Source organism: Microtus oregoni, unplaced genomic scaffold, assembly GCF_018167655.1.
Source record: "Microtus oregoni isolate MIOR12 unplaced genomic scaffold, Mior012 000050F_ref0000143, whole genome shotgun sequence".
In the NCBI taxonomy this organism is placed as follows: domain Eukaryota; kingdom Metazoa; phylum Chordata; class Mammalia; order Rodentia; family Cricetidae; genus Microtus; species Microtus oregoni.
Genome location: NW_024543256.1, coordinates 14,404,245 through 14,476,333, shown reverse-complemented (window position 1 = coordinate 14,476,333; position 72,089 = coordinate 14,404,245). Strand labels below are relative to the sequence as shown.

General features: G+C 44.2%; 1 protein-coding gene across 1 annotated transcript; it reads right to left on the bottom strand.

Moving 5' to 3' along the window:
- Positions 1 to 42,043: 42,043 nt before the first annotated feature.
- LOC121437144 (ribose-phosphate pyrophosphokinase 1) lies at positions 42,044 to 62,940 on the bottom strand. Its single transcript, XM_041636991.1, has 7 exons — positions 62,736 to 62,940; positions 50,898 to 51,081; positions 49,454 to 49,552; positions 47,727 to 47,851; positions 45,193 to 45,366; positions 43,716 to 43,875; positions 42,044 to 42,362 (listed from the first exon to the last, which is right to left on the bottom strand). The coding sequence occupies exons 1-7, from the start codon at positions 62,855 to 62,857 to the stop codon at positions 42,270 to 42,272; spliced, it is 957 nt and encodes a 318-aa protein (XP_041492925.1). The 5' UTR covers positions 62,858 to 62,940; the 3' UTR covers positions 42,044 to 42,269.
- Positions 62,941 to 72,089: the final 9,149 nt, after the last annotated feature.

The window sequence follows — 72,089 nt, the reverse complement described above, 5'->3', positions numbered from 1 at the left end:
TATGTGTCTATTAAATATTCACTAGGCTCCCCTGCTCTCATTAATCTCTTTAGAGAAGAGAACCAAGAACTCATCCAAGATGTGTCAGGCATTGAAGAACCCAAGGAGGCATCGCGGGCCACCTTTCTGCCAACTTCCCAGCTGTCCCTGCTTCTCTTTAGATGCCTCCAACCCTCCCCCCCCACCTCCACCAGCCTGGCAGCAGATCGCCACCACCAGGAGAGAGCTTTGAAAGAAGCCTCCCAACACCCAGTTCGTGGCCTTGATGTGTCACTCCAAAGTCTGAGACAGCAGACATGGGGTCATTTTTCTCCGGTAGGCCCAGCTTGTCAAGATATCAAGAATAATGTGGACAACATAAAATCTCTAAAGACACCACTTAGGGAAGAAATTAACGGTAGGAGGTGCTGGGATAGACATAACTGGGTCCAAATCCTGCTTCTGTCTTTTATAAGCTATGTGTCCATGGGTAAATCACAGTTACCTTGCTATACAGTATTGCTTTGGGCAATTACCTCTGTAATCCCAGAACTTGGGAGGCAGAGATGGAAGGATTGTAGTGACTGTGTTGTAGGCCTGGCCTGAGCTACATGGTTACAGGCCAGTCTGGTCTACAAAGTGAGACCCTGTCCCCAAAAATAAGTTCTTGCCACTGGGTCATCGACGGTATGCAACTCAAAATAGCTGCTGTGGAGAATAAATACGCCCTTTAAATGTTTTTGTTTTTTTAAGTAAAATGTGGAATGAGGAATTAGGTCAGGGGTGGAGAAGTGATCTAGATGTCCAAGATGTTTGATTCCCTACCACCACAAAAACAAACAAAAAAACTGTAAAAATGTTTAGCCTGATATTGGTGTATAGACTATTGGTATGTCACACCTAAAAGTGGCTTCAGAAAGCATTTACTCACAATTTTTATTTAGAGAATAGTAAAAAGATTTCCCCACCATCTGCAATCCACCTCGTTTCTCCCTCAAACCAAAGAACTGTTCTCGAAAAGCAGGTGGGTGGGTGGTGAGGCAAGGAAGGCCTGAATGCTGGCGCCTAGGTTTGAGAGGTACCACCAGCCTGTTTTGCTGGCGCAGCCTAAGTGGGTAGTAACGTCCACTTGAAAGTGAAGCCCGAGCCTCGTGGGAGAAACGCTTCTAAGGTCATTTTGCGACTCAGGCACAACCAAGATGATTTCAGGTAAACCTTGGCTGAAAATCATTTGATGTCTATTTCTCCCTAATTGCTCCTCGGCCTGATCTCCACCCCCTCCCCCGCCAAAGAACACTCCTCCCAAGCGTCTGGAGAGGCAGTGTTCATCCTCTTTGGGGTGCTAGCGGAGTTCCAGTGGTATCCGTCCACATCTCTACAAAGTGAGCTGGTGAAGGGAAGAAACTTCTCTTCTGAGCTCACATAGCAGAGGGAAGTTCTGAGGCGATCCCCCCCACCACCACCGCTAGCCCCCCTCCAAGGAGGGTGACAAGTGAGGGAGGGGCCAGAAAGAAGCAACCAGGGTGCTGAGCCTCCTGTGGCTGGCGGGCTCCTGAAGTGGTGTGTCAAACAGTAACCAATCCTATTGCAGCTCGGGTTTCCGGGCCCCGCCCCACCTGACCTCACGTGGCCCTGCATGAGGTTTCTGTTTGCTTGCTTTGGGACCCAGGGAGCACTGGGAGTTCTGCCCAGCTCAGCACTTCGTTAGACTCCAGAGGCAGGAAGGAACTGGCCCGCCCTTTAAGAACGGAGCTCCAGCCGGGCGGTGGTGGCGCACGCCTTTAATCCCAGCACTCGGGAGGCAGAGGCAGGCGGATCTCTGTGAGTTCGAGACCAGCCTGGTCTACAAGAGCTAGTTCCAGGAGAGGCTCCAAAACCACAGAGAAACCCTGTCTCGAAAAACCAAAAAAAAAAAAAAAAAAAAAAAAAAAAAAGAACGGAGCTCCTGTCTGAGCAACCGCCAGACTAAACAGGGCTGGGATGTAACTGAGGGCTGATGCTGGCTAACTTCACGGCACCCATTCGCCCATATGCCGTGAAGGACAAAGCACTTGGAAGAATGGATACCAGAGTCCCTTTTCCTCCCTGTCTGGGCATCTCTGCTTCCAGAACTCTCTGCGTGTCCCACAATGCACTAGTGAATTTCATCCTACCACAACCCACTTGGCTTTCTTTGTTTAGTTCTCAGTTAACTTCTCTCTTAACGGGAGACTAGAAGCAGAAGTGGGATGACCTTAGGCCAGTCACTCCCTATTTCTGGGCTTCAATTTCCTTCTCCGCAAAATGTGTGGGCTGAACCGTGTCTGCTTCCATTCTTGGCTCCCGTCAACCCAGTACCAACCAACAGAGCAGTCAGGCTATATTGCTCCACCCTCCTCCCAAGTAAAAACTCTCTCAGTCTGCAATTTGAAAAAAAGTCTCCCAGGACTGATCCACACAGTTCTTGTCTCTAGCTGGCTATCTACTGTCACCTCCTACCTCTCATTCCCTTGCAGTCAAGAAAGCTTAGGAGGGCATATCAAGCTTTGAAAGCACTCAGACGGAACACGAGTCATTCTCAAGCCAAGGGTAAAAGACTTTGACCCCATCTTTTCTTCCAGAGAGATGGAGTGCATACTGTTCAGCCACACCTTATCTCTTCGACAAGGGTCAAGCTAGCAACTGCCTAAGGTCCTGATGGTTCTTCTCTCCTGAGGCTGACTGGCCTATTTAACCCCTGGTCATGCCTGTGGTCTCAGCTCTAATCACTTTCTTAGATCCTTGGATAAACCCTTCTTGCAGCCCCTCTTTAATGCCCCAGGCAAAGGCCTCCTGTCAATTTATACTTTCCCTGGACATTGCCCTGCTTCTCACAGCTGCAATTGTTTAACATCTGCCTCTCTTGCTAAGCTGTAAGCAGTGTTAGTGTGAGTACATGAGTCACATGTGTCTTGTCCGTGTGTTTTGTTGAGGCACGGGGGAGGGAGGACAGAGGCAGATATGGCCCTGAATAGGTCTGTAATCCAGGCTGGCCTCAGATCTTATCTACAGCCAAAACTGGCCTTGGGTGCTTGATCCCTCTGCCTTCACAGTCCACAAGCTGGGAGTCCAGGCACGTGTCACCGAGCCTAGCTCATTTTTCAGTATTTATCTTTGGTACTTCGTGGAGTGCCTAAAATGAATGGAATGGTGTAGTGAATAAATTAGTGAATGACGAACCTTGCCAACTCAGGTAGCCTACTGTGCCAGCCCCACAGTGCCTGCTTTGGTTGTAGCAGGTCACTGTGTTCCCACTTCTCTGGGCCTGTGGTGTGGTGTCAGGCAAGCCAGAAGGACATATCTGGCCTTGCAAGAAACTCTAAAAACCAAGTGTAAAGGTCTATGGTTTATGTTAGTCCCACATTATGCTAATTTTCATGATTTCCTGAGTCAATTCATTCAATAGCTACTGGCTACCTATGGTGGACCTGGCTCTGTCTTAGATGCTGTTAGTCTGACAGCTTTAGTCTTGCCAGACTTCTGAGCATCTCAAACACTGACATATAAATGAACAATTCCTAAATGAGACAGATTGTGAGAAGTGTCCAGGACAGAGGAAAGAGAATTTGAGAATTGACTGTCCTATGGAAATTTAACGAGGGAAAGAGGAGGGGCAGAAAATTGTGCAAGAGGGTAATCTGATTAGTGGCAGGACAGAAAAATCAGCAAGAGGGGAAGATGCCTGTGTCGGGGATCATTTCAGGACAAGCTATCTGTCCACCAGTGGCCAGCAGGACTTGCGTGCTGGAGTGTCAAACCACAAGCACCCTTAATGCACCAGAACAGAACCTGCATTACTGGACACCAGAATCACCCAGAGAGCCTTCCCCTTTCCCAGATTCTTACTCAGAAGTTCAGATGTGGGCTCACTGCGTGTGTTATCTATCTGCATTCCTTGGGGTTCAGAGACAGATGGTTTAAAGGGAACACTTGGAGGCCCACTGGTGTTGTGGGTTGGCTGATCTATGTGGGAACCAGTGGAAGCCCAGGACTTTAGTGGGTTCAGAGAATTTACATTGCATCACTGATTGATGCCGTGTGTGGCTGAGTCTAAGGAGAGGGTGGGATTGGGGTGAGTGCAGAGTCTGTGAGAAGGTGAAGGTTAAATGGGGTAAGAGAAGAATGCTGAGCCCAAGACAACAGTCTTCTAGATTCTGGTGACGATTCATTCTCAGGTGGTCTCCTCCATGCCTAGACATGTATGGGATGCCAGAATTACTTGCTCTCTCATTTGACCTTCTACCTATCTGTGGACTCCCGCTCCTTCCATCCTGCCCTCTGCTTTAGTGCTCCTTCCGTCCTGCCCTCTGCTTTAGTGCTGACTTTCTTATTCTTTTTTAAAATTTAATAATTAAGTAGATTTTAGGTGCATAGAAGTTTTGCCTGTTTGTATCCTTAGCATGCCTGGTACCCACAGAAGCCAGAAGATCCCCTGGAACTAGAGTTATAGACAGTTGTGTGCGAACCTTCTTGTGGACAGGGAATTGAACCCCAGGTCTTCTGGAAAAGCAGCTACTACTGTTACACACTGAGCTATCATTCTGACCCCTCGCTCTCCCACTCTTAATGCAGAATTTGCTCAGTTAAAATCCTTGGACAGCTTCATTTTCCATCCAAACACCTGTTCAAGACCCTTCATCCTCAACTATGCTCTTGAACTTTCCATCGTGTGCCCCTTCTTGCCCACAGGCTGGCGTCCCCTCACTGGAATACCTGTCTGCTCAGCCTCATCCGCTCTGCTCTATTCTCCACATCCAACTCCTCAGCATTCTGTGCTGCCCACCACTTCCATTCTCTACAGGTCCTTTGGCCCCTGCACGCGCTCTCCTCCACATCCACTGCACACTACATTGTAACTTGTCACTTTGGTGTCCTAACTGGCCTCAGACTCAGAAGACTCAGTCTAGAAACTTCCCAAAAGGAAGTTCACAGTCTTATGAGAGGGAAACAGCACAATCGAGCAAGCTACATTTACTGAAGTTCTGTTATGTAATGCCAGGAGTGGAGAATAAAAGGGAGGAAGCGTGGCTCCTATGCTCTTTGAACTTGCAGTCTAGCCAAGAAGACACAAACACACAGGTTGAAATGCAAAACGTTGCATGATTAAATAAAGTCAGGTGTCAATATTCCAGGAAAGGAAGAGAATGAGTAACTGTCACTCAGATGTCTACAGAAAGCATCATGCAGGAGTAACTGGAGGGTGGAGAGAGACAGGGAGAGTGTGCACAAGATTGGGAAATATACCATCCAAAACTGGCCTAAGTAGCATCTCAGGACAGAGGGGAGGATGCTACATGTGTGATGGTTAATCTTCATTGTCAATTTGACTAGATTTAGAATCACTATGGAAATACACCTCTGGGTATGTCTGTGAGAGGATCTCCAAGAAAGTTTAGTGGAGAAGGAAGACCTATCTTGACTGTGTGGAGCATCATTTCCTGGACCAGAGTCCTGGAATGAATGAAAAGGAGAAAGCAATCATCTTTCTTTGTTTCCTGGCTGAGGACACAAAGTGACTAGTCCCCTCATGTTACCACCGCCATGCCTTCCCTGCCATGATGGTCTATAGGCTCTCAAACCATGATGCAAACTGAATCCTCCCTCCATCAACTAGCTTCTTGTCAGGCATTTGGGCCATGCGACAAGAACATGTGACGAAACCGTGACAAGAGTAAGTAATACAGATGGTTTGGAAGAAGCGGAGCTTAGGGGCTCCAGAGTCACTTTGGATGCTAATGATGTCATCCAATAGAGGGACTGGATGCTAAGCTTTAACTGAGGTTCTATCAGCAGAAAAGCTATGATGCATGGCAGAAATATAGTGGGGAACAACATGGGATACAATGCCAGAGGTACATTTACACTAAAGAAACTTTCTTCTTTTTTTTTTAACCTGGTATCTTTACGGTGGTAGATAGAAAGCAAGGTTAACTGTGAACATTCTGAGCCTTACACTCCAATGTCTATCTTGTGTCCTGGGGTGATGAGAAGCCACTGAAAGGTTTTCACTGTGAGACTGCCAGGCTCACACATACCTTGCAAGCAGATGATGGCTCAGGTAGTATGGAGGGGTCTATAAAGTTTTGGGGAGAAAAGCTGGAGGCTGTGAGGCTAGGCAAGAGGATGGGCAATAGAATTATGGTAGAGGCAGAAATGCATTCCAAATCGGCTGAGGCTACCTTCAAGGGGATTTCATGTGAGGAGCAGAAGGAATAGAGGGGCTACCTGCTGGAAAACAGCCCCCAAGAAGAGCTGAGGAAGCACCCAGTGACAGTGCCATGGCCTCCTGCTACCCAAAGGAAGAAGGCCAGGCTTAGGTGGAAGTGTTTGAGCAGCTGCCATAGCAGAAGCCCGCCCAGGCTTTCCCTTGGCCTGTGGGTTCTGCACACTTCCCTTTTCCCTTGGGCTCCGGCACCAGTCCAGAGCACACAGTGTTCTCCTGAGCAGATGTCAATGTTCTGGTCGGGGTGAATCATTGTCCCTGGCTAGAAGGGCCAGGCCAGATCCAAGGCAATCTCAAAGAACACTCCAAAGGCATCCTGTGGGAATCTGAAGAGAAAGGTTTGCATGGGAGAAAACAGCAGGTGTCAAAACAGTGCTGGCCTTTTATAGAGAGCTCTCCGGCACAGTCCATGGACTGTCGCCCTCCCTGTCTCAGGCCTGGCTGTCATGAGTCCCTAGCACACCTTTCTAGCTCAAACATCATCCTAGGGGCTGTGGAAGTCAAGAAGGCAGGAACCTCTTCTGTGCGCTGATTTCCTGAGCTCTAGCATGGCTGTTTCAACTAGCCTCAAGCCCCATCACTAGCCCATGACCCTCTGTGTTGCACAGGGCTGGGGCTACACATGGATTTGTCAAAGACAGGAGGCTGAGAACAGCAAAGGCTTCTCATCATAGGTTGCATTGGTGAGACACGATCCTTCCCAAAACTGTTTCTGCATTTCTTCAGGATCTCTTGCACCCAGTGGTCTTTCTCAAGACCTATAATGGAGTTGCTAGCACCTTCCTTGGTACCTCTGAAGCTATACAGTGAAGAAGCTACCTAAGATTATGTTTCAAACTTATGTGAGTTCTAGGCTTCATTGGCTGTGGCCCTCAAACAAGCTACCCAACCTCTCTGAGCCAGAATTTCCACTACCCAAGAATAACGCGGTGCTAATGAAGATATTTAAGAGAGTTAAATGAGATCACTCGCATTAAGCACCTGGCCTTGCATCTGACACTTAGTAAGCCTTTAATAAGTGTTAGCTATTAAAATTATCCCCACTTTAATCCTTCATTGATTCTTTTTCCCAAGGTCCCAACTCAGACCAACCTCATTTGGCCATTGTTGCCAGGCTACAACCCCCCCCCCAATTCTTTTATGAGGCTCCCAGTTCTTGCTTGACAGATGGTGGCTCTCCTGGAGTCTTTCACCCTAACCCAGAGCCACTGGCCCCGCACACTTTGCCTTTCCTATCTGGTGCCACTGTCTTAGAGGAAGCCAGAGCCAGAAGGCAAAGGGCAGAGGCCAAGATCAAGCTGGCAAGGCTGGGTGGGGCTGCAGGGGTGCTGCCTTTGTCCTGTCAATGAGTTTTCCTTGTGGGAAGGCAGCCACAGAAGGACTAGAACTTTCTGCGAACGTTCAACTCTGACCCAGTTCAAAGTTGGACTGCTCCGGGGTCACTGGTCCTCTCTCCACCGGGCTCTTTGGCCTCTTGTGTGAAAGGAACAAGAAACTCAAAGATCACCGTCTTCATAGACCTCCGCATAGACTGTCACCCTGCAGAGGTTCCTACAGACACACATGTGCCCCAATTTGCACCAAACCCCGAAGAGGCAAGAGACAAAGACAGTCTTGCAAGGGCAAAGGGTCTTGGGTGGAGGCATTTGTTTGCTTTCCAAACTTAACACTAGGTTCTGGCACTTGCCACTGAACTTCAGAGGAATTATCAAAAGCGAGTGTGAAAATATCCCTGGTGTTAAATCCATTAGGACACCTTCGGTTTAACTGGAGCTTCCTTCCTCGGCTGTTACTGCACCTTCGAGGCAGACTCTCATTAGCTGCTTTCGAAGCTCAAGGAAAAGGGAGAAGCCAAAAGAGTAAAGGGAAAGACACAAATAGCTGCGTCCAAGGCGTCTTCAACAGAGAAAACAGTCGACCGAGAAAATGAGAGAGACCCTATGTTTACAAAAACATCTGGGTGGCGGCAGCGCACTTTCAAAGCCAGGTTGGGCGGGGGGGGGGGGGGGGGGGGGGGGGGGCTTTCCATTGGCCCTGCCCAGCTGTCTCGCTCCCACTGGGTACGAAATGTTCTTTCTTTTTGTGGTTGTAACCTCTTTTCCCTTGGAATGACTTGCCCACGTCTGGACCTCAGTCAGGGCTGCTTGCTCCCAGACACTCTCACGCAATAATACATTACCCAGGTGTCCATGCTGCAAGCTCTACTCCCACGCCCTGCCCACTCTCTTCCCCTCCCTCGGGTCTCTGAAAAGTGACTGCTGTGGTTGGTTCTTGGTTCTTGGTGACTTCCTAGCTCAGCGCTGCCCCTCCCTGATGACCAGCAGCACATGACTCCCCACGAGGTTCAGTGGCTAGCAGGGAGGCCGAAGGCATGTGGCTCTCCACGTGGTTGCCAGACAGGGCGGGCAGGGCAAGCTCTGGGGGGCCAGCCCAGCCTGCAGCTCCTGGATAGTTCTAGATGGCTGGATTGGGGAAGAGAGGCAGCAGGGAGGACTGAAGTGCCCAAGATTTGTCCAAATGTGTTTAACATGCCCCCACTCAAAGATTCCCAAGGAAACAAAACAAGCTCCATTAATAATGGACTTGGAGAACAGGGGAGGAAGGGCCTAAACCCAGAATGTCAGAAATAGGATGTATAGCGGCATTGGGCGGGGAGCCTCGCAGGGGCAGCCAGGGTTATGGAAGCCAAGCTGAGAGCTTTGGAGCCTCCCTGGATCAAATGCCTTCCACCCAGGCTGGGGCTGGGGAGGTGGGGAGCAGAAAGTGGGTAGTTCCCTAACTTTGCTACAAAGTAAGCTCATTCGGTCGCTCTGTAGGCAACAGTGTGCAGAACCTCCAGCATGCCAGTGAGAGTTCTTTAGGTCTGAGTCTGGGCCCTCAGCTCCCAAACAAGCCTGGCTCAAGACACTCCCATCCCCAATATGTCAATTAAAAAGACAAGTAATAGCGAAAATCAGATGGTGAAGATTATTTTCACTGACCACACTGGGAAAAGGAGTAAATAAAGACGACTTCTCAAATGTGTGGCGTTCTGCATGCAATAGATATATACATAGCTAAGTAGTCGGCAAAGGCGTGTGCTGTAAGGCCATTACTGACCCATTAATGTCTGGGCTCCAGTTTCTCCAGAGAAAGGAAGTCTTCCCAAGTTGTCAGAACAGTGCAAAATCTCTTCCTAGGAGGCAAGTTCCTCCTTGGGACAGCTGCCATCAGGGCTTCAGCAAATCTCTTCCCCTAGCAGGACATCCTGGGGAAACTATAATTCTTTGGGGCTCAATATTTCAGTAGCCTGGTAGCCAGAGAAAGGAACAGTGTCTGTTTTTTAAACTGTCTTCTGCCAGAATGCTAGAGCCTTGAATGCAAACAGACGTGCTGGGTGATTGACGGGAGCACGTGGGGGGGGGGGTTGTAGTTAGACAAAGGATTGATTTTTAAAGTGCCCAGGTGGTTTGAATGTTCAGCAAAAGTAGAAACCAGCCCTGCCTGCACACCAGCGCCCTGCACCACACCTGAGAGCTCGTGAGAAAGGCAGGGTCTCCCTTGCACGCATAGTGTGCCTGAGGCCCTGGATACTTTCGCTAACACAGGGGAAAGGCAAGGCTCCAGGGCCTGGTCAGATCTGCTGAATCAGCACCTGCCTTTAAAACCAACAAGACGCAAAAACAGTTTTATTAAGATATAACGTCACATACCTTAAGTTTCATCTTTGAGAATTACATTTCCACAGTGTTTAGCCTATCTACAGTGTGTGCAGCCAGTACTTCCAGCATTTTCCATTTTACCCCTCTAGAAAAAAAAAAGTCTCATTAGCAGTTGCTCCCCATTTCCGCCCACCCCTCAGCCAGGCACTCACTATCATACTTCCTGTTCCAACGGGTTTGTCTCCTTGGCTCATTTGCACCTACATGCAAGGCAGTTCAGCAACACAGACCCACCTCAGTCTCTTCCTGTACCCAATGTCCAGTGGACGTGAGAGTCTGGCATTACAAGATTTTCTGTTTTTTTTTTTCAAGAGAAGTTTTAAACATGGATTTTTTTGTGCAAAACTCTTACAGATGGCTAGATAGTGTGAAGGTCTCAATGGGACACATCAGGCTGGCCTCAGATGGACAAAGCTCCTGTTTCAGTCTTCCTAATGTGGGCCTCCAGGCATGTACCACTAGAGACTTTGGGAGGAAAGCCCAGGCCCTACCAGGACCAACAAGCTGGGCATCCTCCTCCTACTGAAAGGCCCACTAAAGAGACAAGTAACGGCGAAAATCAGAGGCAGGAGGTTTATTTAATGTAGGCAAAACAGGAAGAGGACCAAATAAAGTGGTCCATCTGGTGATTCTGCAAGTCTGTCTTCAGGGTCCTGACAAGATGTTAGGTTTCCAGTAGAGGGCAAAAGGGACTAATCGCCAAAGAGTCCCCAGCCAGGCGTGGTCCTGCCCACCCCTGACCCATAGCTATCTAGGCTCCAGTGTCTCTTGCAAGATGGTCTGACAAGGTGTAGCTACTCTGTGAACTCTCTTCTTTCCTCCTCTGGCTGCCACCAGGCCCCAAACTTTCCTGTCTCTAGAATGTCTCCTCTTGTGCCAGGGCCATTACAAAATCTTCCACTTTTTAAAAGGTAGCCAACTAGTTCAAATTTTGGGGACACGCTGTTCAAGCCAAACAAACCTGCCTGAGGGCTAGTTTCGGCCTCTTCAGTGGCAGTTGGCAAGTTCTGATGGTCACTGGGTTCCCTCCAGTGCCCACAGTACACAGCCATAGTCTGTGGCCTTGTTCTGGCTGCCACAGACGTGGGGAAAGGACCACTTGGCAACCTCCTTCCTAAAATCCTCTCTTGTCTTATTTCTCTCTCCTCCCAAAAGACACACATTTGTTGAGGACCTACTATGAACTTGGTGCTTTATGTTTTTGGAATCATGCAAATGTTAATAAGAATAATTATGGGTCCAGGCATGGTGGCACACAGCTTTAAAAATGCCAGAACTAAGGAGGCGGGGGATGGGGGGGTCTCTGGGGATGGGGATGGTCCAAGGCCAGCCTGATCTATAGCGAGTTCTAGATGAGTCAGAGTTACATAGTGAGACCCTGTCTTAAGAAACCAACACCTAGCTGGGCAATGATGGCGCATGCCTTTAATTCCAGCACTCGGGAGGCAGAGGCAGGCAGATCTCTGTGAGTTTGAGGCCAGCCTGGTCTACAAAGTGAGTTCCAGGACAGCCAGGACTGTTACACAGAGAAACTCTGTCTTGAAAAAAAAACAACAACAAAACATTTATCTGGGCAGAAGTGGTAGAGGTAGGTAGATCTATGAGTTTAAGGCCAGCATGGTCTAAACAGTAAGTTCCAGGACAACCAGGGCTACACAGAGAAACCCCATCTCAAAAAACCAAACCAAACCAAAACCAACCTCAATATCACAGTAAGATCCATTATGATTTTGTTTTGCTTTTTGAAGACAGGGTTCTCTTTGTAGCCCTGGCTGTCCTGGAATTAGCTCTGCAGATCAGCCCAGCCTCGAACTCACAGAGATCCTCCTGCCACTGCTCCCTGAGTGCTGGGATGAAAGGCCTGCACCCCCCACTGTCCAAGCCTCATCCCAGTTTTAAAGACAAAGAAACTAAAGCTCAGAGTAGTTAATATTCCTGACATTGCGCCGTCTCTAAGTGACAGAGACCTAACTCTTTTTGCCTTTCCACATTGCCTCCTCCAGTCTTTACGGGGGCCATGTCTTTCCACCTCTTCCTGATCTTAACCTTGTCTGTTTTCCCCAGAGTCTGCACACAGCTCTCTCATCAAGACTAAACGGTCACCAAACACAATCTCCTCAAATCTGGGCCTGACGGTGGCTCTCAAACCCCAGGCTTGTTTCCCCACAAGTACACTCAAGCTTGTCAAATATGTGGCCTGATATTTACTGTGGAAAATGTGGTCTGCATCAGTGAACTGTGCTCTGTTTTGAAGCCGCTTCCTATCCAGTTGTGGCGGGCGCTCTCGCGATGTGGTGTTTCCCCTGTTTGTGTTGAGCTAGCTTATGTTGTTAGGGTCCAGCACTAACAAATCTCTTGCATTCGTCCCCACTGAATTTCATTCTGGTTTCACAGGATCTCCCTCTGACCCATCCAACTGGAAGTTTCTCCTATCTCTTGTGGGTTTGGCCCCCTCCCAGCCTTCTCTCATCTCCAAGTCACATTGGGATTAGAGAAACTGTTTCTACCCTCCCCTAAGGTCCCAGCTGGTGCCCTGTCTTCACTGCTCTGGAAATCCTGCTTACGCCTCCTGGGAGATGATGGGGGTGAGGGAAGAGAGGCAGACTCTATTCCCCTACTTTGGGGTTATTGGCAAACCTGGCTGTACCTCAGGGTGTCCCCTACACAATGGCTTAGGCTGGAAGCTCTCCTAGGCCAGCCCCAGAGCCAATCTGATCCCAGGAGGGTGTCAGAGGACCATGAACCTCTTCCCCAATCAGAGGCATCTCTGGTCCTAGCCGACCCTTTGGCAGACTGTCCTTTGGCTAAGTCCTAGCCCTTTGGGATATCCCATTGTTTGAATACTAAGGAATCCCAAGCCGGTTGCTAGGCACAGCTCTCAAACAATGCAGTGTGACAGTTCCCCAGTCGGCCCCAGGGCCTCCCCAAGCCACAAGGGTGTGGTTTGTAGTCTGGGTACATTCTGTACCCTAGTCCAGGGGCGGGTTTGTGGTTGGGTTGCTGGTGCTGTGCAGTGCAGCCCCGCCCATGCTTTTCCTCGCCAGCCACAAAAACAAGCTTAGACACTGAGCTGGGAGGAATTGAAACAGAACGTGTTACTGTACAGCTGGTACCTGAGGCTCCAAGGAGGAGCCACACCTTCCCCTCCCCTCCCCTCCCCTGAGGTATGCCATGAGTCAAAGGTCAAGTGTGCCAAAAGCTCGCTGGTGCTGGCTCTTTCCCTGCTTTCCCTCGCCTTCTTGCATGGCTACCTGAAGCCACAGGATGTGGCTCAAGGGTGAGGGTGCCTGGCGGTCAATCCCCCGCCCCCCTACGCACACAAGTTCCGAATATGGCTTTCCTTTCTGTTCCAGTATTCAGTGTCTCCTCTGCTAGTTTTTCTTGCCTTAGTGCTTCCATAGTTCCTGCCTCACTAGGACCAACCAGTACCTAACTGAGGGCCCAGAGGGCACTGGGTACTTGGAGCTTTCAGTCATCGCGACAACTTTACCACTTTATGGGAGGGGGCATTCCTAGCTGACACATTTCATACTCCTACGTGCAGGCACTGAGGTTGGCACTTTAGATATCTTTTTAAAACTGCACAATTCTTAGATTAAAAAAAGATTTATTCATTGTATGTGTATGAGTGTTTTGCCTGCATGAATGTATGTATACCATGTGTGTGCCTGGTACCTACGGAGAACAGTAGAGGGTCCCATGGATCCAGGGGTCCTTGACTTCCCTAGAACTAGAGCTACATTTGATGGGTTGTAAACTACCTTGTAGGTGCTGGGATTGAACTGGGATCCTCTAAAGAGCAGCAAATGCTCTTAACTGCTGAGCCATCTGCCCAGCCCTTAGATGTTTTTTTTTTTTTTTTGGAGACAGGGTCTTACATAGCCTGGGCTAGCCGCACACTTCCTATGTAGTTAAGAATAACCCGGCCTGATTCTCCCCCCAAGTCTTGGAATTGCAGGCATGCACACACACACATGCATCCCCACCCCCGGCCCAGTCTATGCGGTAGGATTGAATGCAGAACTTGTACGCTAGGCAGACACTCTATCAACTGGGCTGCATTCAAAGCTCCCAGTATTTTGGTTTTGTTTTTCTTGAGATGGGGTCTCAAGTATCCCAGGCTAGCCTTGAACTCACTATGTAGCTCAAGATGACTTTGACATTCTGATCCTCCTGCATCTACCTACCCAGTGCTGGGATTCCTTCTGTGCACCACCAGATCCAGCTTAGGCTACACGGGGGCTGAAGCCATACATGTACTTTGTACACGCTAAGGAAACGACCAACTGGGTTACATCCACAAACCCTGCTTTTAGGTTCCTGAGGCAGAATTTTGCTGTGTGGCCTCGGTTGGCCTCGAACTCCTGGCAACTCTCATATCTCGCCTCCTGAGCACTGTGACTATGAGCTGGGCCTGTTTGACAGCTCTTAAAACAATTTTTTTGAGATGGTCCTCTCTCCTGCTGAAACGGTTATTAACCCTACTCTTAAGACAAGGGAACTGAGAGAGCTAGAGACACATTAAATACTGTGCACAAGGCCATTCGCTATCATATCGGAGAATCAGAATTTGAACGTGTCTGTTGCTCACGTACAGGACCTTTCCTTCAGTTCGGAACCACCTCTTTATCCCTCAGGCCACAGGTAAGGGCACAAAAGCTCCTCTCTGCAAAGCTCTCTGCACAATACAGAGCATTGAGCCCCAGAGAGGAGCGCACTCACTGGAGGAGCTAGGAGTAAATTTGCTCTTTTGCAGGGATTCCCCCAGGACTCCCTGGGAGCTCGACCACACCCAACAGCTTAAGCTAAAATGGTTGACTGTACTTTGAGTCAGGCTAGGTTGTGGGCTCACGCAGGGACCAGGCGGCCGCCCAGAGACTGGGGAGAGGTGGGGGGGGGGGAGGAAATTCACTGTCCCAGAGCTCTCTTGCGCCCTCTTCAGGCAATATCTGATTATTGCCATTCTTGTCCAAGTCAAAATTTCTGCTGTGGCAGGCTGAGTCTCTGAACTTAAAAGCACACCTGTTCTGTGAACCAGGCTGCTGTTGAACGATTTTGTTTGTTTTTGTTTTAGTCAGTTGTTAGGCTATGTTAAGTGCATAACTCAGGGGCACTGAGCAGTGTACCGTCTGCATCCATGCATTCAACCAGTCTCTGAAAATACCCAGAACTACATCTGTACTGAACATATGCAGACTTTCTGCATTATTCCCTAAAAAAATACAGTAGAATGTCTATGTAGATATCATTGACATTGTAATATGTATCATACATAATCTATGGAAGGTTTTTAAAGCCCACAAAAGAATGGGCATAGGTTTGTTTGTTTGCTTGCTTGCTTTAGAGACAGGGACTCTCTACATAGCCCTGGATGTCCCGGAACTTGATATATAGACCAGGCTGGCCTCAAACTCACAGACTTACAGAGATCCTCCTGCTTCCGCCTCCTGAGAGCTAAGATTAAAGACATGTACCCCTATAGCTAGGTTTATATGGAAGTGCCATGCGAGTGTATAAGAATTGAGCATCCTCAAGTGCTTGAAATTCTGGAACAATTTCAAGTAGAAATCCTGAGTGATTAAGACATGCTCCCATAGTCAACGCCACTATTACAACCATCCATCATTAGAACTTTTCTTGCAAACCTATAACTATGATACTAAATGCTATTTTCCTACAGCCCCCCCCATCCCTTATAATTGCTACTCTATTTTCTGTCCCTGTGGTTCTGACAACTGTAGATATGATGTGTTACTGGAATCATGCAGTATTTCCCTTGATGTCTGGTTTATGTTATGTCTTCATGGCTCATCCATGTTGCTCGTGTATGAAAACTGCATTCCTTTCAAAGGCTGAGCAATATGTCACACATAGTTATACTGCATGTCCTGCATGGTCATACTACATGTCCTTCCATCTGTCAGTGAACTTTTGGACTGTTTCCATTTTGGGGCGATTGCGAGAAGAACTGGTATATAAGCCTATGGCTAAGTATCTGATTTCAATTCTTTCAGACAGAGCCCTAGGAATGCATGGTGGAGTTACTCACTTATTCCCTGAAGCAGCCTAGCAGCTCGACTCTCACCGTTTTCTACTGGACAGCTGGCCTTGTTTTCACTACCACGGTACCATTGTTCCACAGAGGGCATAGATGGTGTACGTAGGTAGCTTTGCCCTTCCTTCACTCCCCATTGCCAGTGATCCCCAGAATCAACTGACCAGTGAGCATCTCTGGGCTACATTATTTATGCTTCTGCCTTGTACTTTCTGGTCATATCCTCTCCCTTACAGATCCTGGCATACCTGTTGCTGTCATTGCTGGCTCTCCAATGGACCAGGGTTAATGGGAGCGAGTGTGCAGCCATGATGGTAGACATGGACTCTGGAGCTAGACTGTCGGGACCTGGATCCTGACTCTCTTCTCATGCAAGACCAGACAAGTCCACTTGATTTGGTCAGGCCTCAGGATCCCCACTGGTAAAATGAGAATGATAATCACGATACCTACCCTAAGTAGTTATGAGGACTAAGTGACAAGCACAGTGACATGAATTAAGGGGCTGGTGCAGGGTAAACTCTAAAGAAATGGGAATGGGCATCTTAAGCTCTCCTTCAGCTCACAAGCCCCAAGGCGGTGATCTGAGGAGCTGTCTCAGAAGAATTCCAGGGAGGGCTAGTGTTCAATACATGGGATCACTTCTCTACTGGTTACCCCAGTACTGATGGCCTTCCTAGGACAACACCTCTCCCACAGGAGAGTGAAAAGCTCTGGTTAAGCTAGCGTAAATAGCACAAAGAGCATAGGGCATGGTCTCGTCCCTCACATAGTCTACAGCGCACTGCACTACAGTGCGCTCAATAACCTGGTGGTCTTGTTGGGCTCCCATTAAGGGGCCCAACTTGACTCCAGAAAGTTGCCAACAGTAGCTGGCTCTAAGAAACCTCACTTTCTGCTCAGGAACCTGTCACAGAGGGGATACATTGTTTATGCCGGGCACAGTGTATTTCAGGCTTATCTTTGCAGATAGCCGTATCTAGTGTCCTGTTGGTTAAAATACCATATTAATAGGGTCTATTAATAGTGTCAAGACCATCTCGCTACAGTCTTACTGGGCTATTCTCCAAGCATTGATTGGGCACCTGTTACAAACCAGGCTCTGTGGTACATAGAGATAATCAAAATAAAATGGCTGCCCTTGAGGCATCGGGACCAAGATAACGAATGAGATATTCCGCAGGCTCTGAGAGTTTGAAGAAGTTCCCTACTCCATTCCCCACCTTCACCCCCCCCTCCCCCCCCCACACACAAACCCACCAATACTCCTGGAGAAGGCAAGGAAGACTTTCAATGCTGGTTTGACTTTTATGGTCATGATCTGGGACTGAGGCGTGACAGGGAGGGAACAGGAAGTTTATGGATTAATGGCTAAAGCTGGTGTCCAGGATTTGGGGGAGATGCCACTGGACGGCTACAGCTGAAGCTTCAGGAGCTGAGTGAGGTGGCTTCGCAGACACCATGCAGCCAAGAAGGGAGGCCCAAAGCATGAGAAAAGCCCCCCCGCGGCGGCGGTGGTGCTTGCTCTGTTTTCTAAGCGTCTGAAATGGATCTTGCAGTTTTTCAGCTGCGCGCCCCTCCCCCCAACCAAAGCACTCAAGTTTTACAGACAGAGCTGCCTCTGTGGAAGTCTTCCCGCAGCAGCCAGCAGTGAGAGCCAGGGAGGAGGCAAGCCGGGGCCAAGGAGCTGAGCAGACAAGGCTGCCGGAGCTGTACCTCTCTCCAAGTAGAAATGCTTCAGCTTTTGTCTGTGTCTATAAATTTGGCTTGGTGTTTGGAAACACTAAAAGTTAAGCCAGGTGGTGGTGGTGCACATCTTTAATCCCAGTACTCAAAAGGCAGAGGCAGGCAGATCTCTGTGAGTTCCAGGCCAGCCTGGTCTACAGAGTGAGTTCCAGGACAGCCAGGGCTGTTACACACTTTGTCTTGAAAACAAAAAACAAAACACACACACACACACACACACACACCACTACACCTAAAAAAATCTATTATTTAAAACACCCTACCCTCAAATAGGTTTGAAAATGGATATTTTGTTGGGGATATAGTTAAATAGTAGAGCACATGGCCTGCATTCCTGAAGCCCTGGGTTCAATCTGCAAAAGAAAATAAACTCAGAAAATGGCTGTAGTAAACAATAAATGCACACTAAAGGATTTGGGGAGGGGGAAGAACTGACATTATTATGGGGTATATGACCAATGGATGAAGATTTAAGAGGGACTGAAGTGTTGTTGCAGCATTTAAGAATACTGTTGCTCGTACAGAGAGGCTGGGTTTGATTCCCAGGACCCACGGGACAGCTCACAATGGTCTGTAACTCTGCAGTTCCAGGCATCTGACACTTTCTTCTGACCACTGCCAGCACCAAGCACACAGACGGTGCCCGTGTATACATGTAGGCAGTGTTTAGAAATCAGAAACATCTAGACTTCTTAATGAAGGAGACAGAGCAGTAACAGACAATGAGGTAGGAACACTAGGATCCTGCCTAAATTTGGTGGCGCAGATCTGTAATCTCAGCTACTTGTAAAGCTGACCCAGAAGAACCACAAATTCAAGGTCAGGCTGAACTACACAGTAAGACTCTATCTTACAATTTTACTTTACTTTTTTAACCTTTGATTTCATTAGCCAACATTTAAACATTTTATTTTGTTTCTTACATTTATTTTGTCCGTGCGTGGACACGTGTATGGAGCTCAAGAGCATGATGGCGTCTGGGAGTTGGTTCTGTCCTTTCACCTTATCAGGTGTGGTTCAGCAGGTTGGTCCCAGGACCTGTGTGTACCTGGCAAGTACCCTTTACGCTGTGCTATACCCCAGCCCCACCGAAATATTTTCAAAGCTAGTGTGGTCTTATGGGCCTATAGTTTAATAGCTTTGTAGTGACTAGGGCTGCTGCTTGCTCTCCTCCCCCTCCACCCTTTCCTTGTCCCTTCCTTCACCTTCTTTTGAGATGGGGTTTCACGTAGTCTAGGCTGGGGAGCTGGGGGAGAGTTCTGGCTTGGATTAACTCTGCATTGTGGATGATCTTTTGTCCTAGTTTCTGAAGTGGCTGGCGTCTGTAGCCTTTGACATGGATGTCTGTGATCCTAAATAGCTTCACTGGGCGGGGGCAAGGGCAAGGGTTAAAGTTATTTGGAGACAGAGGCAGCTGGGTGAGAAATGAGACACCAAGCCGAGAGCTGTCCTTCCTCTCCCATCAGTGACCTTTTCCCATCCACACCACGGGGAGATATTTCCCATCTCATACCCGAACCTAATCCCTGCCCTGGACCAGTGACATCACTCACAAGACCTACTTCTCCTGTTTCTGCACTTTGCTGTGCGAATAAAGAGTTTGTTCTTAAAATCATAATCATGTTTATTGTATAAAATAGTAGGGGTTTTGTTGATTTGTTTTTGTTTTTCTAAACAGTGTTTCCTCTGTGTAGCCCTCCCTGAGTGTCCTCAAACTCACTCTGTAGACCATATTGGCTTTAAACATAAAGATTCTATGGCTGCCTCTGCCTCCTGAGTTCTGGGATTAAAGATGTGCACCACCACTGCCCAGCTTGCTTTAAACAAAAAAAAACTTAGGTTTGAGGAACTGAACTCAGGTCCTTGAGCTTACAAGGCCAGTGCTTTACTGACTGAGCTATCTTTCCAGCCTGCTTTCCTGATGATAGTCATTCTGATCAGAGTAAGGCAGGACTTCAATGTAGTTCTGGTTTACACTTCCCTGATGAAAAAGGGTGTTGAGTATTTTCAGGTTTCATGTACATACTAAATTCTGCATGTCTGAAAGGTGTTTGCATTCAAAAATAGATTTTTTTTTTGTTTTTTTTTTTAAGATAGGGTTTCACTGTTTAGCTCTGGCTGTCCTGGAACTCACTTTGTAGACCAGGTTGGCCTCAAACTCACAGAGCTTCACCTGCCTCTGACTCCTAAGTGTTGGGATTAAAGGCGTGTGCCACCACCGCCCAGCCATTTTTTTTTTTTGAACCAGATAGAATCACCCGTGTAGCCCAGGTTTGGCTTGAACTTGTTATTTAGCCCAGGGTTATCTTGAACTCCTGATCCTCCTCCCTTCACCTCCTGAGTGCTGAAATTACAGGTGCATGCTACCAGACCCAGCAAAACATATCAATTTAAAATCAAAATTCAGCTTCGTGAAATGGCACGTGTGCCTGATGATATGAGTTTGATCCCCAGAACCCCACATGGTGGAAGGAGAGAATCAATCCTATAAATTCTCTTCTGATCTCCACATGCATGAGTTGGTATACACCACACACACACACACACACACACACACACACACACTCTATTCCTGCCATGTCAGCATTAAGGAGACCGAGGCAGGAGGATTATGGGGAGTTTTGAGGGCAACCTCAGCTACAGAGCAGGTACAAAGCCAACCAGAGCTGAGTAGCAAGATCTTGTTTCAAACAAAAAAGTCATTCTGAGGAAAAGGCAAGTGCTGTCCTCTAACTGCTGAGCATGGTCATCTCTAATGAGGCTCGTGGCAGGAGATTAACAGTAAAACAGTGAAAAGGCTTCATTGTGAGCCGTCCCACCTGCTGTCACTGCTGCAGTTGGCACCTTGGAAGGACAGAGCAAACAGCTAAGTAGCCGGCCTATCGGAGCCTCTGGCTGGGCTTTCCTTAAACTTCTTACAAAGGTCAACTTGGATTTGGATCCAAGAACATTGCTACCATCTTGGAAATTTCTAACTGTGCAAGGCTCCCTTCTATGGTCAAGAAGCAGAATCGTCCAACTGCCTGGTCTTGCAAGTGGATGGGGCTAAGGGGCTCACTCTCTCACACCAGGGCCCAGGCAGGAATGGCTAGAGGCCATAAAGAAACGAGAGGGAATACTGGACTTGGCCTGGCATGCTGCAATCCCAGCACACGGCAGGCAGAATCAAGAGGATCAGGTGGTCGTCTTTGATTACACAGAGAGTTTAAGAGCAGCCTGGCTAGACGAGACCCTGTCTCAAAACCAAACAGAATTATGTAGAGTTCATAAACTGTCAAAAGCAGAAGGGCCCATAGAGGTCCTCTTGCTTTTATTTTCATTTTTTTTATTGTTTTTTTTTTTTTTTAAGACAGGGTCTTTCTGAGTAGCCCTGGCTGTCCTGAACCTCGCTCTGTAGACCAGGCTGGTGTTTTCGTTTGTTTGTTTAATGAATCAGAAACCTGAGGCCTAGGAACAGAAAGGAATTAATGGATATTGCCTTGCTGCTTAGTGTCAGGTTAGGATAGACAGAAATCCCAATTTTCCCATAGGATCTTCATGCTCTTTTCTTTGCCTTTTTGGTCTTTCTAACTTTAAGGGACGGTTTCCCTGGTACACAGCTCCTTTCAGTCATTCATCACCATTTGGGTGCTGTTTTGCAGAGATTCTTGTTGTGAAATTCAGACTGACCTGGAACTTGGGATCCTCCTGCCTCAACCTTTTGAGAGCTGGCATATTTAAATGCATATGCATTAGAAATCGAATAAAAAAAAGAATTCATCTCATCAGCATCCGTGGAGGCCTGGCCCAGACTGACATGCCCTGCGTGCCTGGCTGCGAGCTGTAACCTTCAATCCTGGGTGGATGGTAAATGATCCTAATGGGACGGGGGCTGGAGTTACGGCTCAGCAGTCAAGAGCACTAGCTGTTCTTCCAGAAGACCTTGGTTCAATGCCCAGCACCCACATGGTAACTCATAACCATCCATAACTCCACTTCCAGGGCATCTGACACTCTCTTCTGACCTCTGTGGGCACTAGGCTCGCACATGGTACATAGACACACATGCACCCAAACACCTCATATGCATAAAAGAAATAAAATCTTTAAAATTCTTTAGAAGGGTTATCCTAATATAGATCCAAGTCCCAGAATTTCTGTTCTAGAATGATGACGGCAAGCACAATTGTGTACAGTGAGTGTGGAAGTGAGTACAGGGGCGGGGAGGGGACAGTGACAAACCTAATTTTCCCACCTAAGCTGCAAAGCAGTGAAGGACAATGGAGATAAAGTTTGGAGGGGGGGATGTCCTAGCTAAGCAAACAAGAGGGGCGTGTGGAGAAACTGCTAGAAAGGGACGGTGGGGGTTAAGGGAGGGGAGCAGGGATGCTGGAGGCAGTGAGTGAACAGCCAGGCAGTCATTTCAATATCCCAACCTCGTCGCCTTCCATAAAGAAGCTCAGATACCTTATAAGGACACACAAGATATGTTAAGACGGTATAAATTCAAGGTCAGCAAAACAGGAGGTGGACTGGGAGCACGGGCAATCACAAGGCTCCAAAGGCATACCATGCTGCCACAAAGGGTGGGCCCAAAAGGTGGCTTTAAGCTCTGTAGCAGCCAACAGGAAAGGGGAAACCTTGCTGTTACACAATTCACAATGTCCAGGAGATAAAAAACAAGCTAATTGCTCAGAAGGGCAACTGTTTTCAGTGCTAAGATCAGACAGGAATTCCTCCCAGGGGCCTCTGAGAGGATGCTGTGGGATACAATGCACAACATCCTTGACGACATCCTTCCAATAGCGGTAGCAACAAGTTTCAAAGGACTGTTTTCATATGGACCCCAGGATCAACTGCTGGTCAGTAGCCCAGTAAAACCAGGCTGTTAGAAGCTAAAAATAGCATATGAAGGTACGGAACAAGGAATCTAGTGCTCACAGGGGTAGGGGAAGGTTATATATAGGCATATGCATGCATGGAAGGTCTCTGCTAGAATAAATTGGAGGGAGAGGAAGTGGATAACTGTGGCCTGGGACAAGAGAGAGAGAGAGAAACTTCCTTTTTATCCCATCATACCAGTTCCTACTGCCTGGATTTTCATTAACCATGGTTTATTTGTTTTAATGAAAACATTGACTAATTGCTAAAATAATAATGGCATTGAGGTTTTGGAAGGTCAGAGAGTTTCATTCCTGGGCTGAAGGCACGGTGAGGGTGTCCAAACATTAGCTTTAATGTTCAAGTAAGGAAAGGGAAGTGACATGCCTCTGGTCTCAACACTCAGGACACCAAGCACGAGGAGATGATTGTGTATTCAAAATGAGTCGGGACTGCATGGGGAGATTCTTGTCGAGTAAGCAGAGGCGAGGAGAGAGGGAGAGGGAGAAAGAGAGATGAGAGAGAGAGAGAGAGAGAGAGACATTCGGTGTCCCAGTGCCATGGCCCACATCTGCAATATCTGTGATTCAGAAGTTCCAAGGAAAGATCTGGGTAGAGAGAGGCAGGAGAGGAAATTGAGATTAGAATATAGTGTATGAATTTTCAATAAAAACGATGTTTCAGGTAAGCCTGGGCTACAATAAGAAAGAAGAAAAATAACATTTATTGAGCAACTCCTGGGTATCAAGGGCCTTTTTTTCATGTGTTTTATCTCATTTACTTCACATAATCATCCTGTCAGAGACATCTTCCTTGGAGAAGACACATGAGCTTGGACTGCCTTTTTTGTTCCCATAATTGATGTTTAGGATAGATGAACAAGAGGGAACAAAACACGTATCGGCAGAAAATTTTTAAAAGCAGCCATCAGGGTGCGGGGAAGGGGTGCCCAGGACCTACCCACTTGATGCTGCGTCCAGAAAACGTCTTACAGTTTCCTTGCCCAGGCTTGGGGTGGTGACAATTTGCTAGACTTCAATCTCAGGATCCAGATTAATTTAAAATTAGAACAACCCAGTGAAAACCGGGATATCCGGTTAAAGGCATCTCAGAAAAACAAACAAACAAACAAACAAACAGCAAAGAAAATGTTAGTATCGGTGTTGCCTGGCCTTGCTTCTTAAAAGCCACCTCCATACAAGGCAATTTTTCTGGAACCTGGTGCGGGTGAGAGTCCCTATCCTCATATCCTGGCCAGGGTGGAAACAGGTTTGACACTCAGTCCTCGCCGGCCTGGGTGAGTTGGGGCCATTTTTCTTTGTGGTATTTGGCTGCAGTAGAGCAGTGGTGTTGAGAAGCGTTCTGTCTTGTCAGGCTGCCTCTCTCCTGGTCCCTTGCCTAGAGAAGCTGGATTCTGTTTGGCGTTCTTCTTCTGTGCCCACTGGCATATCTGGCAACCTGTCTGGCACCTGGGCCAGAATATATGAGGCAGAAAGAAAAGCTGGGGTGCCCACGTACTGAGGTCCTGTAGTCCCTAGTCAGCCTTCCTTTTTTTCCTTTAAGACAATAACATTTAAAAATACAGTGTTCAGTGTCGTTCTCTTTAAGTCCTGTGCCTTTATTTTCTGAACCTAGCAACGCTAACCAGGATCCCGATTACTAGCTGAGGTAAGGAAAACACTTTAGGGATTTTAGATGAATCTTCAACCACAAAGAGGGGAACAATAAGAACGTTCTGTCCAACCTCCATTGTCCTTTTTTTCCCTAAACAGAATTAAGCTGACCAGTCAATTTTCTTGCCCAGTTCTGTTAAAGTTTTACTGCGCTCCTAGAGCCTTGGTTAACTTCCCTTTTTGAGTGTTTGCCAGGACATTGAGTTTGTGCTAATGAGGCCCTCTGCTGTCTGCAGAGAGTAGGGCAACTCCATAAAAGCCTGGGCTGGAAGATTTTTCTCTGCAGGGGAACAAGTTAATGAAATATGTCCAATTATTAGAGTAGATGACTCCTAAAGTTAGGTGACTTCTAATGTCCTACTGCTGCTCAATTTCCAAACACTATTTCCATTCTCCTCACAGAAGTGTCGAGTGACACAGTTTGAAAATAAACATAGCAACATAGCCAGAAGGCAGTGGTGCACACCTTTAATCCCAGCACTCAGGAGTCAGAGGCAGGCCCGCCAGCCTGGTTTACAAGAGCTAGTTTCAGGACGGGCTCCAAAATTACAGAGAAACCCTGTCTCGAAAAACAATCAAACAAACAAAAAACAAAATAAAACAAAAAACCAGAAAACATGATTTCAAATTGCAATTTGGATATTAAGTGACAAGCTCTCCCTTTAACACCCAAATTGGGATACTGAGGGCCACATTGAGACCTCACTGAAACGTGACTGGGCATGGTAGCCAATACTATTTAAACTGGAGGAAGGCAGTGGTAGCTGCTACTGTCAAATCTCTGAAGGCCCTGATAAGGACACCAAGATTCAACTGCCCTTCCATCCAAGCTTCCTTCCACCCGCCCACTCGTTGCCAACCTTCCGAACAGAGTTATCGTTGATATTGCCTCCTCGTTGTTTCCGACGAGGGAGTACAGAACAGAACAGAACTAACACTTACCATGGGCAAGGAATCTTACTAGGTACTCCACGTTACAACATTTACAACAGTCCTAAGAACGGCACAAATGGCAAAATCTTTCATCAGCTCAAAGTCAGCTTCCATTGCGGGTGCTGTCCCAAGTGATTCACCTCGGCAGTTGCATCTTAACCTTACAACCCTGGAAAGGTCCTCCTCCCCCACCTCAGGTTTCCAGTATCAGCCTTGGGCTTGCAAAGCAAATGCTTTTACCTGCAGAGCTATTCTGCTTGCCTGCCGCTGTAGTCTTAGCGTGTGTGTGTGTGTGTGTGTGTACTTATGTTTAATATGCCTGTGAGCGCTTACTCAGGCTTCTTATATCCTTTTACTGAAGCTTCTTTGTGGGGAGCTCTTATCTAAGTCTTGCCATTTAGCTGGCTTTCTCTGTTTCAGTACAGGAAGTAGGAGCCAGAGCACCTTCGTATTGCCGCCCTTTGGGGATAGAAGTGTAGATTCCCACCTACCCTCACTGCCAGTGACATTAGAAGCCTCCTCCTTACTGCTAGAGGGGATAAGAACTCCATGACTAGGCTTCCCTTGACACCTCCAGAGGGGAGGGAGGAGGAGCTGTTCATTGCTGTCCCCCACATGGCCTCCATTGGCATAAAAGGGTGGGGAGGGTACTGGCCTTATTCCTGGTGGGTGATAGCAAAAGCCAGAATGCTCCACTTGATCATTCGGTGTTATCCCAGTGAGGGAAGGAAAGAGTCGCCTTATTACTGACGGATGGAGCTGGAATTCTACAATTTCTAATTTCCGTTGTAAAGCTGGAGAGAGACCCTCATCATTATAGTCTGGAAAAGGCTGAACTCTGTTCTCCCATTAGCCTCTACTGGTAGAGTAAGGCTATAGCTTTTACCTGTTCATCTACAGTAGAATAAGCAACATCTAAAATTCTTCACACGAGCACGGTGATACATGTGTATGCATAGCATTTACATAACAATTGAAAAGTGTTTAGGATCAGGAATGATGCCTTAGCAGTTAAGAACACTCCCTGCTCTTCCGGAGGACCCATGTTTGGTGTCTAGTACCTCTTTTGGGTAGCACACAACCAGCTAAAATTCTAACTCCACTGGATCTGATGTCCTCTTCTGGTCTCAGAGGGTACCTGCATACATCAGACACACACACACACACACACACACACACACACACACACACACACACGTCTACAATAGACAAAGATAATACGAATATATATTTTTTGCTTGTGTGTATGCCTGTGTGAACGTATTGAGTCTCCTGAAACTGAGGTTACAAATAGTGTGAGCTGCCATGTGGGTGCTGGGAATTGAGCCTAAGTCCTCTGAAAGAGCAGCCAGTGCTCTTAACTGCTGAGCCATTTCTCCAGCCCCCAACAACTATTTTTTAAACTAAGAGAGAGAAAAAACAAGAGTTGAAAAGTATCTTGTTGAGTTTGACAGTTATATTAAAAGAAATGAATAGGAAACAAATAAAAGTCTGAATCCAGATGAGCTGAGGATGTAGCTTGCTCAGTAAACTGCTTGCATAGCATACATAAAGGAACTAGGTTGGAGCCCCAGTACCATGTAAATTGGTCAAGGTAGTGCCCACCTGCAATACCAAAACATGAAAATCAGAAAAAGAACACACACTGACCCCTAGGCATGGTGAGATGTGTCTGTAATCACAACACTCAGCCAGTGGAGGCAGGAGGATCAGAAATGCAAAATAATCCTCTGCTACTTCACAAGTTCAAGGTCATCCTTGGCTACAAAATACCTTGTTTCAGAATACAAAACAAAGTCAAACAACCTAAATTACAATGAAATATGACTACACTGTTGTCAGAATAGTTGCAACAAACACCAGGCAGTGGTAGTGCACACCTTTAGTCCCAGCACTTGGGAGGCAGAGACAGGCAGATCTTGTGAGTTAGAGGCCAGCCTGGTCTACAGAGTTCCAGGACAGGCTCCATAGCTACACAGAGAAACCCTTTCTTAAAAAATAAATACAATTAGTGACAACACCAAACAGAGCAGCTCCAGACAATCAGGCTGGGTGACAAGGCCAGTCCAGAGCTGGGGATGTAGCACAGTTTCATGAGCAAATCCCTGAATTCAGTCCCTACCATTAATAAGAGACAAAAAATAAAGCCATCTCCCAAAGGCTTTGTGCTGTGTGATTCGATTCCAATGGCAATATCTAGAAATCAAGACTCACTATTGTTAGGAGTTAAAGAAGGGGCGGGGGTGGCTCTAAAGAGCAAGACTGGAGCCCTTGTTCTGTATCTTTTTGTTATTGTTTTGCTATTTGTTTTTCTAGACAGAGAATCTGTGTGTAACAGCCTGGCTGTCCTGGAATTCACTCTGTAGACCAGGCTGGCCTAGAACACACAGAGATCCACCGCCATTGCCTCCCAAGTGCCAGGATCAAAGATGTGTGCCACCACTGCCCTGCTCTGCATGCCTTTTTTTTAAATATTTTTTTTGTTTGTATTTCAAAACAGGGTTTCTTTGTATAATAGTCTTGGTTGTCCTGGAACTTGATCTGTAGACCAGGCTGGCCTTAAACTGCCTGACTCTGCCTCCAAAGTAGTGGGATTAAAGGTGTGTGCCACCACCGCCTGACTTTTTTTTTCTTCTTCTTCAGTTTTTCGAGACAGGGTTTCTCTGTAGCTTTGGTTCCTGTTCTGGAACTAGCTCTTGTAGACCAGGCTGGCCTCGAACTCACAGAGATCTGCCTGCCTCTGCCTCCCAAGTGCTGGGATTAAAGGCGTGCGCCACCACCGCCCGGCTTAAATAATTATTTTATATCTGTTTTCCTGCATGTACATACATGTGTGCCACATGTATGCCTTGTGCCCACAGAGGCTAGAAGAGGGTGCTGGATCCCCTGGAACTGGAGTTAGAAATGGTTGTGAGTCACTTAATGTGTGTGCTAGAAATCAAGCACACACTCTTCCTCTGGAAGAGCAGCCGGTGCTCTTAACCGCTGAGCCACCACCTCTCTGGCTTAAGTAACCTGTATTTTGCTTGTGTCAGTTACATAGAGTACAATAATTCATCAGAGGTTACCGTCTAGCCCCAAGACTCAACCAATGAGACTACATGAAATCAAAGTTTCAGTTGCCTGGCATGGTAGCACACATCTATAATCCCAGCACTTGGGAGACCCAGGCAGGAGGATCTCTATGAGTAAGAGGTAGAAAAATCTACTAAAACACATTTTGTTCAAAAATGCCATAAGGATATATAGTACCTTGAATGGTAGTTTTAAAAATAGATTAAAATGTAAAAAGAAACATTAGAAATAATACCACTACGGGTTGTACATCTAAAGTATTAACTTTCCCTAGGGGGATGTGAATATCTGCTTAGCCCATATAGAGAATACAGCCGACCAAAGAACAGTCTATTGTAGTAACCTAGCATGACGAGTCAATGCGCCTAATTAATATTGCTTATAGGAGCGTGGGCTACCTACAGGAAGTCATATGACCAATTTAAGATGATGAAGCTACCATAGAACCCCCCCCCAAGCTCATTAAGTGCTTAACTAACTTGGGGGATGGGTAGAGCCTCCTTGAGCTAGGGTAGTGCTTTGTGAAGCTCTCCTTCTCTCCAAGCTCCTCAGAAGCCCTCCCTCCTGCTAGGAGGGAATTAGTAAAAGGGGCCATCCTTGCGAGGGTGTTTTGTGGCTAATCCCAGCTGCTTTAAATTCGGGAAAGTAAGAGCTAGGGCATTCCTGGAGAACAGAGTTTCACAATGTTAAAGGGATACCTACATTCCCATGTTTATTGCCTCACTGTTCACAATAGCCAAGATAGGGAGTCAACTGAGAATTTTATTAGCGGATGAATTGTAAAAAAAAAAAAAGTTTGGTTTGTGAATGAAACGAAGACATGGTTTTATTGTAGATTGAGGGAGAGTACAGCCAGAGGCATCTGGAAGGATCCATATTGAACTGGTGCGTGAGAGGAGGGGAACGAGAGCATGAACACACAAAGAAAGGAGCCAAGGACCAAGAGAGTAAAGAAAGTCAGGAGAACCAAGAAAGCACCTACTGAATGGCAGGTTTTTATAGGAGAGAAGCCAGGGAAGGGAAGCCCAGCCCCCGGGCCTGAGAAGTTTAGGGTCAAGGGAGCTGGGGTGGATCAGGGTAGAGTGCGCTTTGGTATGCTAATAGGCACCAGTTAGTCATTTGCCTTGAATTCTTTTGGGACTTGACAGTATGTATAAAATAATAAAATATGATTCAACTATAGAAACAATGAAATTCTGTTATTTTCAGCAATAGATAGAACTAACATTGTGAAATAAGTCAGGCCCAGAAAGACAAATACCACATTTTCTTTCTTTTTCTTTAAATATTTATTTATTTATTATGTATACAATATTCTGTCTGTGTGTATGCCTGAAGGCCAGAAGAGGGCACCAGACCTCTTTACAGATGGTTGTGAACCACCATGTGGTTGCTGGGAATTGAACTCAGGACCTTTGGAAGAGCAGGCAATGCTCTTAGCCACTGAGCCATCTCTCCAGCCAACAAATAACACATTTTCTGTGGAAATTAAAATCTTCATTTTAAAGAATAGTGAATCAGCAGGCATGATGGTTCCTGCCTGGGATTGCAAGCTACTTCAGAAGCTGATACAGGAGAATTGTTAGTTTCAGGCAAACCTGCACTATATAGTAAAGGCTAGGTCAGCCTGGGTTACATGACAGGAACCTGTATCAGAAAAAAAAGAGATAGATAGAGAGAAAGCCAGCAGGAATTTAAACCCTGTAAGTCTCAAATGTAAGGACTTGAGGTGCACAGGAAGATGTTGGGCCACGCCTTTAATCCCCACATTAGGGAGGCAGAGGCTGGCAGAACTCAGTGAGTTCAAGGCCAGCCTGGTGCTGGGCGGTGGTGGGGGCACACCTTTAATCCCAGCACTTGGGAGGCAGATGCAGGAGGATCTCTGGGAGTTTGAGACCAGCCTGGTCTACAAGAGCTAGTTCCAGGACAGGCTTCAAAACCACAGAGAAACCCTGTCTCGAAAAAAACAAAAACAAGGCCAGCCTGGTCTACAGAGTGAGTTCAAGGCCAGCCAGGGCTACACAGAGAAACTCTGTTTTGAAAAACAAAACAAAACAAAAAAGATGAGCAGGAGGAGGTGGTGGAATCAGTGGCTGTTTGGAAAGGTGTGGCTGAGGGTAGAAAGAGGGATTTACAAGGGAGCAGCAGGAACTTCTATTGTTCTGAAGCACAGTCATTCACCGACTATTTTTAAAGAGCTACTAGAGGAATTTAAATGTTCCCAGCACTAAGGCTCCGGTGGCAGATGTGTGAATTACCCCCTTGGACTATTTCACAGCCTATCTTAACCTGATAAATATGCATGACGCTTCTGTGTCAGTCAGCGAAAGGGAAGAGTGCCTCCCGTTTGCACTGACTTCCTGTTTATTCCCAGTCGGTTCCTGGTGGCACCTTCTAAGTGTGGCTCTTGACTCTGTCTGTCAAACTGTTACTTTAGATTATCATCCACTTCCTTGCTGTTGCAGTGGCCTCTACCGTTCATGGCTCCCACATACACTGAAATTATCTCTGTGATGGGGCGGCAGCTTTTGAGAAAGACTTCTTTCCTAGTCACCTTTCCCAAAGTTTCTGCGACACTGTTAGGTCTAACGTTTTGAAAGAAACACAATTTTTCCCTTAGGGCCTTCTTCATTGGCATCTGTTTCTCTCTCTCTTTTAAATTAAATGTCTCATACCTCAATTTTTACCTTATACACTTAATATATGTATTTAAGCCTGTACCCCAGATTCCCTTGGTTCTACAACTTCCCTGTCCTTTCCAGACAGTCCTTCTCGAAGCCAGCTATAGTTGCAAACACTGTAACATTTGGGACGTAGAGGCAGGAGAATGAGTTCAAATGCGTTCCCAGCTACATAGTGTGTTTCAGGGCAGCCTGGGTTACATGAGACACTGTCCTTAAAAAGACACAAACAGGGTAGGAATGACAGCTCAGTGGTTAAGCACACTGGCTCCCTTTTCAGCAGCACTGGCTTTGATTCCCAGAACCCAAATGGTGGCTCACAAACATCTGTAACTCTACTTCCAGGGGATCTGATGCCCTCTTCTAGCCTCCGAAGGTACCATGTGATGCACATACACAGACATACAAGCAAGATACATATATGCATAAAAGTGAATATAGAAATGAAAGTAAGCACCCAGGGAGAAAAGGTAAAAACAAACAAAAATGATAATCCCTGAAGATACTTAAGGTGGCCTCACTCAGTTGCTCAACTTCACCTTCATGAGGATCTGCAGAAGCTATCCAGGCAAAAATGCTCAAACATCCCAACACACAAATACATAGGTTTGCTATCTTTTCTCTCTTATCCTTTTTTTTTAAATAAATTTTATCATGATCAGACTCTAAGTCACAGTCCTCTTGCCTTAGTTTCCCAAGTGCTAGGATTTCAGGCATACAGCACCAGGCTAGCTAGCTACAGGTTTTACATCCTGTTTCAATCAGTATCTGACTGAAGATGGGCAGAGACCAGCTGAACTGCGGGAAGAGGCAAGGACTAGTCATATTGCCTGGAAAAGACACTGCAACCCCTTGAGCTGCCTGTAGGCTGTGCAGTGTGCTCCAGAGTTCTAGATTTCATGCACCATGATCCATGTTGGGGTGGACTTTTGTGACGCAGCCATCTTTTAGCCATTTCTGCTCCCATAAGTAACTCCTGACTCATATTATTGTAGGTAACCCCAATAAAACTCATTGACTCACCAAGTTGGATTTTGGTATATCCTTAACTTGGTCTGTCCTCGGTCCTCTATCTTGGACGAGTATGTTTTTCATGTCTCTACAGGAATAGTATCACACAATAGCCAACAAGATGGCTCAGCAGGCAAAAGCACTTGCTATTCATGCCTGGTGATCTGGGTTTAAGCCCCCAAACCCATGCGTGTTTGCTAGTTTTATGCCAATTGGACGCCAAACTAGAATCACTTTAGAAGAGGGAACCTCAGGGGCTGGACAGATGGCTCAGCAGGCGAGAGCACTTTTTCAGAGGACCCAGGATCAGTTCCTAGCGCCCACATGGTGGCTCTCATCCATCTGTAACTTCAGTTCCGGAGGATATGACCTTTGTGGGCACCAAGTGTGTATGGGATTCACACGGACACATGCAAGTAAACTCTCATACCTCATAAAAACAATAAAAAAGAGGGAACCTCAATCAAGAAAATACCCCTTGATTGAGCTGTGGGCAAGCTTGTAGTGTATTTTCTTAATTAATGTCTGATGTGGAAGGGCCCAGCTTGCTGGGGATGGTGCCACCCCTGGGCAGGTGGTCCTGGATTGTGTAAGAACGGAGGCTAAGCAAATCACAAGGAGCAAGCCAGTAAGCAGCACTCCTCTGCTGCCTCTGCTTTGCTTCCTACCCTGACTTCCCTCAGTGATGAACAAACTGAAACAAACCACAAGCCATTCTTGGCGTGTATCACAGCAATAGAACCCCTGAGGCACCCTGGGAAAGTGGAAGGTGAAAACATACAGACTCCACAAGGTTGTTTTTTGTCGTGCACACTCCCCACCCCCCATGCACATACACACAATAATAAGAACCAGATAAGGGGGGCTGGAGAGATGGTTCAGCGATTAAGAGCATCGGTGGGGTGGTTGCTCCTCCAGAAGTTCTGAGTTCAGTTCCCAGCAACCACATGGTGGCTCACAACCATTTATAGCAGGATCCTGATCTGGCATGCAGGCTTACATGCAGATAGAGTACTCGTATAGCTAAAATAAATAAATCTTTAAAAATAAATAAATATTTCTTTAATTCAAAGACAGTGCTTGACTCATAGCACTATGTAAATTGAGAGAAAAAAAGGGGGGGGGTGTTTGCAGGGTGAGACAGAAAGGCAATATTAACTGGGGAATCTCCAGAGCTGAGGGATGCTTCTCCCAATGGCAAATAAGCAAGGTTTACAGGTGAAGCCCAAGGCTTAGGGAAGGTGGAGAACCATACAAGGAATGCCAGCTGAAGAGCGAGACAAAGGCGCTCAGCAATGAAGCAGAGCGCAGAAGGGATCAGTGCTGACAAAAGTGCTAGGTGCTGGAAGACTGAAGCAGGAGGATTGCGTTCAAGACTGTATTGAAAAGAAAAAAATGTGTCCAGGAAGTCTTTCCTGATTGCTAAGCCTTAGGAGTGGGATTCCAGAGTTCGCATAGCACCTTGTGTAAGAAATCTCATTGTGTTTCTTATCACAGCAAGCCCTAATTATCCATTTCCCTATTTGTAAACAACAGCTTCCTAAACCGTGGGTCTCGACTCCACATGAGGTCATGTGATTAAATGCCGGCGTTGTAAAGTCAGGCAGCAGTTGGTTACTGAAGGAGCCACAACTCAAAATGAATTCCAAACCAAGCGCCCAGGGAGCCTAAGGTATTCCTGGTGGCACGCCTCTGCTGCATTCTGTACTCTTACTGTCATCTTGGCTCTAAACATACAAGTGCATTTCCCACTGCCGTGCGTGCCATCGTGCTGCACAATGCTGACAGACATTGCCTGAACCATTCTGACTCACACCCGAGATGACCATGAGATGAACTGCAGCGCTTTTAGTCTACAAAGTTTTCTGCTCTTACAGAAATCCATGGTTTAAATATGGAAAAGAGGCCGGGCGGTGGTGGCGCACGCCTTTAATCCCAGCACTCGGGAGGCAGAGGCAGGCGGATCTCTGTGAGTTCGAGACCAGCCTGGTCTACAAGAGCTAGTTCCAGGACAGGCTCCAAAACCACAGAGAAACCCTGTCTCGAAAAACCAAAAAAAAAAAAATATGGAAAAGAGGGTTTTAATAATTTACTCATTTAATAATAATCCTCATTCCTTAGAATGTTAAGTATCATATTGGGGTATCTTTGGATTGTATTGGTCCTAATACTTCATTTTTTAGAAATTCCTGTTTTGAGGCTGGATTGATGGCTTATCAATTAGGTAGGATCAGAGTCTGATCTTCCAAGTGTGAGGTTCAATATCCATCTATGTAACTTCAGTGCCAGGGGACCTAATGTGCTCTTCTGGTCTCAGATTGCACCAGGCACGCACATGGTACAAATGTGTGTGTGTAGGCAACTCATACATGTAAAATAAAAAAATTTAAAAATTTAAAATCACTAATGAGTTTTACAAAAATTGTTTAAAAAATTGGCTTGGAATTAGGACAAAATTTCAAGCAACCTCTGAAAGGGCCCTAAGCATAGTTCTGCCATTTTATACTCCACATTTCTCTGAAGTGGTGTGGTCAGCGTGACTAGTATATAATCTAGACATCAGTCACTCCTTAAGGATACCCTATACCTGTAGCATCAAATATTCAGTCAAAATTTAATTCTTCATGTAAAATAAACAAGCAATCCACCTCATCAGAACTTAAATGTTCTTTCATCTTTAATATCACATGCAGTCCAAAGAAATTTTGAAATAAATTTGACCTAGTCTCATTTGTACACTTGTTTATTCACCTATATACCAAAATATTTGGTCGCCTAAAAATATTTCTCAGGGGCCACCAGTGCAAGATTAAGCAGCCTGCTGTTAAGTTGCCCCATCTACCATTCTGCTCGGTGGGGAAAATCCTGGCATAAGCGCATCTCTCCATCCTCACTAGAGAAACTTATTGGAGCCATAGTGAGTAAACACAGAAACCCACACCTGATCAACATACAAAAATTGAGAGATTATCTATAGATTACTCAGCCCTATGTAGGGATTACATTTTGTTTTTTGGTTTTTTTTTTTTCAAGACAGTCAAACTCACAAAGATCCACCCACCTCTACCTCTTGAGTGCTGGGATTAAAGGTGTGCACCACCACCGCTTGGTCAATAGGGATTACAGATTACACCTTCCCCCAAAGCCTCTGGGATCGATCTTCACAGTAGAGGGAGACAGAAAGACTCCAGGCAGAAGTAACGGGTAACTTCAAGGAAACAGTGCTTTCTAGACACAACTGGCAGTTGCATACATGAACTCACGGTGACTGTGACACTGTGCACAGGTCCTGTATGAGCTCAGGCAGGACAGACAAACATCCCAGCATAGTGAGGGGAGCAATGGGCATGAGATCCTGCTACTAGCAGAGGCGCTATTGGCATTTTATGGCTGCTGGGAACAAGAGTGAATTTTCCTTAATGGTTGTTGGGAGCTGTGAACCCCAGATCCTGAATTTCTTGTAAACAACTGGTTTTCCTACAGCTGCTCTGAGCATGAGAACCTCAGGAGTTCCTGATGGCAGGAGAGTGGTTTCTGGTGGGTTTGGCTGGGGTGTGGCTATCAGTTAAGGATCCCTATATAAACTGCCCCTGAACACAATAAAGGGGACATTCTTGGGGCATTCCTGTTTCAAGGATGACCTGTCTCTGTGTGTCTTTCAATCTCCAGCCCCTTGTCCAGTTCACTAACTGTATGGTGGCTCATAGAGCGCAGACAGGTGTGGTGTGCCGCATGGTGTGACCTTTGGTACGTCAATCACACTCCCGGACAGGCCCCACTCAAGAGTAGTTTGGGAATGCAAAGTGTTGCTTGATAGTGGACATGAATTACTTGTAACTAATATATTCCTAACTCTAACACAACCACTAAAAAAGTCTTAAAAGAAATACAATTAAAGTTGGGTAGTGGTGGCGCACGCCTTTAATCCCAGCGCTCAGGGAGGCAGAGGCAGGCAGATCTCTGAATTCAAGGCCAGCCTGCTCTTCAGAGAGAGTTCTAGGACAGCCAGAGATACAGAGAAACCCTGTCTCAAAAAACCAAAAAGAAAAAAGAAAGAAATACAGTTAAGGGCTGAAAAGATGGCACAGAGTTTAAGAGCACTGGCTGCTTTTTCTGAGGTCAAGTTCAATTCCCAGCAACCACATGGTAGCTCACAACACAGCCATCTATGATGAAATCTGGTGCCTTCTTCTGGCATACAGGCATACACAGGCAGAACACTGTACATAATAAATAAATCCTAAAAAAATTACAAGAAGTCAGGCAGGCACAGGTGGATCTCTGAGTTCGAGGCTGGCCTAATCTACATAGTGAGTTCCAGGACAGCCAGGGCTATGCAGACAGACCCTGTCTAAACCACCCTCTTCCAGAAAAAGAAAACGAAGATGGGTAGGTAATGGAGTGAGAGCAGAGAGGGTGGATTTGGGGGAGGGGCGCATGTGATTGAAAGATGTTGTATAAAACTCAAAATAGTAATTAAAATATTATTTTGAAAGTAGAAGCTTCCTGGAGACTAAAGGTACCTCAGACTCTGGAGCCCTGTTGCACCCACATGTGCTTTCTCAGCCAACACAAAGCCTGTTTGTCACAATACACTGAACTCCTCACATGGGGGATGCGCATTCACTAGTCTGCCCATAGGATGTGAACTGGGCACTGTGTTGTTACCATGGCTACTGGGGTGCCTGGAAAGCTGACAGGTGCTTAGGCTATCTCACATCCTACTGCTAAGAGCCTCCAGCCATCTGCAAGCAGTCTCTTCCTTCTCTAGAGCCTCTACTTTGCTCCCCCTAGTGGCAGCTGTGTAGCAGTGACAGGCTTTGTGAGTCTGGTTGCAGGAAAGAACGTGACTACTCATTAGGGGCATATTCTCTGCCAGGAGGCAGAGCAGCAGCCAGTCCAGGGAAAGGAATTAGCTGTAGGGCAGCTCCCCTGCCTGGACGGAGATAGGAGTCCTCACCCAGTGTATCATTAGAGGACTTTTCTCTAGATCTTGAAGAAGGTGAGCAGCATGACTACTTTTGGCCTCCCGCATGCAGGCGATGTAAAACCTCTGCCCAATATACTGCTTACATTAAAGCCCTGATTCAAACAGCAAGATGTGAGTGAATTCTTGGCAAGCACAAGGTGCATGGGGGAAGTGTCTTGGTCACTGTTCTATTGCTGTGAAGAGACAACATGATCAAGGTAATTCCTATAAAAGAAAGCATTTGGGTCTTGCTTACAGTTTCAGAATCTTAGGCCACTGTCATCATCATGGTAGAGAGCATGGCAGCAGGCAGGGGTGGTGCTGGAAAAGAAAATGCTTCAGTCAGGTGTGGTGGTACATAGCTGTGACTTTAGCGTCCGGCAGCTGTAGGACTATCAAGATACTAAAGCTACATAGCAAGCTTTAGGCCAGCCTATGCTCCGAGACCCTATCGCAAAACGAAACAATAAAAATGGAAAGGAGCTAGGTACGTATGGCAGACAAATGGGTAGAGGATGTGGTAAATATACATAAAGGGGTATTGTTCAGTTATAGTAAAAACAGGAGACCCTGCCGTAGCATGGACCTAGAGGACAGTATAGAAGTGGAGAAAGATACATACAGATAGATCATTTATGTGTGGACTCTAAAATGAAAATACCCAGAGGCAGAGAATAAAACAGTTTGCTGGGGATAGGGTAATGGGGAGGAAATGAGATGAGGTTAAAAGATATAAAGCATGGGCTGGCAAAACAGCTCAAATACAGGCACTTCATGCCAAGCCCGATCACCTGAGCTCAATCCCCAGGACCTACAGAGTAGAAGGACCTGTCTCCTGCAGATTGGTATGTATTCCTGCCCTGCTACTATATAAATATAATTTTTTTTTTAGTTTTTTGAGACAGGGTTTCGCTGTAATTTTAGAGCCTGTCCTGGAACTAACTCTTGTAGACCAGGCTGGCCTCGAACTCAGAGATCCACCTGCCTCTGCCTCCCGAGTGCTGGGATTAAAGGCGTGAGCCACCACCACCTGGCTATAAATGTAATTTTAAAACAAGATATATAATATTTGTATGGCTGGGCAGCAGTGGCGCACGCCTTTAACCCCAGAACTCAGGGGGCAGAGGCAGGCGGATCTCCGTGAGTTAAAAGCCAGTCTGGTCTACAGAGTGAGTTCCAGGACAGTCAGGGCTACACAGAGAAACCCTGTCTCAAAAACGTCAAAAGAAAAAAGAAAATATTTGCCTGAGTTAGTGGCTCGTCCCAAGCACTAAGCAAAAACAGGTCCTGGGATTCAGGCCGAAGATTTTATGGGCACAAGAAAGCTTGGGAGCAGGCACCTGTATCTGGTGAGCTATCTTGTCAGCCCTAAAAGATCATCTTTAGCCTGGTCTACAAAGGCTAATTCCAGGGCAGCCTCTAAGGCTACAGAGAAAGCTTGTCTCAAAAAACCAAACCAAACAACCAACCAAACAAACAAAAAAAGATGGAAAACTACTGAAGCGTGTGTATCCCAAACAGATTCTAAAAAGATTTACCTTAACAAGATTCCGTTGAGTATCATGCTTTTTACCTGACATGGACAGTGGAATAGAGGGTGGCTTAGCCATTAAGATGCTTACTGCTCTTGGAACCCGCAACTCCCAACTCCAGGTGATCTGATGCCCTCTGTGGCCTCCAAGGGTACCTGTTTCTAAGTAAGCAAACTTTTACATACAAATACACATAAATGCTATCTAAAGTCAACTGTGGTGGCACAGGCCTTTAATACCACTACTCAGGAGGGATCCACAGAGGCAGGCAGATCAACAAAGAGCCCTTGTTTGAAGAAGCTGTGTCCAGGGCCAGGGTGACACTGAGTTGCAAGAAGCAGGGCCAGCAGTTGGGAGACACTAGTGAAATCCTAACAGGTACAAGACTGGTCAACTCTTGGCTTGTAAATGGAACAGGGATTTAACTTGAGGGTGTGTGCCTGCATGTAGCTGTTTTGTCTCCCATTTCAATTTACAAGAGGTCAGGGGAGATGACTAAGGTGGCTTCTTACCACAGATGGTGCCCTGAAGGACTCCAAAGACACATGGCCCTCTTGTACCCAGACCTCTTTAGGTCCTATTGTGTGCGGGTTGCAAAAAGCCTGGGGGCAATTAAAGTGAGTCTTTCAGAACAGCAAGCTCTCCCTTGTCATTTACTTATTTTTCATTTTGTGGAAAGCACCTATCACTAGATTCTCTTCTGAAGGACAATAGAGATGTTTTTCAAAAACTCAATTCCAGGTTTTTCATAATAACCTTCAGTTTTAAGAGTCATGTACTATGAATTGTCCCTAACACTTTTAGTCGGAAAACCCCTTTTTTTCTAAGATGCTCACTATGTGGCCCGAGATACACTTGACTCATATTCATGGTGACCTCCTTGCTCCAGTCTCAAGACCAGGCATGCACTACACCCTTGTCTCCAGCAGAAAACACTTCTCCAGATGTGGAAAGTGGAGACGGGCTCATCCAGTCTTATGGAAGCATTGGCTTGACAAGCTGTCAAAAAACCTTAGAGGGCCAGTCAGATGGCCCAGCCTCCAGAGCCTGATGACATAGTTTGATGCCCAGGACCCACATGCTAGAAAAGTCCACTGATCAGAAAGTATCATTAAAAACAAAACAGACTAAAATATTTACTGTTGGGAGCCAAGTATGGACTCATGTTTAATGCCAGCACTCAAGAAGCAGACCTCCAAGTTTGCAACTAGCCTGTCCCAGGCCAGCCAGGGTTACACAGTGAGACCTTGCCTCAAACACGATGACACAACCCTCCTCCCACCACTCAATGGTTGCTGGGTCTGGTTCCATGATTTAGTGCCTATAGGCACCTGCTGCAGATGATGCCCGAGAGCCAAATGGTTTAAAAATTCCTCCAAGTTGTTCTGTGATCGCCACATTCAGACTAAATAAATGCATTTTTAAAATAAATGGGAAAAAACATGAGTGGCACCCGCCTTTAATCCCAGCATTCATGAGGTAGAGGCAGGAAGACCTCGATTAGAGGCCAGATAGGTGACTCTATCTCAAAAATAAATAAAACACAACAAACCAATGTTTAAGACATTAGAGGTTCTCCCACTGTAGGCGTTTGCTTATGGCACTTTCCTTAATGTCACAGGCAGTTGCCTTGCTCTAGGTATAGTTCAAAGTTAAAGAATGACCTCAAAGCCTCACCCTAGCTATTAGAGTTCCAGTCTGGGTCTTAGAGTGAAACCCAGAAATAAAACAACTTTAAGTTGTGTCACATGAGACCTAATGCTACTGCACAATCCTGCCTTGGGCTTAACCATCCTTTTGCCCTGCATAGCCACACTATATATGCTAACTAACAGCCTATTAGTCTTTAGTTATCACATCAGCTGTCCATTACTTCACTTAATGACCCCAAGGCACAATAGTGATGCTGACAATTTTATTAATGGAGCTATAATTGCTCAGTTTTGTTGTTGTCTTACAGTGCATAGCTTATAGACAAAACTATCACAGGTAAGCCTGTATAGGAAAAACTTGCTATATAATATGGTTATATAATACCTAATGGTTCCAGGTAGCCAATATGGTTCTTACAATATTATTATCTATAGATAAGTAACTACTGTATTCTGAAATGATGAACCTTGACGCACTGATTCAATCCTTCAGGAAGTAGCATAATTAGCTCCCTCAGCTTCTTCCAGAAAAAAAAAATCATAGCTTACTCTAATCCCTCTGGAATCACTTTTGTGAAAAGTTTAACTGTATTACAGCTATCCCCATAATCAACGGAAGCATAATAAAATAAAAACACGATCCAGGTTTAAAAGAACAAAAGACCTACCTAGGCAGTGATGGCACAGGACTCGGGAGGTAGAGGCGGGCAGATCTCTGAATTTCAGGCTAGCCTGGTCTAGAGGAGTTCCAGGACAGCTAGGGTTACACAGAGAAATCCTGTCTCAGAAAGGAGCATTCTCCAACTCTAAAATCACTAAGAATGTCAAAGAAAACACACATTCTTATGTAGTCACACACAAAGAAACCCACTTAAAAATCTTGGAATGCATCATAATTTATGTTGAAATTGTACATGCTTACAATCACAAGTTTACTTTGAAGGGCTGAACTTAAATGCCAAACACTGATGTAGGAGGCAAAATTGGTTCAAAAGGAATAAGAATTTGGATCCCCAGGAATAAGTGGCAGAAACCCAGAGGCATTATGCATCATATAGTTTAGATACACCGCACAGAATTAGATTGCTTCTAATTCTCAGCAAACTTCAAATATCTTAAAGTCTTTCCATTGTTGCTTTGCTTAAAATGTCTTGGAAAAAAATAAGAGATACATTGGACAGGGAGACACCAAAGACAAACTTTCTGCAGAGAAATCAGTAGATGTGACACAGATCAAGTTGCATACATTACAGACATTTTATTAAGTTCTCAACAAGAGACTATATATATATATAACACCAAATTGTTTAGCAGAAATCTGTTCAATTGAGAGACCAAATGGATTCAAGGAAGATGAAAATTAAATACTTAAATTAATCAAAGGCACTAAGACACCACCTCAAAGCTACCGCCACAGTGGTAATAGGCTAGGGAAGACTACACTACAGCAAGGTATCTAACGAGAAAGTTAGCAGCTACATAGCAAGAAGCAAGTCTCTTTACACGAGATTATGGTACAAGTACAATGATAACTGAGTCCAAGATATTTTTGGCTAGGAAAAGGTCAAAATGGCTGAAGGTAAAGCCAAAAGGAAAGGAACAGGTATAGAGAATTCAAGCTATAGAGTTAAACAGATAGCAATGGATCAGGCTTCTTCCTCCCAAAGGTTAATTACTGCATTGAGCTACTGCCCCTGCCTAACAGGGTGCTCAACTACTGGAACTATGTTTAAGGATGCTCAGGGCTCTTGCTATAGTTTAGCACAAAACTCTGAAAATGTATCACATATGGGCTGACTTTGTTGCTATGAAGAAAAACCCCAAAGCATTCCCGAGAAATAGAGTATGAGCTCTGTCAATTATGTCCTATGGACCTTGTGGAATATTCTCAATAGTCTATACATCTTTCAGCAGCTGACCTCTAGTTAAAGCTGCAAGGATCACAAAATAAACAAGCAAGTCAGGATGAAACAACACAAGTAGGACATCCTAGCAGTTAACCACAATCTGTCTTTTTCCAATTTAGGCTAAATTCTAATGTAGCTAATATGGGATGTAAACATCTACACTGGAGCAAGCTGGGTCTTCCGCTGAACTCAAATACCAAGAAATGTGAGGGATGGGGTTGGTTTATTTTCAAAAAGCTTCAGAAGTTATTCTGTTATAAAGGAACATGGCTGAACAGGTAGGAGACAGATTCACCATTGTGGGTTCTTCTGATGGCTTCTGCAAGGATCATGGAGATGTCAATCACCTACAAAGGCAAGAAATGTACCAGGTTAGTATGCAGGGACAGAGTTTGCTGGTCCATCTGCAGCCTAGAAAGCACCCTTACTAAGAATCTAGCACTCGGGCCTTCCTTTTTCACTATAATTACTTAGAAAGAGTTAAGATGCTAGTAATAATGGGACAAATACAAGATCATCAAGACATTGACGCTGTATATGTAGTCCAGGTATGAGTGTATAGCACCTGAAGAGATAGCAATCAAGAGCACTCAATATTCTTCTAGAAGATTAGAGTTCAATTCTCAATACAATCTGTGTAGCTTAAAACCACCTGTAACTCTAGCTCCAGGGAATCTGATGCCCTCTTTTAGTCCTCTGTAATAACCTGCACACACAATAAATGAATGAATTAATAAAATTAGCCAGGCAGTGGTGTGACATGCCTTTAATCCCAGCACTCAGGAGGCAGAGGCAGGCAGATATCTGTGAGTTTGAGGCCAGCCTGGATTACACAGTGAGTTCTAGGACAGCCATGGCTTCATAGAGAAATGTTGTCTTGAAAAACAAAACAAAAATCCAAAACAGAAAACACTAACAAGAATGAATATGCCTGTAATCATAGTATTTGGGAGGCTGGGGCAAGAGAACTGCAATGAGTCTTAGGTCGCCCCAGTCAACAATGTGCTCTGTTTAAAAAAAGCAAAAGACAAAATTCAAAGATGCTGGAGAGATGGCTCATTTTTTTAAAAAAGAGTGCTTAAGAGCGTTTGCAGAGGACCTGAGTCTTCAGAGGGAAGCTCAAAACCCACCTTTAGCTCCAGGCCCAGGGATTCAATGTCATCTTAAGCCTCTGAAAGTCACATAAGCAAACACAGACAAACTAAAAAATGTAAAAAAGTACACAATGCTGGGTGCAGTCAGATACACCCTTGATCCTAGCACTCGGGAGGCATAGGTAGGTAGACCTTACCTTAAAAAAAACACAAAACAAAACAACAAACAAAAACAAAGAAGGAAGCCAGGCCCTTAGCTTCTTGGGAGACTGAAGCAAAAATGATTTCAAATCGAGGCCTGCCTGGGCTACAGAGTGAATTCAAGGCCAGTCTGGGCAACTTAATGAGAGTATACCTTAAAAAAGTCCAAAGAAAGTAGGGCTCTGGGTCCATTCTCAATGCCAAAAGAAAAAAGAACAGAGGATGGCTTCAGAAATCCAGTGGCTTAGTCCTCACCTACAGGAGCAAGACTCTGGGTTCCATTCCCAGAACAAACAATAACAGATAAACCCAAAGAACTTAAGCTTCACTATTCACACATCTGACCTAACATGCTACTACCTGCAAAGCACTAAAGGAAATTTCTTCTGGATTAACCCCATTCACCTGTATTTTGGAGCAGTGTTTCATCTTATCCTCCTGAGGTATGGTATTGGTGACTACTACTGCTTCAAAGCATGCGTTGTTGATACGGGAAATGGCTGGGCCAGAAAAGATTCCATGAGTCAGGATAGCATAAACTCTGGTAGCTCCAGCTGAGAGAAGTCTAGAGGAAAAAAGCTGATTAATCTGACATGCAACTACAGAATCCAAATTCTAAAGAAGAATACTAGTCTGTCATAGCAGAACAGTAGCTTAAGTAGTTTAAGCACAAACTTATCTTTCACAGGTCTGGAATCTGACAAGGTAGGTTTCATTTTGAAACAATTTTTGCCCAGGTTGATAGTATGTACCATTTTGTGGGTTCACATAAAACACATGTAAGGATAGTGTATCAAGCATTTTCTTCTAATAAGGTCACTAATTATAACATGAGGATCCTATTCCCAAGATCTCATTATTTAAGCCTAAGTGCCACCCCCAACGGTAATCTGCAAAACCACACCTAGGGCAAGAAGTTAACATATTAATTTTAGGGGGACACATACTGGCCATATCAAGGAGAGAAGTCTGCACTAAGCCTTATTATATCAGCAGAACTTACAAAATTTCAAGGGGTAATCTGCGTTCTTTTCCTTTTTGGCTGGTAAAAAGAGAAATGTCCTTCAATGTTATCTGGAAAACTACACGATAAAGATATGGTACCACAAGACTGAGAATCTATGACCCTGAAAATAAGCTTAACCAGGAATATTCGCATTTGACTGTGCTTGCTGCCCAGCCTGCTGACCTGAATTTGATCCCTGGGACCCTCAGGGCAGAAGAAGAGAACCATTCCTAAAGTTGTCCTCTGACTTCTACATGCTTGCCATGGCATGTGCATGTATACACACATACAAAATGAATAAATATATGTAAAGGACATCTATGGATTTCTAACTCATCAAAACAAAAGTCAACAGTGTATAATAATGTAAATATAATTAATGTTGCTGATTGGATGGTTAAAGGGCAAATTTAGCATCTAGAAGTTGTTTTGACTATGCTTGAATTTAATGACTTTAGGTTTTATAATGGCAAACATAATATATTTTCAGTAAAAACTAGATGTGGAATTTGGACCTTTCCGTGATCTAGCAACGTGTGATCCAAATACTGACTCACCACAGCTCCCAGTCAGCCACGTCATAAGGGAAACAACCCAATCTGTGGTAGATTATATTACTAAGAAAGGACTTTGGAAGATAGTTTATGTGATAGACTTGACTTTTGATAGTAAGGATATACTTAATATAAAAGCAGTGTCTCTTTATAAAAACTAAAAATCTGAAATAAGGAATACTTATTCACCTGTATGTATTAAAAGCTAACATGATCAAAATATCCCAAAGCTATTTACCCGCTCAGTTGTATTTCAAAAGAAAATCAGCAAAGCAGTAGTTAGCTTCTTCCTTCAACTACTAGCACAACGCCCTGCACTCACTTGTCAGCGGCATGACAGATTGTACCACAAGTGTCAGCCATGTCATCCACAAGGATAGCCACCCTATCCTTCACATCTCCTACTAGCACCATGCGGTCCACTTCATTGGCCTTCTTCCGTTCCTTGTGAATCAAGGCAAAATCCACATTCAATCGGTCTGCAATGGAGGTCACTCTGTAAGATAGAGGTCCAGAGTTAATGATGCATATGTGGCTTCCAATGCCGGAAGTGTAGTTCAGTGGTAGACCGCTCTGTCTAGCATGCGTGAGGCCCTGGGTTCCATTTCTCTTATCCACTTATAGAAAATATTTTTTTTCCTAGTGGAGAATAGTCCTTGAAACTAAAACAGATCCCAGAGCTAAAAGAAAGCAACAATCATTGACATCTGAAAAAACAAGCATTACAAACTGGATTTTATGGATTAATGCCTCTGTAATATCAATGGCAGTATAGGAATATCAAACTTGGGGGCTGGAGAGATGGCTCAGTGGTTAAGAGCATTGCCTGCTCTTCCAAAGGTCCTGAGCTCAATTCCCAGCAACCACATGGTGGCTCACAACCATCTGTAAAGAGGTCTGGCGCCCTCTTCTGGCCTTCAGGCATACAGACAGAATATTGTATACATAATAAATAAATTTAAAAAAAAAGGAATATCAAACTTATACCATTCATTCTGGGGATGGGGTAGACATACCCTTCACCAATCCTGGGAAGCAGTATATGCAAGGTACATTAGTTTAACAGATTGAAGGCAGAAGGAAAGAGAGACCTTATTAGCTAGTGCAGGAGTACATAGATTGTCCCAATCCCATCATGGAAGACTTGTGATTCTAGAAACAAACAGTGATACGTGAATCTGAAGCTAGGAGTGGAGCAGCGTCCACCCTTTCAATGCATGTCCATACACTCATCTCTCCCATGATGGTGATGAAACACTACCAATGGTAAATAGCAACTTTACCTGGTCACCAAGCTTGGTATTCCTTCTACAAGTACTAGAAAGAAAATTAAACCAATTAACCAGACAAACAGGGCATGTTACTACAGCCCAAATCTTAAAGATAATATAAGCCACATTAAAAGCCTGGTTAGAAGACACTGACAACGAGATACAACACATTCACTCAAGGAGAAAGTCACTCAGTGCAAATGACAATAGGCTACCCTACCCCTATGATGTGTGCCCACACACCAGTGTGTAATCGTTGTCACAAAGAAAAGACTCATGCTTCAGACTTAGTGTTTTTAAATGTAATATTGATCAAACTTTAGAACTATGCCCTATTTCTTTTGTGAACAGAATTTTTGCTGAACAGGTCAAGAACCTCTGACCATACGAGGTTTGAACCATAACTCTAGGCAATGCTTCTACCTGGATCTAAAGGACCCATACCTTGTGCTCTCTATTACTACTGCTTAGGCATGTAACAGAGGTAACTAATTTACTTAGAATTATGACATCCAAGAAAAATGCACGACCGGTCATCTCAAGTGTTCCGAACTGTTCATGCTTACTGGCCAAAACATTCAGTCTCCATCAAAGCAGAAAAGAGTTGGGAAAGTAACATGTACACCCTTGAGTGGAGAGCTACTGTGAAAATTACAACCACACTGGTACCCTTACCTACTCTCCAACCCTGCCAAGACAGAAGTGAGCAACACTCAACTGGAAAATCCTCCATCACTATGAGGTAATTAGAATAAAGAATTACAAACTAATATCAAACTTTAAAAAACCTGTTTGATTATTTCAAATTAATTATTTTCTAAGTTCCTAAGAAAGATGTGAAGATGATGCTTAAGAAGTTAAGATGAAGTGTGACCTGCCTATATAGGGATGTCTTTATACTGTCACCTGAATAAACAACTCAAGTTCCCAGTTTATCAATTCCACTGAAGTTACTGAGATTAAAGAGATGGTTGAGAAAGATTTGAACTTTTTGAATTTTTCATGATTTGTTTCACTTTTGGCAAGTTCTAACTTAGTTTTTTCTACTCACCTGAGCCCTGTAGTCCTTCACTCTACTTCCACAATAAGAATATGGGCCATATTTTTATAAGGAATCCACTAAGGAAATCAAGGCTCTCAGTTTACATTATTTGAGCTATAACTGCTAATCCTTGGCAATAAGTTGAATTAAAAAATTTAGGGTCCCGGCTTTAAATGGCCTAACCAACAGCTTTGTAAACCTTACTTACCCATCAATATGGAATTTAAGAATAAACTGATTGCACAAGAAATGTCCTATCCTTCCTGATAAAGTTACAGCAGTGTTAACTCTGCAGTGCCAAGTTACTGATGTTAATGTAACAGTCATGGCAATGACTACTTAGGACCCTGTCTATCCTGCCTTCCAAATGACTCAAGCTAGCATAGAGTGGAAACTATATCCAACCCATGTCCTAGCTGCTGGCATATCCAATCTGAAGTTGTGAAAAGGGCACGTCGATGGGAGAACCCCATCATAAGGGACATTACCATCTGAAAGATTTTAGCAGCACATTATTTTTGAAGAATAGTATCACAAACATACCTCTTGGCTCCACCAGCATCAGGTGAGACAATAGTACAGTTTCTCCACTCAGATATATTCTCCCTTATCCACTTTAAGACAGCTGGCTCTGCATATAAATTGTCCACTGGGATATCAAAAAAGCCCTGGAAAAAGAAGCTGGGTCAAGTTTAGCTTATTTATTTCATTTTCTTCTCTTCCATTTATGAAAGGCTAATATAAAGAAAGTGGATTCACAGATAGGTTTCATCTAAGGTACTTGCTGTCAAGTCTGATTGATGGCCTGAGGATTTTGCTCCCTGGGACTCACAGGGGAGAACTGACTACTAAAAGTTCTACATACACATGCTTCCAACACATGTACATACAAGAACAGAAATCAATCAATCAATGCAATAATTTAAAAAAAGGCTGGTGAGATGGCTGAGCAGGAAAGGAGCCCAAGTCTGATCGTGAGAACCTACTTGGTACAAGTTCTGTAAGTTGTTCTCTTACCTCCACATGCAACACAGCGTGCGTGCATCCGTGTACATATACATGCACGCACACAAAATTTTAAAAGGAACGATTAAGTTCATGGAAAATACCTTACTACAATATTCAAAGTATTGGGAAGGTTAAAAATAGTCCCCTTTCTAGGCAAGATCAGCAATATCAGGCCTTAGCTAACTCACACCTAATCACAGGAACAAAAATGAGCCCTGTAAACAGTCAAGTTCAGCCAAGGTCTATGGATTGCCAAGCCAGTATGTTCAGACTCACAATTTATATACACTGTTTTATGCCACTTGGCGTTTGTGCTGGCCAAACTGATGAAGCAGTATGGTATATATATTTTTGGTAGCAACTACTTATAGTGAATGATTATACAGAATAACCAGAAATCAGGAGATAGGTATTTTAATTCTCGTTGATACAAACCAGTTGTATTTCTCCTCAATTATTTTTTTTATAGGATGAGTATACACTCCTGTCTCATGAACCTCCTTGTATTGCCAGAAGACTCAAATGGTAAGTGCCGAGAGTTTATACTTTTTGTTTGTTTTGTTTTGTTTTTCGAGACAGGGTTTCTCTGTAGCTTTGGAGCCTTTCCTGGCACTAGCTCTTGTAGACCAGGCTGGCCTCAGACTCACAGAGATCTGCTGCCTCTTCCTCCCAAATGCTGGGATTAAATGTGTTACCACCACCCGGCTGAGAGTTTATACTTTCAAACAGGGTTTATGCTACAGCACAGGCTGGTTTGGAATTCAGTTTCCCTGGCTGGACCTCCAGGAGCTAAGATTATAGATATGTACCACCATTCGTAGCAGAAAGCTTCTTTAGATAGCATAAAATAAATGTGGCGATTGATTTCTCTTGCTCTGGGTTTCTATGAAAAATCTTTAATGCCTGCAGCTCTAATTTAAGACTGATTACTCAAGGGAAATAATCTTCATAATAGCTACCATTGTATCAGCTACACCAGTTTTCAGCCAAGTATATCAGAATTAATATTTTAAAACAATAACAATGAACATATATTATGCTCAGAAGTAACCTGTCCAAGGTTATGAAGTTAATGTGCTAGTATGTCTAAGAAGCATCCAGACTAGTTGTAATCCTAAAGCCTATGTCCTAGCCATAATACTAAACTGTCTTACTAACTTCTAGCTTCAGCTTCCAGTCTCTAGAATGCAGATGTGCACCACCATGCCTGGCTCTCCTCCCACCTTTCTAACTTTCAGTACTTAGCTTCCTTCCACTGGTACCTGAATTTGAGATGCATGTAGATCCATGGTGATAATATGATCCGCTCCTGCGACAGATAGCATATTTGCAACAAGCTTAGCTGAGATGGGAGCCCGGCTCTGAATAGAAGTAAAGAAAAAAAGAAAAAAGAAAAGCCAAGATGAAAGCAGTTCATTTGCTTGAGAAACATTTACCAAGTACCTATATTGTAAAGACATCAAATCACCAAGAAACTCACGCAGAATGGCCGTTGATCTTTTTCTAAACTGGCTTAGAAGTCTTGACCCTGCTGCCTCAGTCTTTTGAGTGCTGGGATTACAGGCATATACCATTTCTGGATGTTTCCTCACCCAACCGTTTTTTTCTGAGGTTTCTCCCTCTACCCCCATTTTTTTGAGATAGGGGTTTCTCTGCATAGCCCTGGCTGTCCTAGAACTGGCTCTGTAGACTAGGAAGGCCTCAAACTCGGATATCTACCTACCTTTGCCTCGCAAGGGATAGGATTAACCTGATAATAGGTTGCCAGGGCATCCATTGCCTTTAATCCCAGTACTTGGGAGGCAGAGGTAGGTGGGTCTGTGAGTTCAAGGACAGCCTGGTGAACAAACAAAGTTCCAGGACAGGTTCCAAAGCTACTTAGAGAAACCCTACCTCGAAAAACCAAAATAGAAAAAGATATATAGGTTAGTAGCCGAGCACTTAAAAGCGTTTGTCAACACCACCTGGCTGTTGATTAGTCTTAACAACAATGAATAACTGTCAGCTGAATGAAAGTTAAAATGACTTAAATAAAATATACAGTATAAATTATATGCCTGTGAGTTCCGGGACAGGCTCCAAAGCTACACAGAAAACCCTGTCTCAAAAAAAAATCATTTTTAAATGCTCTGATATAACTGATAGCAATGTTCCTCTTTACACGATTCCATTGGTCGACTTCTCTGTTTTTATGCCAGTACCACACTGTTTTCATCACTGTAGCTCTGTAATAGAGTTTGAAGTCAGGGATGGTAATGCCTCCAGAAGATCCTTTATTGTATAGGATTGTTTTGGCTATCCTGGGTTTTTTGTTTTTCCATATAAAGTTGATTATTGTCCTCTCAAGATCTGTGAAGAATTTTGATGGGACCTTGATGGGGATTGCATTGAATCTATAAATTGCCTTTGGTAGAATTGCCATTTTTACTATGTTGATCCTAACAATCCAAGAGCAAGGGAGGTCCCTATGTTAAAAGGATTCTGAAGCCAGGTGGTGGCAGTGCACACCTTTAATCCCAGTACTCACAAAACAGGCAGGCAGACCTCTGTGAGTTCCAGGACAGCTAGGGCTGTTACACAGAGAAACACTGTCTCAAAAAAAAAACAAGATCTGAACTGAAGGTACAGCTCAGTGGTAGAACGCTAGCCTAGCATTTAGCTCTAAGTTTGATTACCAACACTATTTTTAAAAAAATCCATTCATACCTTATCCTTTTTATCCTGGCGGGCATAAGGGAAACATGGGATGACTGCAGTAACCCGGCTTGCTGAAGCAATCTTGCAAGCATTAATCATGATTAAAAGTTCCATTAGATTGTCATTTATCTCACCACACCCACTCTGAACAATGTAGACATCCTCTCCACGTACACTTTCTCCAATTTCCACACTAAAATAGAAAAAGAGAATGAGCATAAACAATAGATGTCACAGCATCAATATTCAGGCATGCTATGCATGCCTTATCGCTCCATGCTTCAGACCTAAGGGAGCACTATAATCAGAAGCAGCTCATTGCCCAGCTCATTCCTGTTCACTATACAAAAACATTCTGAGCTTATGAATGAGACACAGCACGAAAAAAAGGAACTTTAAAGTAGAAAGTTGACTTATAGAAGCAATTGCTCATATGGAAAAGCAAAAAACCCCAGGATAGCCAAAACAATCCTGTACAATAAAAGAACTTCTGGAGGCATCACAATCCCTGACTTCAAACTCTATACAGAGCTACAGTACTGAAAACAGCCTGGTATTGGCATAAGAATGGCACTGAATAGAAGACCCAGAAATCAATCCACATATCTTCAAACACCTGATCTTTATTATTTATTTAATTAATTTATTTATTATGTATAAAATATTCTGTCTGCGTGCATGCCTGAAGAGGGCACCAGACTTCATTACAGATGGTTGTGAGCCACCATTTGGTTGCTGGGAATTGAACTCAGGACCTTTGGAAGAGCAGGCAATGCTCTTAACCTCTGAGCCATCTCTCCAGCCCTCCCTCCCCCTGAACACTTAATCTTTGATAAAGAAGCAAAAAATATCAAATGGAAAAAAGAAAGCATATTTAATAAGTGGTGCTAGCATAACTGGATATCAACATGCAGAAGAATGAAAACAGATCTATCACCATGCACAAAACTCAAGTCCAGATGGATCAAAGACCTCAACATAAAGCCAGCCACACTGAACCTCATAGAAGAGAAAGTGGAAAGCACACTTAAACGCATTGGCACAGGAGACTACTTCCTAAATATAACCCCAGTAGCACAAACATTGAGAGAAACAATTAATAAATGTGACTTCCTGAAACTGAAAAGCTTCTGTAAAGCAAAGGATGTGGTCAACAAGACAAAAAAACCAACAGCCTACAGAATGGGAAAAGATCTTCACTAACCCCACATCAGACAGAGGTCTGATCTCCAAAATATACAAAGAACAAGAAATTAGACACCAAAAGATCACATAATCCAATAAAAAAATGAAGTACAGACCTAAACAAAGAACTCTCAACAGAGGAATCTAAAATGGCTGAAAGACACTTAAGGAAATGTTCAATATCCTTAGTCATCAGAGAAATGCAAATCAAAACAACTCTGAGATTCCATCTTACACCTGTAAGAATGGCCAAAATCAAAAACACTGAAGACAACTTATGCTGGAGAGGTTGTGGGGAAAAGGGAACACTTCTGCATTGCTGGTGGGAATGCAAGTTGGTACAACCCCTTTGGATGTCAGTGTGGCAATTTCTCAGAAAATTAGGAAACAACCTTCCTCAAGATCCAGTAATACCACTTTGGGATATATATCCAAAGGATGCTCACTTGTGCCACAAGGACATGTGCTCAACTATGTTCATAGCAGCTTTGTTTGTCATAGCCAGAACCTGGAAACAACCTAAATGTCCCTCGATCGAAGAATGGATAAAAAAAATGTGGTACATTTACACAATGAAGTACTACTCAGCAGAAAAAAATAACGACAGCTTGAATTTTGCAGGAAAATGGATGGAGCTAAAAAACATTATTTTGAGTGAGGTAATCCAGACACAGAAAGACAATTATCACATGTACTCACTCAGAGGTGATTTTTAAACATAAAGCAAAGAAAACCAGCCTACAAACCACAGTCCCAGACAACAATGCGGATACTAAGAGAGACTACATAGATATAATCTACATAGGAAGTAGAAAATAAAAAAAGACAAGATCTCCTGAGTAAATTGGAAGCATGGGGACCTTGGGGGAGGATTGAAGGGGAAAGGGAGAGGCAGGGAGGGGAGCAGAGAAAAATGTAGAAGTCAATAAATATCAATAAAAAATAAAAAAGCAACTGCACCATATAACTTCATATGGTGGCCATCAGATATGGTATCAAATGTGTTCTCAATGGTGACTACTCTAGTACTGATGCTGTATAGAGAAGACAGCATCTTCCCTACCATAGCGACAGTTCAAACATAAATACTCATGCTAAAACTAAGGTACTCTACTAGGAATATGCAATAGTGAATGAAACAGATGCAGGCCCTGATCTCATTCTGTGCTAACTACTCTGACCTAAGTAGAAAGTCTTGTTTAATAAGAACTGCAAAGTGGTCTGGAGGGATGAGTTAGTCTTTAAGAACATGAATTGCTCTTCCAGGGGACATGACTTCAGAGGGTTCACAATCACCTCTAACTCCAACTCCAGGGGCTCTGACACCTTTGGACAGACACCTGTACTAATATGTACATACTCTTACACAAACACACTTGATTACACAAAATAAATATTGGGGCTGAAGAGACTGAGTTCAGTTCCTAGCACCATGTCAGATGGCTTGCAACCAGCTGTTACTCCAGCTCCAGTGGGAACTATATACATGTAGTGTGCATATACACATACAGGCAAACATTCACATACAAAATAAAAATCTTTGTAAAGATAAATATTTTTTGAAAAATCCAAAAGTACACTACTCTATTAAGTAGACTATATTTTACAAAAGAATGAAAAAATTATGCTGATCCTTGGTTTCCTACCAATAAAAACATCTAAAAATAAAGGGGAGGGAGGGATGCTCAATAGGTAAAGTGCTTGTGTGTGACTCTCATGATCCAAGTTCAATCCCTGGAATCCATGTAAAAGGGGAGTAAGAGAAACCAATTTCACAAAGTTGTCCTCTGTGTATGTGTGAACACACAAATAACAAACAAAAACCTTATAATTAAAAATGACAAAACCAGGCTAGTGTTGGTGGTGTGTACCTACAATTCCAGGGCGAAGGACATCAAGGAAGGGTAATGGTGATTTTAAAGGCAGGATAGTTACATAAAAAGAAAGAGACCCTGTCTAAAAAATAATAAAAGTCGCTGGCGAGATGGCTCAGAGGATAAAAAGCACTAGCTGCTCTTCCAGAGGTCCTGAGTTCAATTCCCAGCAACCACATGGTGGCTCATAACCATCTGTAATGAGATCTGGTGCTGTCTTCTGTCCCACAGGAATACATGCAGGCAGAATATTGTATATATAATAAAATTAAAAAAATAAAATAAAAAATTTAAAGACTTAAGAGAAAAAGGAAGAAACATCAACAAAACCAAAAGCTAGTTTATATGATAAAAATCAATATCTATTGATAAACCTCTAAGATGGCCAACAGAAACAACTGTGTAGGTAGGGAGGTGGGGAGGATCATCATATGGAAAAATTAAATAAAAAATTAGGCAACTAATACTAAGCTTAATCTGCGAGAGAATTAATGCTAATTTTACAATCTTCCAGAAACAGATAAGAAAACAGGTTCCAATTCAATTTTATCGAGGCCAGCATTACTCAGATACTAAAACCAGATAAAGTCAATATAAAAAGAAAACCATTGAAAGACAGGAGGAGAAAAATAGATGTAGTCATGACAGAGCAAATAGAAAAGACCCTTTTATATATCTTGATGTTTATCTGTGTCAATATACTGATTGTTACAATATACCATAGCTTTACAAGAAACTAAAGTTGGCATAAAGAATTATATCCAGAAAGTTATAAAACAGAGTAAAAAATGTATTGCATATTTTCTCAAATCTACAATTAATACAAAATTCATTTTTGTGACACTGGGAATAAAACTCATTATTTTGTACATGATAGACAAGTGATCCACCACTGAATTATACTCTCTGCTCGCAAAATTCAAATTTATTTTGATTTTTTTTGAGACAAGGAAGGGCTCATGTAATTCAGGATGGCCTGCAATTTATTACAGAGCTGAGAATGACTTCAAACTTCTGAGTCTCCTGCCACCACCTCCAAACGCAGCACCATGCCTGTTGGTTCAAAATTCAGTCCAAAGCCACAGAGAAACCCTGTCTCAAAAAACCAAAAAAACAAAAAAACAAAATTCAGTCTTGAATTGGTGCACACCTATAATCAAGACACTCTGCTGAGAGCAGCTTAGGACAGACAGTGAGCTCCAGGTTAGTCTGGGCCACAGTTTGTGATACTGTCTCCAAACAACTAACTAAAATAACTAGTAAAAATAACTGTGCATCATTCTACCTGTGGATATCACGTAACCACTACTGCATCTCTCAATTAAGGCTGAGTTAAGAGAAGCATAAGAAAATGAAGGTTCTTTTGTGGTCAGTCAGAAGAAGCTACTTAAACTGTGTATTTTCTGAGAAGCTATGGAATGTTGTGAGGGAACTTGGGAGAGTTCCAATTTCTGCAGTTAGCCTGAAAAATGCCCAGCTCAGAGTCAGATTTAAGGGTATTTAGTGAAAAGTAATAAAAGCCAAGGCTACATAGTCTGTCTCAAAAAAGGGAGAATAGTTCACCTTCAAGTATTTTCTCCCTAGCTTGTCACCTATAGTCTTTATACTCCTTGGATATATCTTTTATCCTGCTTCCTAGCCTCTATACTTCTTCCTGATATCTGGAATGTTCTTAAGTATAAATAAATTACCCACTAGGCAGTGGTGGTAGCACATGCATTTAATCCTAGTACTCGGGAGGCAGAGGCAGGTAGATCTGAGTTCCAGGACAGCCAGGACTACAGAAAAATCCTGTCTGGGAGGGGAAAAAACACTTACCCATTTTTTAGGTCAGCAATTTACCTTTCCTGGTAGTTTTTTATTAACCATTTGGAACCACTAAGAGAACAGAGCTAAGGATGTAGCTCAATTGGTAGGGTACTATTTCCCCAGTATTCAGAAGTCTTGGTGTAGATCTGACCTAGGTGTGGGTGCAGCCTTAAATTCCAGGGTGAGGCAGGAACATCAGGCTATATAAGGAATTTGAAGTTAAGCGGCTAAGAGAGGTTGATCTTGCAGAGGACCCAGGTTCTGTTCCCGGCGCCCACATGGTGGCTCCCAACCATCTCTAAAAACAGTTCTAGGAACCTAGCGCCCTCTTCTGGCCTCTGTAGGCATGTTGGGCATAACGTGGTGCACAGGCATACATGCAGGCAAACCACTCATATGAAAAATAAAATATAAGAAAAAAAAAGGTAACATAAAACTATCAATTACTTATTCTCAATAGATCTTATTTGCATTCTGGATCAAACATACTTAATATAAATTTAGCTGGGTAGGACGACACATACCAGTAAGCAAAAAACTCTGGAAGCTGCAACAGGAGGACTGAGTTAGAGACCAGCCTAGGATAAAAATTAAAGATCCTATGTGAAATAGAAAGCAACAACAAAACCGTGGGCCAGTGAGACGGCTCCAGCAGGTGATGATATCTGCTGCAGAGCCTGACAACCTGAGTTCAATTCCCTAAACCCCTGTGCAAGAAAAGAACTGACTCCATCACACCCCTCAATAAATAAATAAAATGTAATAAAGAACTGTTAGGTGCGAGCAAGGTAGTCCAGCTCATAAAGGTGCTTGCCAGAAGCCTGATCACTCGAGTTCCATTCCTGAAATCCACATGGTAAAGGAAAGCATAGACATTCCAAAGTTGTCTTCTGACCCTCACACTTAGAAACAATAAATATGTAAATTTTTATTTTTAAAAACCATACATTTATAACAGAACTGAACACTGACTAGTTCTTCAATATTTAGGAATTAGTATTTTTTAATGTGTGCATATAGTGTGTGTGTGTGTGTGTGTGAGAGAGAGAGAGAGAGAGAGAGAGAGAGAGAGAGAGAGAGAGTTGTGTTTAGGTCAGAGGACAACTTTGGGCATTGGTCCTCACCTTCCACCTTGAGACAGTCTTTTAGTTGTATATAGGGCTGGCTAGTCTGCAAGCTTCCAGGGGTTCCTGTCTCTACCTCCCATCTTCCCAAAGGAACACTTGTGGGTGCATGCAGCTTTAAGTGGGCTCTGGGGATTCAAACTCAAGCCATGTGTTTATTTTGAGGGTTCTACCACAAAAAGTTAAATAGGGGCTGGAAAGATGGCTCAGTGGTTCTTAACAAGAATCTGAAATGGTTTTCAACATTCAGTCAGTCCATCACCTGTAACTCCAGTTTTAGGAAATCAGACACTCCCCCCCCCCCCCCCACACACACACTTTTAAAAAAGGTAAAGTGGTGCCGGGCGGTGGTGGCGCACGCCTTTAATCCCAGCACTCAGGAGGCAGAGGCAGGCAGATCTCTGTGAGTTCGAGACCAGCCTGGTCTACAAGAGCTAGTTCCAGGACAGGCTCCAAAACCACAGAGAAACCCTGTCTCGAAAAACCAAAAAAAAAAAAAAAAGGTTAAAGTGATTCTTCCAGTTATTTTCACCATTCTGGCTAGTCTCTTAAAAACACACTGTTATCTTATTAATAACTAAATTCTGAAAATATTCTTTTAAGTTCACATAGGTCAGAGAGGTCCAAGGAGGCCTTTCTACAAGAACTACTTGCATGTGTTCCAAATAAGGCTTAGAAAGGCATGGCACCATACAGGACTCACTCACTGACCTCGTGTTTATGGTCATTGAGCACTTCAAACGTGGCTAAGACAGCATTTAAGGGGCTAAGGCAAGAGGATCCATAAAGGTCATCCTGGGCTACAAGGAATTTTGAATTAGTTTAGATTACCTGCGGCTTTGAAAACAAAACAAAGCAACCAGGTTGACCAAGAACCCTGAGATCAGCCAGCTTTAGCCGCTAGAGTATTGGAATTAAAGGTGTGGTCTTTACTCTCACTTCCTTGAGAGATTAGATTGCCTGATAAAATGCTTTAGTTCTGTGGCCCAGAGGCATTCTAGACCAAGTATTTCCAACAATTGAGCAACTTCACGGCTAATCCAGTCCACCACTCCTCTCGCACATCTCCCCTCTTAGACCCAGATCTCCATTCTCCTGGGAGCGAGAAGCTGGGTGCACTGATTTCCAACTATGTGTGGTATCAGAGGTCTACCTATGGTTGTTTCAGTAAAGGAATACCATGCGCTCCACACATTCACTTACTACTGTCAGGTTGTTTGATTAGGAGTTAGAGAACAAACAATTTCACAACTGACCCTAGACAGTCTGCTAGGCTTAAATGAGTCTTCAAAAGCATTAAAAGCTGCAAACATGAACCAATACAAAAAAAAAAAAAACCTGCTCAAAATTATTACATTTTTCATGCTATTCTTTATCACTGTGTAAATGACCCATCCATAAAACCTTTGGGAGTTTCTATATGGAAGTCTCTAGAGAGCTGTAAGAAAATAAAAACGTGTTACTTATGCCTCTATCCCTTCATCTGCCAGAAGCCAAGAATACAGATAAAGTAAATCTAAACAAACTTTACCAATTATTGGCAAAATTACTATAGTACTTGGTTCTACAAAACTTAAAACCAAAAAATACTTAAAATATCTATTTTAACAAACTTCTCACTTTTGTAACTACAGAATATACTTCAAATTTTTTACTGGGGTAGGGAGTGGAGCTGAGGAGGAACAGGGTTTACTATGTAGCTTAGGCTGGCCTGGAACTGCCTCTACCTCTGTAGATCAGACCTGCCTGCCTCTGCCTCTAGAGTGTTAGGTGTGTGCCACTATTGCCTGGTTTCAAATTCTTTCTTTAAAGCAGATGGGTTATTAATTATGAAACCTCATAATCTAGACTTTTCCGGGAGAGAAAACATTTCCTTTGTCAAAATAAAGTCCAGCCTTTTGTACAATATATGCCAACAATAAGGGAAAGGGCAAAGATTTCCAAACAAGAATAATTATTGCCAGTTTAAACATCTAAAAATACATGACAAATATAATAGCATCATTAGAGGTTAGTCCTTAAGATTTGTGTTCTAGGGAAAGTGACAGTTGGGGCTGGAGAGATGGCTCAGTGGTTAAGAGCATTGCCTGCTCTTTCAAAGGTCCTAAGTTCAATTCCCAGCAACCACATGGTGGCTCACAACCATCTGTAATGAGGCCTGGTGCCCTCTTCTGGCCTGCAGGGGTACGTGTAGGCAGAACATTGTATACATAATAAATAAATAAATAAATAAATAAATATTTAAAAAAAAAGAGTCCTTAACTGAGTATAGTGGAGGGAGGGAGGGAGGGAGGGAGGGAGGGAGAGAGAGAGAGAAAGAGAGAAAGAGAGAGAGAGAAACTAAGTTAAGAGTCCCTGCTGTTTTGTTCTTCTAGAAGACCCAATGTCCCATCAGGTGGTACCCATAACTCCAATTCCAGGGCATCTGGTGCCCTCTTCTGGAATCTGCAAGTGCCCAAACATGTGACACATGCCCCCCCAACACACAAACTTACACATAAATAAGATAAAATCTTTTTAAAAATTATGTTCTAGCCTGGTGTGGTGTCCAACACCTTTAATCCCAGCACTTGGGTGGGAGGCAGAGGCAGGTTGATCTCTGTGAGTTTGAGGCCAGCCTGGTCTACAGAGTGAGTTCCAGGACAGCCAAAACTACAGAGAAACCTTATCTCAAAAAGCCAAAACCTAAAACAAAAAACGTTCTGAGGTCAGGCGTGACGGTGCAGGCTTGTTAATTGGACCGAGAAAGCCAAGACCAGCATGGTCTACATAGCAAGTTCTAGCCAGCCAGGTGTGCTCCAGGCTCCCCCACCCACATAAAAAAAAAACCACTTAGCAACTCAACACCCAACCTCCACTAACATTTTTGCTTAATAACCAACATTTCAGCCATTTTTCAAAGGCAAACTTAAAGCTAAACCATATTCAGGGCTGGAGAGTCAGTTCAGTGGTTAAGAGCACAGGCTGCTCTAGCGGAGGATTCCCAGATCCCACATGGCACTTTACAGCCATCTGTGACCCAGTCCCAGGGATTGTAGTGACATTTCATTTGTATTTGAATAAACAAAGCTCGCTTGAAGATCAGAGAGTAAAACAGCCCCACTGGTCAGCCTTACAGACCAGAGAGCAGTAACACACACCTTTAATCCCAGTAGCCACACCAGTTGCCATAGAAAGCGGGCGGTATTCGCCTTTATTCCCAGCCCTAGAGAGGATTATAATATGGGAACAGACAGCTCTCAGTCTCATTCTGAGATTCTTGAAGGTAAGAGTGACTGGTTGCTTTGAACCCCAATTTCTCTGAGTTTTTATTAATCGTGCTTCCCACGTTGTGTCAAATGAAGTACGATAAAGACTCAGAGATAGATATTGGGGTTCAACCTGAAGACCAGAAAAGCAAAGCAGTCAGCCACTGGCTCTTACCTCGATCTCAGTCCAACACTGAGTTTTCCTGGAAACTGTGTCTGAGAGGTGTTTCCTCCCATTTCTTCAGGCATTTATTTATTAAAATAAAAGGGAAATGCCACTACAAGGGATCTAACCACTCTCCTGACTTTAGCAAGCACCAGGCATGCAATGCCAGACATATCTGCAGGCAAAACACCCACACACATAAACTAATAAAACAACAACCTAAACGCCTTGTTCAAGCTGCTTTATCAAAATCAGGCAGTAGAAAACTGTGTTCTCTCTTCTCCCATGACCACCAACCCAAACCTAATCTCAGGTTCTGCAGTATGCAGCGGGCTAAGGATTAATACAAGGACAAAACAGTCATTTCTTTTCTGAAAACAGAGGAAGACTCAATAACCAAAAGGGTAAAGAAAACCTCTAAAATGAAAAACACTTTTACCCCCTAACTAAACTATCGTTCTCAAAGTCTGAAGCTGTTTTCTTGAGGCCCAGGAATAATACTGGTCAGAGGTAACAAGCAGCTTGCACTCCTCTTTTGACTAAGGTATTTATTGCCTGGTTACAGATGCTTGTGTTTGCACTAACATTTGCATCACAATTAATAGCCTACTAATCCAGGGGCAGCCATCCATTACAGATGAACTTTTAGCTAGGTCTAAAAAAAAAAAAAAAAAACATAAGGCCGGGCGGTGGTGGTGGTGGCGCACGCCTTTAATCCCAGCACTCGGGAAGCAGAGGTAGGTGAATCTCTGTGAGTCCGAGGCCAGCCTGGTCTACAAGAGCTAGTTCCAGGACAACCTCTAAAGCTACAGAGAAACCTGTCTCGAAAAACCAAAAAAATAAATAAATAAATAAATAAATAAATAAAATAAATAAAAAATAAAGCTATAGCCAGGCGGTGGGGGCGCACGCCTTTAATCCCAGCACTAGAGAGGCAGGTGGATCTCTGCCTGGTCTATAAGAGCCAGTTCCAGGGAAAGCTCCAAAGCTACAAAGAAACCCTATTTGAAAAAAAAAAAGTTATATTTGGAAATCACTTTGAAGATACAAAACATTCATTAAAAAACAAATCTTATGTAAATTAACTGATGATTTTTTTTTAAAAAAAATGACCCCTAACAGATGATGTAAGATTGTAGACTGTAGGGGTAGTGATGGCTTCTGCCAGTAATCCCATTACTAAGTAGGCAAAGAGGCAAGACCTGCAGGGGATTCCCCCTCAAAAAAGCACCCTAAAAACAAAATCCAAAAAACTCAATGAAAAAAGAATTATGGCCTGTGCTCTTATCTACTGTGGGAAAACAAAACAAAACAAAAAAACAGCGCAGGAGACCTAGAACGTTCCACAGACGGCTGGAACAGGCACTGAAGTAGGTAACCTCTCACATGGTCAAAAAGTGCACGTGGACCATGAAATTGGGGCTAGAGAGCGAGTTTTGTTAGTAATTAATATTTGAAAGAGGATCTCACTATGTGGTCCGACGAGTCCAGAATTAGCCTCAAGCTTGTGGCTGGCCATCCTCCTCCTTCTGCCCAGTGGTGTGATTACAAATTACAGGTGCGTGACACTATGCACACCAGCGCTGGGCGAGGAGTTTTAAGGCAAAGCATCGAAAAAAAACCGAAAAAAAACCTTCAAATTTCAATTCACGTGTAAGTCGTTCCTACATCCCCACGCAAGTAACACCGAGAAGAGGTGTGCCAATAGCAGCATTGGGAAAAGTCAAAAATTCCAATTCCACAATTTAGCTTTCCCCAAGACTTTCGGGATGTCTCAGGATGAGATGCTGAAGATCAAGGATGCTGAGCTAAAGCACCACTTCATCCTACCGCCTCGATTTAAGTTAAGGATGGTTCCGATTCCGCGACAGACAGATTGCGAAGATAGGAAAAGCCGACGCTTGATAATCGAAGGGAAATGGTAACATGTTCGCATACTCAGAATACCAAACCAGAACGCTCCATTTCGAATCAAAAAAGCTTTCTGACTCTAGGAGTAAGACCACGAGGGGGCTATCAGAACGCGGTAGGTTCTCCGATGTGTACCAGTCAAAGCGCCCCAAAGCGGACCGAATCCAGCCTAGTGGTTCCACAATGAAGAGACAAGCCACGTGTCCCCATGGCTGAAACTAAGCGTCGGTACCCCTCCAGGAGCTCCGGGGAGGCCATTACCAGCCCCAGTTAGATCCTCCATCCCCAACCTTCAAATGTAGCATCTACTCCTGCCCCCTCCATCTTGGTTCCACCTAACCGCGCGGCGAGGATAAACGCGACCCTCCGACGACGAGGTAAAATAACGGAACAGCTCACGGGGCAAGCTAACCTCAGCAGCTCCCTTCTGCCTTCCCTCAGCGCCCCCGAACTCCCGCGGCAGCTCCATCCCCCAAGGTCCCGCCACCCGGGCAGGTGAGGTGCACTCGGGATGCCAATTTCGTCCTTACCAGGTCTCCTGGTTGCTGAATTTCTTAGTCACCACCTTGCCTAGCTCCAGGCCCAGGCGGTCAGCAATTTTCTGGGATAAGTCCTGGTGGGAGCTCCCGCTGAAGATTTTGATATTCGGCATATTGGGCAACTACACGGACGCGCTCTTGCTCAGTGGTTGCTGCCGCTGCGGAGACTGGACGCTTAGTCAGCCGGTAGCCTTAACACCTAGCACACCGAGTTCCTACTCCGCCATCTTACATTCCCGCCCAGCGCGCGACTCTAATTATTGAGTGCCAAGGGGGCGGGATCACAAAGGAAGTGTCCCACCCATCCTTTCAGGATTGGCTGATCCAGAATGAGGGGCGGAGTCTTCCGGTAACGTTGCCGCCCAACTACTCCCTCTGACAATTGGATAGAAGGCTTGAAAGGGCAGAGGCTAAGAAGTAGCCCCGCCTCCTGCTAGCACCGTGTTAGGGCAATGCTAGCTGGAAAGCGTGGAGCAGGTTCTCTGGGTGTGAAAAGCTGTAGGTGGAGGAATTTTACAGACCCTTAGGGCTAGATCTCCGCCCCCCTAAAATGGGAAATCATCCTTATTGTTTCTTTTGTTTCAGATCAAAAAACCAAACCCATCCCATGCATTTTCCTTTAAATATATCTGTCTTAGCGGGATGGTAGCCCTGTGAGTGTGCAGGTTTCTGATCCGGATTTTTATCTCGTTGTAAGTATGGGGTTAAATTAAAGCACGTTTACATCACAAAGACAGCCTTAACGCAGGCACATACCACCCAAAGGACTTGTGTACCGGCTCTAATTACCAAGTGTGGTTTTTACCTGAAGGGCAAGTCCCAGGGTAAAGTGACTGCAGACAACTCAGCTTGGAACAATGCAGGAGAAAGTTGCATTTTCTTTCTGAGGCTGGAGTCTAGTATGTTTAGTCAGAGAAGGAGTGTGGCTTTTCCCTAATATATAGGTGATAAAATTCTGGTTACCTAATGCTTGGAAGAAGAAAAATTAAAATATCCATGAAGAGCCCCGACAGAATCAGCAAAGCATTTAGGTCTGTTTGCCACAATGACTAGGTAGTGTTACTAATGTGACCTTTTGCACACTTTTATTACTTCTATGATGATAACTTGCTAACTGGACCAAAGCAAACTTTATTTTATTTTTTAATTAATTTTTTAATTTTATGTACATTGGCATGAGGGCTTCAGATACCCTGGAACTGATTTTTAAACTCCATTTTCATATTCCAGCCACAAAATAGATATAAAAGAAAAATCAACACAGTTTTAGAATCAAAAATGTCATTACTAAGCTAGTGGTGGTGGCACACACCTTTAATCTTAGCGCTCTAAAGGTAGAGGCAGGTAGATCTATCAGTTCTAAGTCAGTCCTGTCTACAAAGTGAGTTCAGGGAAACCAGAGATATATAGTGAGACCCTGTGTCAAAACAAAAACAATAAACAAAATAACGACTACCAGGTATGGTGGTACATGCTTATAATCTTAACACTGAGGAGACTAGGGCCGGAGGATCCCCAAGACAGCCAGGTACACATAATGAAACTCTGGTCTGGGCAGTGGTGGCACACACCTTTAATCCCAGCACTCAGGAGGCAGAGACAGGTGGATCTCTGTGAGTTCGAGGCCAGCCTGGTCTACAGAATTCCAGGACAGCTAGGGCTAGCTACAAAGAGAGAAACCCCCCCTTTTCTTGATAAATAGATAAATAAGGTAAATTAGGTAAAATATGCTCTCTGACCTTTAGAGATGGCTAGACATGGATAGATTAGCATCAGAGAACGGACAATGTGTGTGAGTGTGTGGACAGAGGATGCTAAGTGAAGCATGAGTGTGTGTTTGATTTTTGGTTTTAAGATAGGATCTTTTCTATTACAGTCTGGCTTCTAACTTGTATGATCTTGAACTTCTCCTACCTCCATCTCCCTGGTGTGGGATTACAGAAATGCACCAGCATGCCTGGTTTGTGTTATGCTGGTGATCAAGAACAGGACTTCATGCATGCTAAACAAGCCCTTTACAAATGGAGCTACATTCCCAAGTTAGTTTTCTTTTGTTTTGAGACAGGTTTTTTTTTTTTTTTGGTTGGTTTTTTTCTTTCTTCCTTTTTTTTTTTTTTGGTTTTTTGAGACAGGGTTTCTCAGGAGCTATGGAATCAGTCCTGGAACTCCCTCTGTAGACCAGACTGGCCTGGAACTCACAGAGATATGCTTGCCTCTGCCTCCTGAGTACTGGGATTAAAGGCGTGCACCACCACTTGAGACAGGTTTTTGACATATAACCCTGGCTGGTCTGGTAATTGCTGTGCCATTTAGGCTGTCCTAGAATTTGAGGCAGTTCTCCTTTGCCAGACTTCCAACCAAGTACCTTACCTTCTCATCTAGCAGAAATGAGACTTTTTGTTTTTAAGATAGGGTTTCTCCTTGTAGCCTTGGCTGTCCTGGAACTCTTTCTGTAGACCAGGATGGCCTCAAACTCAGAGATCCACCTGCCTCTGCCTCCAGAGTGCTGGGATTAAAGGTGTGCACCACAACCAGTGGGCACAGAAATGAGTTCTTGAGAGCTGGGCACAGTGGAATTACCAGCACTGATGTGTTGGGCAGACCTTTGTGAGATCAAGGCCAGCCTGGCCTAATGAGTTCCAGTATAGCTTGGGCTACATAGAGAGCCCCCTGCTCTTTCTATGCATATTATTGCTCTTAAAACCATAAAACTGTCTACCTTTAGGGCTGAAGAGATAGCTCAGCAGTTAAGAACAAGTACTGCTCTTGCAGAGTACCCAAGTTCGATTCTCAGCACTTGCATTTAGGTTGCTCACAACTGCTCTTCCCTCCAAGGGCATCTGTATTCATATGACACACTGAAAACTAATAAAAGCAAATCTTCTAAAGAGAGAACAAGAGAGAAGTGAGGTTTTGAAAAGTATGACTGGGTCATATGTAAGTTATGGTGGGTTCTGTAAATTTAACATAATTCAGAAGAAATGTTCTGATTGCCTATATAACAGGCCCTCTGGAGGGTTGGCACATAAAGAAGGAACAACATGCACTCCTTTTCTCCTAGAAGGCACAAGACACACACAAAAAGCTTAATAGCCTGGTGTGGTGGCATACCTCCATAACCCCAGCCCAGCACTTAGAGGTAGAGAAACAAAATCAAACTGAGGGTCTAGAGAGGATTTTACGAGAAATGGGTTCCACGAGACCCAAGCTGGTATCCTTAGAGGAAATTAAAACAAAAATCAATCAAACAAACAAACAGAAAAAATAAATCAAAGGAGAGGCTTAGCAAAGGGAACGTGTGAAGTGGGGAGAGGGTGAAGGAGGGTATGTGGAGAGCTCAGGCGAGAAGAGCAGCAAGAAGCTTGTATGACCACTCATGTATGCTGTGCTTCCTGTTACTGAATCCAGTGTAGTCTCAAAACTGAGCATGGTGGCCCATATCTGTAATCCCACCTCTGTAGGCAAGAGGATTATGAGTTCCAGGCCAGGCTGGGCTATATATAGTAGTGAAACCCTGTGTCAGAAGGAACGGAAGGAGGGGAGGATCAGAAGAGGGAGTGAAGAAGAATAGAGCAGCACCAAACATGTTAGGTGTGGTGCATGCTTCTACTCCCAGACACTGCTGGATCATGAGGACAAGGCTATTTTTGACTTCTAGCAAGTTCGATATCTGCTTGAGTTACATGAGACCTTGTCTCACAAAAGAAAAAGGGCCAGTGAGATGGCCCAGCAATTAAAAAAGTTTGCCAGGAATATCTAATAGTCTTAATTTTATCTCTAGAGCCCAGGGTGGAACTTCCAAAAATTGTCCTCTGACCCTCATACCCACACAGTCCTACACACAAATTCTGTGTCTAGGCATAGGTGTGGGCCTGCCTGTGGAGGAGACAGTGGATCCTCCTGGAGCTAGAATGACCGGCAGTTGTTAGCTGCCCAATGTGGGTTCTGAGAATGGAACTCTGGTCCTTCCTTGCAAAAGTACTCTTTAGATCTAACCCATCTCTCTCTAGTCCTTAAAATTAAAAGTTAAAAAAAACAATTAAGAAAACACAGATATAGGTGTTATAAAAGATGTAACTTGCAAGCAGGATTAATGTCCAGGATGATTTGATATCAAGCAAAGTTTTCCAGCTGGGTGGTGGTGGCACACGTCTTTGCACCTTTAATCTCAGCACTATAGAGGCAGAAGCAGGCGGATCTCTGTGAGTTTGAGGCCAGCCTGGTCTACAAGAGCTAGCTCCAGGATAGGCTCCAAAACTACAGAGAAACCTTGTCTCGAAAAACCAAAAAAAAAAAGAAAAAGAAAAGAAAGGAAGGAAGGAAGGAAGGTTTTCCTAGTCATTCTGGTGGGTGGGTCCTATTCAATCATTCTGAGTGGGCCTTATTCAATCAGTTGAAAGGCCCTTAGAAACAGAACTAAAGCTTCTTTGAGGTGAAAGACAAAATTCAGGAGAGAGAGAGAGAGAGAGAGAGAGAGAGAGAGAGAGAGAGAGAGGTGTGACTCAGGCCTTTAATCCCAGCAGCTGCAGGCAGATATCTGAGTTCAAGGACAGCCTGGTCTACAGAGTGAGTTTCACAACAGCCCAGATACACAGAGAAACCCTGAAAAAACAAAGAAAAAAAGGCAAAATGAACAAACAAAGCATGTTATCAAAAGATGATTTAGGCAGGTAGACTACAGCTGTTGCCCTTTCTGATAGACCAAGAATTTCAGACCAGTTTAGCCAGCCAGCCCTTACAATGGTATAAGTCAATTCCTTACTGTAAATCTCTTTATACATGTGCCATTATATATCCCTTAATATATACTATAAATCCCTTAATATATCTCATCGCTCTCTGAATTTGGCTGACAGTAACTCAATATTAGGTAGTAAAAGAGTTTAGATGATATTTTGAAGGTGTTGATGGTAAGAGCTAGAGTCCTGATGAGCAGAGATGATCTCTGACCTGGAAGGAAAAGGAGGGAGGCAACACAACTCATTTTGTTCTAGAAAATTCTGAGGGATAACCTCTAGCCTACATTCCACATTTCCAGCTAACTGCAAAGCACAGGGCCATTAAGAGAATTGTGTAAACAGGCTTCTTTGGAAAGTCTCTACCCACCCCCACCCAAAAGGGAATGTTTGTCTGGTTTTGCGTTTTTCCGAGTTGCAGATATTAAGGAGAATCTGAATCCCCACTCTGTTCAGTCATTTCTTTCTTTTTTTTAAAAATATTTTTGTTGTTGCTGTTCTTTTGAAACGGGGTCTCACTGTGTAGTTCCACATCGCTATGTAGATCAGGCTGGGCTTGAATTCACAGAGATCCACCTGTCTCTGTCTCTTGAATTCTGGTATTAAAGGTGTACACTATTCTGCTTGGCATTTCTTTTTAAAAATATTTGTTATTATTTTTAATAATGTGTACGTATCTTTGTGTGGGTACATCCATGTGAGTTCAGGAGGCCAGAGGTGTCAGATCCCCTGGTGGTAGAGCTATAGATGGTTGTGAGACACCCAACTTGGGGTGCTGAGAACTGAACTCGGCTTCAAAGGAAGAGTAACAAGTTCTCTTAACCACTAAGCCATTTCTCCAGCCTTCAGTCATTTCGGTCTTTGGCATCACATAAGAGTTTTTCATAAAGTATAGATGTTACCCTCTGGATTACAGATATGAATAAAACCCAGCCTTGAAACTGAGCATGGTGGTATACGCCCATACTTCCCAAACTCAGAAGGCAGAGGCCAGAAGGTTCGTTTCTTTCTTTCTTTCTTTCTTTCTTTCTTCCTTCCTTCCTTCCTTTCTTTTTTCTTCTTTCTCTCTTTTGTCTTTCTTTCTTTCTTTTTTGTTTTTTTTTTTTGAGGCAGGGTTTCTCTGTAGCTTTGGAGCCTGTCTTGGAACTAACTCTCATAGATCAGGCTGGCCTTGAACTCACAGAGATCCTCCTGCCTCTGCCTCCCAAGTGCTGGGATTAAAGGCATGTGCCACCACTGACCAGCATATTTTTTTGATTTTTGTTTTTTTGAGACAGAAGATCACAGGTTTAAAGCCAGCCTTGGTTATATGGTGAGGCCTTCCCTTGTTTAAAACAAAACAAAACAAAACAAAACAAAGCAGAAAACCTGACCAGGGCTGGGGATATAGCTCAGTGGTAGAGCACTTGCCTAGTATCTGAGAGGCCTTAAATTCAGTTCTCAGTTCTACAAAATAAAACGTGCCCCCAGGGGCTGGGGAGATGGATGAGTAGGGAAGAGTGATGTTGTACAAACATGAAGGCCTGAATTGAAACCCCCAGTTTCCATGCAAATATCTGGGTATAGTTGTGTATTACCCCTGCACCCAATGCGGGGCAAGGGGCAGAGCTAGGTGAAGAGGAACTCATCTGCCTTACAGTCAGCCTTACTACTGGAATGGTGAGTGAGATTCCTGTTAAATGAGATTCCCTGTCTTAAGGCAGAGAGGCAGAGAGTGATAACGACACCTAAAGTTTCCCCCTGGCTTTCACAGAGATGTGCTTAATTATGTATACACACACACACAGGGGGGGGGGATAATGTTAATTTAAGAACAATCCCATCAAACCAAAGCATAGCTCTTTGGCTTATAAAGCTTGGCAACCATTTGTAAATGACAGACTTCAACAGCAGAATAAAGAGAGCACTCCTTGTTACACTTTGCAGGTCTAGGAAGGGGCTACAGCAGAACCATCCTTTTCTGCTGTGTCTCTATGGTAGCGTGCTCCTTTAGCATGGAGAAGGTCCTGGCTTCCATCTCCCAGCTCGCGCGCGCGCGCGCGCGCACACACACACACACACACACACACACACACAGAGGGTGATGGCTTATTCCTGCAATCCCCGCATTCCAGTATTGTAGGTAGGAGGATAAGGACTTCAAGGCCCCGTTTTGGCCACATGAGACTCTGTCTTTAAAAACACACAATCGAAACAAATCTTCCCTTTTGGAGTCTGGCCTTTGGTTCTAACATGCTGGCCTCCTTCCAGAATGCACAGTAATCAGCTGGACTTCGGAGTCATGTTTTGGTGATGACTCTAGCTCTGTGGTATTAACATTCTTCCCAGGTTGTTCCTGTTTCTAGAATCCTGCCTTATGTCTCCTGAGGCTGATGTGACCTGTCCATTGCTCACTTGGTCTTCTCAGCCAACTTAAGTCAATGACCAAACATGGCAGGTCAAGGTCTTACTTTGGTAACCATGCCAAGCTGGGTGTGGTGGTACACCCCTTTAATCCTAGCACTCAGGAGTCAGAGGCAGGTGAATCTCTGTGAATTCGAGGCATGCCTGGTCCACGTAGCAAGTTCCAGCACAGCCAAGGCTACACTTGTCTCAAAACAAGTAAGTAAAAACAAAACAATAAAAGCAAACATGCCAGAAAGCTTCCAAAGGACACAACTAAAAAGTCCATCACATCTTCAGAAACAAGGGACCACAGATGCTGCTGAGTTAATTTTCTGTTGGCTATCTACTGCTGGACATGCAGTCTACACTTAGGAGTACTTTGTTTTCCCAGTGAGACACCCTTGGAGAAAACTAAACTTTCATTTGCAATACGTATCAATTGGAGATAGCTTCTGGATTAGGAATGGAGGCATGGGTCCACTCTTTTCAGCTCTAGGACCTATTTTATTTTATTGTTATCCCTTAGAAGCCTGTTAGTTTTATAATGAGAGGCAGAAAGGGGTGGAGCCAGATGTAAGGGAGTGGGGAGGATCTGGGAGGAGTAGAGGGAGGGGAAACCATAATCAGGATGTATTATGTGCTGCTCAGCACATTCCCGGCCTCTTTCCCAGGAATGGAAGCCCAAGTTCTGCCTCCTGACAATGGTGTGTGTGTGGTGGTGGTGGTCTGGGGGGGGAGGAGTAAAGAGCGTTGTCTCTAACTAACAAAAGCCATGATTTTACCCCTTTTCTTAACACGATTCCCGTTCTGAAGGGTTTGTCTCATAAACACCTCGTTTGTTTGTTTTAATCTTAGTTGGGCTTTTGCTGAATTCATTTCATTCTAGGGTTCACGTGAGTTCATGTCTCATGTGTGTATGTGTCGTTGCGTATGGTCAGTCAGTGGCACAGGGAGGTAGACTTATCTCAGAATGTCAGAGATGGCAGGCATCATTAGATGAAAGCAGCGGAACAAGCAAGCCTTGCAGTTCGTGCCGGTGTTGAACTTTTATGAACTGAAGGCTTGTCCCAGGATAATGACGGAATGATTGAATGATGTTAGAAGTACTTACTTGCATCTAAAAATGCTGAAATGAAAACTATGCTTGCCGGGTGTGGTGGCGCAAGCCTTTATTAACTCCAGTTCTTGGGAGGCACTAGTTCTTCCAGTTCAGAAACAGAACTGGAAGAACCCGAGACCAGGAACAGACTTTATTTCTTTCATTTTATTGTGCTTATTTTGAATAGCGTGTACTTGTGGGTTGTGAGCAAGAGAGCAGTTCCTGTTTCTGAGCTAAAGCTAGCAAGGCACTGGCACTACAATAGCTGTGAATCAAATCAGTCTCTTCCATTGTTCAACAAATGAAATCCTTTACTTTTTACTTCATTCTCTGAGTGGAGGCCTTGTGTATTTCCACTGTGCTGGGCTAGAGAGAGGGCAAGAATGCTTGTTCATGATGGCCAAGGTAATCTAGCATTTGGAGCCTGTAAATCATAACTGGAAGCCAGAAATTGCATTTGCTTCTGAGCACTGCAAACAGCTTGTCTGTACTGAAAACTGATTCTCAAATGTGATGTGTACAGTGCAAGGAGAGCCCAACAAGAACTTGAAATAATTTTTATTTTTAGGACTTAAAAAATAATTTTAACTATTTTTTTTTACTTTATGTATGTTGATGTTCTGCTTGCATGTATGTCTGTGCACCGTGATGTGCTTGGTGCCCCCAGGGACCAGAAGAAGGCATTAGATCCCTCAGACCTCAGTTAAACAGACATAATCACATTCCTATGGAGAAGCTGAAACAAAAGACTTCACTATTCATAGAGAAAAACTAAAACAGTGATTGCCAGGATTGGAGAGAGGAGTGGAACTGGAAAGATGTCAGTTGGAGGTTACATGTAGTGATATGTAGGTTTTTTTTTTAGTTTATTTATTTATTTATTATGTATACAATATTCTGTCTGTGTGTATGCCTGAAGGTCAGAAGAGGGCACCAGACCTCATTACAGATGGTTGTGAGCCACCATGTGGTTGCTGGGAATTGAACTCAGGACCTTTGGAAGAGCAGGCAATGCTCTTAACCTCTGAGCCATCTCTCCAGCCCCGTGATATGTAGGTTGAACAAGTCTAGAGATCTAATCCACAGCATGAAGACCATGTAGTTAGTAAAGTTATACTGGGCCCC

What these genes read in the sequence shown, in the direction of transcription:
- LOC121437144 (XM_041636991.1), bottom strand. Translation starts at nt 62,857, where the DNA reads ATGCCGAATATCAAAATCTTCAGCGGGAGCTCCCACCAGGACTTATCC. An exon ending in TTCAGCAACCAGGAGACCTG is followed by an intron (nt 51,082 to 62,735) that starts GTAAGGACGAAA and finishes TTTCTATTTTAG; the next exon opens with TGTGGAAATTGGAGAAAGTG. An exon ending in GATGCTGGTGGAGCCAAGAG is followed by an intron (nt 45,367 to 47,726) that starts GTATGTTTGTGA and finishes TCTATCTTACAG; the next exon opens with AGTGACCTCCATTGCAGACC.